Here is a 72089-nt window from a genome sequence, read left to right on the forward strand (position 1 = left end):
TATAATTGCAGGGACCCCTTTTATGAGACGACACCTGATTATCCTGGAAGTGGAAGTGGTGGACGGTATCCTCCGCCCCCGTAATTATATCGATGTGCAACTCTCTTTGTATTCTGCAAATTTGAAGAAGTCTTATAACTAATGTGTATTTTACATGCGTGCATAACTATATATATAGAAATAAAAATAAATCTGTGTTGTATTGATCATCAGATTCATAACAACCATTATATATTATGTCATATGTGACAACATTCATATTATTATATATAAATGAAAATGAACTTGTAATAAACATGCATTCAGATTTATATCAAGCTTTTTATACATGTGAAAACTAATCTATAAGAAAGAAAAATCGGGTTAAGATCGCCGGTTATAAACGGAATATTAAAAGAATAAGAGGACTTCATATGATATCTAGGGCTCATCAAGTTGCAGAATGCAACAACTGAACTGATGGGAAAAACGCAGCCACAACGGTAAATAATAATGCGAAATAATATTTCGTTTGACCTCCCGTCTTGAATGAACCTTTTAGGATGCAAACAAATATGATATATTCACTTGCAACAAATCAGCCCCAATGCAAGTTGTATGATCAATATAATCAACCCAAAACAATAAGTAATCAACCAATAAAGACACCAGAATTTTAGCGTGGAAACCTCTCAAGAAAAGGAGAGTAAAACCACGGGAGAGTAAAGCCGCTTCAAATCCACTATCACCAATATTAGAGCAATACAAAGTCTTTTCTAGATGTACTAGAGGCATACAATAATCATCATATACTTGGAACTAAATCACATCAAACATATGGAATCAAATAAGAAAAGACAAAGAAGAATATCACCAAAAACGTTCCTGATTTCCAGCAGCAAACAGAAGTGACGGTTCCCGAGTCTCTGGAGCTGATCTCGACAATTCAACCGTTGGATCTGAAGGTCTCGATGTTAGGAAGCTGCTGTCCAAAAATCAAAGAAAACGGACCGTTGGATCTCTGGGAAATTACCAAACACTGCAGGTGTATCTTCAAAAAAGGGAATTGAGAAAAAAACCCTCTTTTGCTTCTTACTCTCTCTAACTCTCTTGGTAGCTGAAAAATTGTATGCTAATGAAATTAGGGCATGTAACATATATATATATATATATATATATATATATATATATATATATACATGGGCTAAACAAGTGGGCTTTCCTCATAGGCTAAAAAACCCAAGAGAAAACCCAACAAATCTCCCCCTTTTTGGCCTATGAGGAAGAATTCGCCATCCCGGCGATCGAGCAACATATCTTCAACTTCTCCCTTGCTAAAGCTTTAGTCAACATATTGGAACCATTATCATAAGTATGAACTTTCTCAAGTTCAAACAAGTTGTCTTCAAGAGCATCTCTAATCCAATGATACCTCACATCGATATGTTTTGTTCTTTTGTGAAATATAGAATTCTTAGCAAGGTGAATGACACTTTGATTATCACAAAGAACCACGTAGCGGTTTTGCATAAATCCAAGCTCTTGAATAAATATTTTCAGCCACAATAACTCTTTGCATGCTTCTGTTGCTGCCATATACTCAGCCTCAGTTGTGGACAAGGCAACACACTTTTGCAGTCTTGACTGCCATGACACCCCCCCCTGCAAAAGTCATCAAATATCCAGAAGTAGATTTCATGTTTTCTTTATTTCCTGCCATATCAGAATCTGTATAACCAACAAGCATAGGTGCTCCATTTCCAAATGTTATACCCAATTTGGAAGTACCACATAGATATCTGAAAATCCACTTAACTGATTCCCAATGCTTCTTTCTTGGATTTGACAGAAACCGACTAACAACACCAACTGCATGGGCAATATCTGGCCTTGTACACACCATGGCATACATCAAACTTCCAACGGCTGATGCATATGGAACTCTATCCATCTCTTCAATCTCCTTCTTAGTAGAAGGGCAATCTCTATTAGTCAGCTTAAAGTTGGTAGTTAGAGGCGAACTAACCACTTTAGCTTTATCCATGTTGAACCGCAAAGCACCTTCTCAATGTATTGCTCTTGTAACATATGCAACTTCTTTGAAGCTCTATCTCTAGTAATCTGAATTCCAAGAATATGTTTTGCTGGCCCCAAGTCTTTCATAGCAAAAGACTTGCTCAATTGTTTCTTCAGCAGAATAATTCTCTTTGCATTCTTGCCAACAGTTAACATATCATCAACATAAAGCAATAAAATGATGAAATCATCATCACCAAACCTCTGGAAGAAAACACAGTGATCTGAAGTAGTCTTGCGGTAGCCTTTCTCACCCATGACTCACTCAAATTTCTTGTACCATTGTCTTGGTGCTTGCTTTAACCCATAAAGACTTTTTTGAAGCCTACACACATAGTCTTCTTTGCCTTTAACCTAAAAACCTTCAGGTTGCTCCATATAAATTTCCTTGTCCAAGTCACCGTGAAGGAAAGCTGTCTTGACATCCATTTGCTCAACCTCAAGATCAAGGCTAGCAACCAAGCCAAGAATCACCCGAATGGAACCCATATTCACGATCAGAGAGAAAATCTCATCAAAATCAATACCCTTTCTTTAACGGAACCCTTTGACCACCAATCTAGTCTTGTACCTAGGACGTGAGGTATGCTCTTCAGTCTTCACTTTGTAAACCCACTTGTTCTTCACAGCTCTCTTGCCCTTAGGCAACTTCACAAACTCAAAGGTATTGTTTTCATGTAAGGAATTCATCTCATCTTGCATAGCTTCAACCCACTCTCTTTTATGCTCATCTTCCATAGCATCTGAATAACAATTTAGCTCTCCCCCATCAGTGACTAGAACATACTCATCAGCAAAATAACGGGTGGAAGGATGACGGTCTCTCATAGACCGCCTAAGTGGGACGAATGGTGGTATATCAGGTACCGACAACTCTGGATGAAGATCCTCATCCAACTCCGACTGCTCTGGAACATCATTGTCATCAGTACCATGTTGTTCATCATTCTGAACATCTTCATTAATTGGCTCAAAATGTTGAGGGGGAACCGGATCCAAATCAACACGATCATCAGTAGATTGAGGAACTATCTTTGTCTTCTCAATATCTTTTAAACTCTGATCTTCAACAAATACAACATCACGACTCCTTACGAGTTTCTTCAGAACTGGATCATATAACATGTAATCAAATTCATCTTGGCCATAACCAAGGAATATACATGGCTTGGTCTTCACATCAAGCTTTGATCTTTCATCTTTAGGAATATGCACAAAAGCCTTGCATCCAAAGACTCGTAAATGACGATACGAAACATCTTTGCCACTCCAAACCCTGTTAGGAACATCAAAAGACAAAGGAACACAAGGAGTAAGATTAATAACATGTACCGCCGCATTCAAAGCTTCTCCCCCAAAAGAATTAGACAATCATGTATGTGAAATCAAACATCTAACTCTTTCACCCAATATTCTATTCATCCGTTCTGCTAAACCGTTCAACTATGGTGTCTTTGGAGGAGTCTTTTGGTGCCGAATACCATGCTCTCTACAATACGCATCAAAAGGACCAATGTATTCACCGCCATTATCTTTCCGAACACACTTCAATTTCTTCCCAGTTTGTCTCTCAACCAAGGCGTGAAACTGCTTAAACACATCCAATACTTGATCTTTAGTCTTCAAAGTATAAACCCATACCTTCCTTGAATAGTCATCAATGAATGTGACAAAATACAAGCAACCCCCAAGTGCCCTAGTCTTCATAGGACCACATACATAAGAATGTACTAGATCAAGTATATTCTCCTTCTTGGAAGGAGGATGACTCTTAAAAGAAACTCTATTTTGCTTACCTGCTAGACAATGAGAACATCTCTTCAAATTCACATCATGCACACCGGTCAACACATTTTTCTTCAATAATAAAGACATCCCCTTTTCACTCATGTAACCAAGTCTCTTATGCCACAAATCGGTCATGTCACAATGTATCGATGCATGGATCGATTCTTTAGAGATCTTCGGATGTGTCATGTGTAACTTTGAGCTTCTTTCACCTCTTGCTACGATCAAAGAACCACGAGTGAGTTTCCAAATGCCACCACCAAAGGTACTATGGTAACCGTCATCATCAAGTAAGCCAACAGAGATCAAACTAAGTCTAATATCTGGAACATGTTTTACATTGTGTAAAACCAACCCCATCCCAGTCTCAAACTTCAAACAAATATCTCCGACACCAACAATCTTTGATAACCCATTATTACCCATCTTAACATTCCCAAAATCACCAGGAGTGTAAGATGTGTAAAAATCTCTTTGTGATGTCACATGACAAGTAGCACCACTGTCAATAACCCAACTCGAATCATCATGTGCAAGATTGACCATATCATAATCACAACAAATAAAGAACTCTTCGGTAGCAGTGTTAACTTCAGCAGTATCATTACCACCATCATCTGTCTGCAGAATCGTATTGTGTGCCCTTTTCTACCACAATGATTGCACTCATAGTCAGCAAACTTTCCTTTAGATTTACTACGATGCTTCCCTTTGTTATTCAGACCTCTACTTTGACTTCTCCCCCTGCTTTCTGTGACCAAGACATCTGAATGTGAAGAGGAACCTTGTGACTTTCTTCTCATCTCTTCATTTAAAACACCGCCTTTAGCCAATTCCATGGTGATAATACCATCTGGTGTAGAGTTGGACAAGGATGTCCTAAAAATTTCCCAAGAATCCGATAAAGTGCCAAGGAGCCATAAACCTTGTAACTCATCTTCAAACTTGATACCCATTCCTGCAAGCTGATTAATAATTCCCTGGAAAGAATTCAAATGATCACTAATAGGATTTCCATCATGGTACTTCAAGCCAATCAACTGTTTAATCAAGAACAAATTTATTGTTCCCGGTCTTCCAAGCATACAACTGCTCAAGCTTGTTCCACAAAGTACGAGCATGAGTCTCCGCCCTAATATGGTTCAAAACATTATCATCAACCCATTGTCGAATATACCCACAAACTTTTCTATGCAAAATATTCCACTCTGCATCTGTTTTATCTTCAGGTTTTTCAGTATTAAACACAGGTATATAATAATCCTTCACATAAAGAAGGTATTCCATCTTGCCTCTCCAAACTTGATAATTAGAACCATTCAAATTTACAATCCTATTTGTATTAGCTTCCATTGTTCAAACAAGTAACCTAATAACAAGAACTAGGCTCTAAAACCAATCTAATGGGAAAAACGCAGCCACAATGGTAAATAACAATACGGAATAATACTTCGTTTGACTAAACTATTCCCGTCTTGAATGAATCTTTTAGGATGCAAACAAATAGGATATTTTCACTTGCAACAAATCAGCCCCAATGCAAGTTATATGATCAATATAATCAACCCAAAACAATAAGTAATCAACCAATAAAGACACCAGAATTTTAGCGTGGAAACCTCTCAAGAAAAAGAGAGTAAAACCACGGGAATTGGAGTATCTTGAAAATGAGCTGGCAAATATGTTGATTCTTGTGTCAAGGCTAAGAAACGTTCCTGATTTCCAGCAGCAAACAGAAGCAACGATTCCCGAGTCTCTGGAGCTGATCTCGACAATTCAACCGTTGGATCTGAAGATCTCGATGTTAGGAAGCTGCTGTCCAAAAATCAAAGAAAACGGGTCGTTGGATCTTCGGGAAATTTTCCAAACACTGCAGGTGTATCTTAAAAAACGGGAATTGAGGAAAAAAACCATCTTTTGCTTCCTACTCTCTCTAACTCTCTTGGTAGCTGAAAAATTGTATGTTGATGAAATTAGGGCATGTAACACACACACACACACACATATATATATATATATATATATATATATATATATATATATATATACATGGGCTAAAGAAGTGGGCTTTCCTCATGGACTAAAAAACCCAAGGTCTCGATGTAAGGAAGTTGCTGTCAAAAAATCAAAGAAAACGGACCGTTGGATCTCCGAAAAATTACCAAACACTAGGTGTATCTTCAAAAACGGGAATTGAGAAAAAAATCCTCTTTAGCTTCTTACTCTTTCTAACTCTCTTGGTGGCTGAAATTTTTTTGTGTGTTAATGAAATTAGGGCATTTAACACACACACACATATAGGCTAAACAAGTGGACTTTCCTCATGGGCTAAAAAACCCAAGAGAAAACCCAACGTGAACTACATGCAACATCCCAAAATCACCAGCTTAATTACCACATCGATTTTGGGGCTTTTTTAGATACCAAAAAAAATCGATTTTGCAGATAAAATACAAAAAATCAGAAAACTGCTATGAAATTAGAAAATCAGAAAAACAATGCTTCAAAGAAATTAGGAAACCAAACTCAATTTCCTATTTGGTATTCTTACCGGATCGATTTGTTGGCTGTTGTATAGAACCTTTTCAGGGATAAGCCGTTTATGACATAATTTTTAAGAAAAGTGAAGAAATGAGCACCTCATTTTCAAAAAGATTCTATTATTAAGGATTTAGGGTCTAGGGTCTGGTTATGCTCCTTTAATATGACAATAGTTTTTAAGGAAAGAGAGAAATTCGGTTGAGACTTCATCATGCTCCTTTTAAAAGGGAAATGAATAAGATAAAGACAACAGGGACAAATTGATCATTTTCATAAATTTAACATCTAGGTTGTTAGAGTTGAGGACCCAGATACTTAAAAGCGCTACGAAACCATGAAATAAGGACCAAAAATTGCATAAGATTCGTTTTTTGGACCTAAGCCACCACAAACATGACAAAAAAAGACATGTTTAACAGTCCGAGAAGTGCATTGTTGGAACTGGATTGGGAGGGATATAAAATTGTAAATTGTATCCCAATGACATAAGTCTCGGTCTCAGTCTAATAATGATGCATGCCAAAAGAAGGAAGAGAATAGAAGAGAGAGGGTATGGTTCATCGTCGGATGTATACTTTCATCTAAGGAACATCCACAAGCTTTACTTTTGAAACATGAATATTATACATCACTATTGCTTTAAATGGATGAATAACCAATCTACTTGGAAAAATCTTCGTAATTATAGCAATGTCATCATCATACAAGGCAATTTTCATTGCTATGGTGAGATAGCCTTTTGAAAGTATGATGTCTTAATAAGAAACATTAGAAGTACATAGAACTTTCATTATGCAATGCACTTAAGAAAAGATTGAAATTACAATGTTGTAAAAGGTAGAAATGGAAGTAGGATGCTACAATGAACAAACTATAGAAAATCGACTGCAAAAACCAAAAGGACATGATTCCCATTCATACATGTTATTATATAATGAAAAACTCTCGGTCATTCCATTACGTAACAACCGAAGCACCTAAAAAATATAGGGTTTAAATGCAAGAAATAGCAATGTACTTTCAGTGATTGATTGCTTATTATATAAAGCGTCCTACTTTCCTTTCAAATACAAAGTGATTTATTTCACTGCTTAATTATGCAAACTTTTTAGTAAATGGTTGGAGTATTCAAAGTATAATGTCATAACAAGGAAAAAAAATTGGAAGTACAATGCTATAATATGGAAGAATTTTCAATGCATAATGCCCTGATAAGAAAAAAAAGATCAAAGTACAATGCTATAATTAGGTAGACATCCAAAAGTATAATGTCTTTATAGCTAAAAGTATGATGCTATAATTGGGTAAGTTTTTCAAACTATATTGCCTTAATAAGAAAATTTTGAAATTAGAAAACTCTGTTAAAAATACATAAATTTATCATACCCATCATATACCCTGTCTGTTACATAATCATGGAACACTGCAGAGCACAGTAGGGTCTCAATTCCGCCATGTCATCCAACAATTTCAAGTTGACTTACACAAATGTAAATACAGTGTGTGTGTGTGTGTGTATATATATATATATATATATATATATATATATATATATATAGTTGTCCTACTATGTTTATGTTAGCAGACAACAGAGCCAAATAACCTGAGATACTAATACTCAAAACAAATTTTAGAAAACCCCCAACCAAATCAATCAACAAAACTACAGAAACAATTATGTAGTTTCCTTCTACTGAAACACTAACTGGAATATTACCTCTTTATATTGACCACTTGTTTTTAACATTTCAACCCACCAAAGACCACATGTGGCATTTCCCTTCCCTGATGTCCCAATTCGCTAAATAAAACCAGACTTCTTAAAAAAAAAAAAAAAAGAATTGACTAAATAACAAATATCTTTGCAAAGAATTACCAGGCGTACCGAATAAGTACTGAAATTGAACCTTTTAAACATTGACAGAAAAGCTAACTAAGAACATAAAAAGGATTGAAGTGAAAATTATGTTAAATGACTGAAACACCCTTTAGTGATTTTTTTTAATAACATAATTGAACTGCTATTTAATGCAAAAGATTTTAAGTATGAAACAATTATTAAACACTAATTATATAAACATCAAACTACATGCTCTAATTTCATAAACATTAAAAATAAGTAACATGACATTAAAAATGACTTATGAAGAAAAATAAATAATTGATTATAAAAAATTAACATTTATTGAGTTGTATATTAGGATAAATTAGGAGTGAGAATAAAGGAAGGATAGATTTAGTCTTTTTAATGAAGAAATAAATAACGGAATTTCAGTTCTTCCCTAGGAATGATAAAAAAAAATCCTTTGAATACAGATTTTGGGGGAATTTGATGAAATCCAGTTCCATCCATTTTGTCAACCAAATATGTAACTGAAGGAATCTCACATTCCAATTCCTTCAAATTTCTATGGAATCCATGAAAATCAAACACGCCCTAAATTGCCCTTGGGATTAAAATAGAAAAGGTAGGAAAGAAAAACAACATGCTGATTTTGAAAATGTCATGTTGGGAATAATATCTTTTCATGATAGTTATACTGTTATATAGCCTTAAAAAATTGTTTTTTTTTCAGAAAGAACCTCATCCACATCCTCTTTGTTGAGTAAACAGCCAAGATGCTGACTAGGAGAAGCATCAGACATCTGTCAAAAAAATCCACGTCATTCAAGTTTTACTTTATGAAAAGATGGAAACAAATTGTATATTCATGAAATGCACTTACATAAAATTCCCATGGATTTCATTCATGATCAAGTGCCCCATCTTGCAATCATTTACCCCAATTGTGTTTCTCATTTCTGCCACTATCTTAGTTGCTCTGTATCACATGCAATTATGAAATTCACATATATATATATATATATATATATATATATATATATATATATATATATATATTCAATACTTTTTACATCATAATAAAATTGATATTTAAGAAATGCAAAAACCTCTCTGATGATCCATCTTGGTTATCATGGACCAAAACAGAAAAGATCCATCTTGTTGATAGGAAGGAGGATCTTTGTTCATTATAATTAAAACCATGTAGTTTTAAATGGGAAAATGAGTAGCAATGCACTTTAAAAACTTAACAGGATGATCAAAGGCTTCATGGACTGAAAATTTTCAGTTCTTTATTGAAAAATTGGAACCATGTTGGTACAGAATCAGTTTGAGAATCAGCAGCAGGGGCAAGTAAACAAATATTTTAAAATGATAAAATTTAAACTCTTACAGCTGTGTGTAACTTTCACACAGTATAATTAGGTGAAAAACTTACAGACAGGTATAGCTTCTATAAGTGATGGCTCTATGCATCAGTAATAAAAAAAACTAAACCACTCCAAGGTTTTAAATCAAACAACTAACACTAAACATATAACTTTATACCTAAACAGATAAATATATACAAACTATGCATCTGTTAGATAGACATCTTCTTTTTTATATTATATCCAAAGAGACCGATTTCAATTCAAAAACTAAACAATAAAGAAAGTTTAAGAGATTATGAACTAGCCAGAAGTGGATTAAATGTTGTTGTTAGCCACTATTACAATAAGATTAAAATCGAGTAAACAAACATGGCAAACCTAACACATTCAAACCTTGCTAAATTTAGAATGTCAATGTTATCATATAAGAAGTGGATACAATTTGGCCTAAACAAATTGAATTGAAGAAAATACCTGAGCTTCCAAGTCCAAAACACTCTTCATCCTGATCAGATGAGAATGTCTCTCCTAAAAATAAAATAGCATTAATTTCCTGACCACAAATCATCTGCATATTTATGTTTAAAACTTTACAACTTTACTTAAGAAATAAACCAACATAAAATGATACAAAATACATCTTACTTTTTGTACTAGATCCAACAAATTCATTGGATAAGCCACACCCACAATGTTATCAATCCACTCCTCAAATACTCCAATTTAACAGTTATTAAATAAATCTTTCATGAAAGTTTCCTTTCTTTAAACCAATTTTTTCAAATTTCAGACAGGTATAGTTTATATAGGTGATGGTTCTATGCATCAGTAATTAAAAAAACTAAACTGCTCCAAGGTTAGTGTATAATTAGTTTCTTATCTACAAACTATGCATCTGTTAGATGGACCTCTTCTTTGTGATCCTAATAAAGACAGAGTTTAAGAGATCATGAACTGGCCAGGAGTGGATTAATATGCTAGAAGAGTATGAGTTTCATTTACCATGATGATAACATAATATCTTTTCAAAATCCAAGTTTTATGGTTCATGATAAGTTAGCTAGCTTGGGTTGAAATAAATATGTGATACACTCTAAATAAATACAACTTAGAACCTTAATTAAAAATAGAAACATTGATTTTATTTGAGAACTTTAACTTACTTGTATAGTGATAACCGAAACCAGAAAGTATAGATTTTCAGAGTGCAAATATTTAGAATGCATAAATAAATTAACACCTTAGGTAATCAAGTAAGGTTGGTTGATGACTATCTTACACAGAAATGATTCATCTTCCTATATGACACCTTCAAAGCTTCAATGCCATCATTGAATTGAATTCCTAAATACATCACAAACAAATGGAATAAGCAATTTCATTCTCATTTCTATTTCATGTGTTGAGACAGATATCAAGAATTACCTTCATACCACCCATGGGAGAACCAATCAAAATTGATTGTTGTTGGAACCCCTGAAAACTTAAAATCAAAATATTAAAAGTGTAATGCTTCTATGTAAAGAACCATCATAAAAAAAGTCCAACGAATCATAATTGTGAACAACCTACTGGATTCAACCCGTTTCTTCTTCTTCTCTTTATCGGTGCCACTCCTATGAAGAATCAACAACTCCCACAGACATCAATCCTAAGGTTAAAGTGAAGATATTTATGCCCTATTTACTTCAAGCCATAATTGTTTATTTACCCCTCTTTCTCTTTCTAAAAAATTGTTTATTTACCTGCACAAGATTAACAGTTCATAAGAAAATAGTATGTGTGTGTGTGTGTGTGTCAAAATTCAATTTAATGCAAGATTCCAACCACTAAAGACATTTTAGATAAATGACAGTATCTGCAAGCTTTCCCATAACCTCTATCACATGGTAATCTCAACTCTCAGTTGAAGTTTCCATTTCAAAGTAGAAATCATTAAATAAAAATTAAGAATCAAGTAGAAGTAATAGTACATCTTCCATACTCATAGACCAAAGTGACTTTCTTTAAAAGTTTTAGTTTAGTTGCTTCCTTTGGCTGTTTATTTGTTGCTTAAGAAACAAAGCTCAGGACCTAGAAAACACAAGGTAGATTTAAATTGTCATAAATCATGTCATACATTATTATAAAGCTATATGGCATATAAGAAATATATATACCTTAAGCATTGTAACAGTTATAAATGTGAAGGTAAGAATTGAAGGTTAAATGATTGCAGCAAGAAACAAAAGTTGGTTCCCAAATTTCCTATCCAAGGAAAAGGAAGACAAAAGAAAATAATGAGTAAATCTTATATGAAGTTTGATTTCAAAGGAAAAATGATAAAACTTTGAATATCTTCTATGAATTTTGACAAAAAATTTCATTTTTATCATTGTATAAGTAATCATATAGGAAAATTTCCAATATGATGCCGTTAAGATGCTTGAGACTTGAAATACTAATATAAAAGATGTGACACCTGCATATCGCTTCCATGAAGTCATAATCACCCAACACAACACCCTTATTTGAGATTCAATGGAACTAAAAGCGAACCTTTAAACATTGACAAAAAAGCTAGATAAGAACATAAAAAAAATTGAAGTGAAAATTTTGTTATATAGGCAATTAATCTCACAGTAATGTAAGGGAACTTGTGGTGCACAGAATATTTTTGAAATGAATGGAAATTGTCATGTGTATGGTTGACAAAAAATGGAATGGATGTTGATTCCATTCATTTTTTGTTTTGTGGAAATTATGTTAAATGACCGAAACACTCTTTAGTGATTTTTTTAATAAAATAATAGAACTGCTATTTAATGCAAAAGATTTTATGTGTGAAACAATTATTAAACACTAACTATATAAACATCAAACTACACGCTCTAACTTCATAAACATTAAAAATAAGTAACATGACATTAAAAATGACTTATGAAGAAAAATAAATAATTGATTATAAAAAATTAACATTTATTGAGTTGTATATTAGGATAAATTAGGAGTGAGAATAAAGAAGGAAGGATAAAATTAGTCTTTTTAATGAAGATTTAAATAATGGAATTTCAGTTCTTCCGTAGGAATGATAAAAAAATCCTTTTAATACAGATTTTGGGGGAATTTGATAAAATCCAGTTCCATCCATTTTGTCAACCAAATATGTAACCGAAGGAATCTCACATTCCAATTCCTTCAAATTTCTATGGAATCCATGAAAATCAAACACGCCCTAAATTGCTCTTGGGATTAAAATGGAAAAGGTAGGAAAGAAAAACAACATGCTGATTTTGAAAATGTCATGTTGGGAATAATATCTTTGCATGATAGTTATACTCTTATATAGCCTTAAAAAAATAGTTTTTTTTTTTCAGAAAGAACCTCATCCACATCCTCTTTGTTGAGTAAACAGCCAAGATGCTGACTAGGAGAAGCATTAGACATCTGTCAAAAAAATCCAAGTCATTCAAGTTTTACTTTATGAAAAGATGGAAACAAATTGTATATTCATGAAATGCACTTACATAAAATTCCATGGATTTGGTTCATGATTAAGTGCCCCATCTTGCAATCATTTACCCCAATTGTGTTTCTCATTTCTGCCAATACCTTACTTGTTAAGATTTATGGAGTCTTGAACAAATTGACAAGTTCCTAAGAGTTCAAGGGCCATAAATGTAACTTGACAATTATTAAACAATTCAATTGTTTAATATTGAATGGACGTACATGTCGGCAAATCAATTGTTTATTATTGGACGCATTTTTTGCATGGTCGGTAATGGAGGGCCGCAATATTATATTCACAATATGTGAATTGAAGGAAAATTTTGGACGGCAATTTGTGTAAACAAAAGTACGGCTCTCTCTCCTATATATATATATATATATATATATATATATATATATATATATATATATATATATGTGCGATGTAACCCTTTGTATGTGTGCATCAAATATAACTTGTAGAGTTATAAATTGTAATCTTATTGAGTTAATAAGAAAATCTAGTTGCAGCCCGTGGACGTAGGATTTACACCGAATCCGAACCACGTAAAATCCTTGTGTTCCTTCTTGCTTTATTTCCTTCGTGTGTTTGTGTGTGTGATAGTGTTTCCGCTGCGTGTACCCGGTCCGGTTCCTAACAACTGGTTTCAGAGCCTGGTTAGCGAGGTTTTGGAGGGTACGATCGTTTTTCTGTCACACACGAGTGTACCTTATTTTTTCTCTTGTTTGTCATAATGGCTGAAGACAAGGTTGTAATCGAAAAGTTCAACGGTTCTGATTTTAGCTGGTGGAAAATGCAATTAGAAGCATTGCTATGTCAGAAAGACTTGGACATGGTACTCGGAGACAAACCGGAGAAAATGGAAAAAGCTTTTGAAGATGCGTGGAACTCAAAGGACAAGAAAGCCAAGGCGGTTATTACATTGTCATTGACGAAGAGCGTTGCTTTCGTCATGAATGAAACCACGGCGCGTGGTATGATGGAGGCTCTGTCAAATATGTATGAGAAACCATCGGCTGCTAACAAGGTGTTCTTGATGAAGGAGTTGTTCACTACAATGATGAATGAGGAAGGCTCAGTTACGGTTCACATTAACAATCTAAATTCAATTCTGTCCAGATTATCATCTGTGGGAATTAAATTTGATAACGAGACTCAAGCATCACTGCTACTAGCTTCTCTACCTGATAGCTGGTCCGGAACAGTTACCGCTGTTACGAGTTCCGTGGGGACCAATGGTATGACTTTTGAAGGGGTTAGAGATTTGGTTCTAGGCGAGGATATCAGACGCAAGAATCAAGGTGGATCTTCCTCTTCTGATTTATTAAATGTCGGAAGAGGTAGAGGGAATAGCAGGAATAGTGGAAGCAGTGGGAGTCGGGGAAGAAGTTCATCTAGAACTAAGAAGAATGTGAAGTGCTGGAACTGCCAGGAGGTGGGACATGTTAAGAGTCAATGTCCAAAGAAAGAATTGAACATTGCCGGTGCTGAGAGTGTGTCTGAGGATGATGCATTGATACTTAGTATGGAAAGTTCTGTAGACTCTTGGGTCATGGATTCAGGGGCTTCGTTTCACGCCATGGACAACGGGGAAACGATGGTGAATCTAAAAGAAGGAGATTTTGGAAAGGTACGGTTAGCAAATGACGAGATGCTTCAAGTAACGGGCATGGGAGATATTGATTTGGTTACTTCATTGGGAACTACATGGAGCCTGAAGGATGTCAGGGTGATTCCGGAGCTGAAGAAGAAATTGATTTTTGTTGGTCAGCTGGATAAACAAGGACTGGAAGTAAGGTTTGGAAGTGGTAAATGGAGGGTGGTCAATGGTGATCTGGTGATTGCTCGTGGTATGAAGTGTGGGTCATTGTATATGGTTGAGGTACCTGATGAGGGAAGTATGACCGTCCCTGTTAAGCAAGACAAAATCTGGTTCGCTAAATCTACGGCTAAGAGAGTTCATTTTGCAAACATGAATTCTGGAGCCAAAGAGATGTTAGCTGAACGAGTTCAAAAGTCTAAACCATTCAGGGGATTCTGTGACAGTGGGAACACGAGACGTGTTCCGGGTACAGTTACAAAGAGCCGTTGGGTTTTGAAGACTAAGACTGAAAAATTCTCTCCTGTTGAATGTTTGCAAAGTTGGGAGAGTGTTAGTGGTCCTCGGTGTATCTCTGGATCTGGTGGAGTGTCCAAACCGGTTGAGACAGAGGATGAGTTGGTGGTGGGATTAGCCACGGCTGAGTTGGAGCTAGTGGGAGCTTCAACTGGCCCTTCTAGTAATTGATGATGAGGGGTGGCTGCAACTAGAGAAATCAGACTAAGTTTTAGCTTGTTCTTTGGAACTGGAAGCTTGAAGGACTTGGTTGTTTTTTAAGATTACTGGAGTAATTAAGAGTTGGATGGCGGAGAAAGACTAATTTGTTCAAGCCTCCAAGTGGGAGATTGTTAAAATTTATGGAGTCTTGAACAAATTGACAAGTTCCTAAGAGTTCAAGGGCCATAAATGTAACTTGACAATTATTAAACAATTCAATTGTTTAATATTGAATGGACGTACATGTCGGCAAATCAATTGTTTATTATTGGACGCATTTTTTGCATGGTCGGTAATGGAGGGCCGCAATATTATATTCACAATATGTGAATTGAAGGAAAATTTTGGACGGCAATTTGTGTAAACAAAAGAAAGTACGGCTCTCTCTCCTATATATATATATATATATATATATATATATATATATATATATATATATATATGTGCGATGTAACCCTTTGTATGTGTGCATCAAATATAACTTGTAGAGTTATAAATTGTAATCTTATTGAGTTAATAAGAAAATCTAGTTGCAGCCCGTGGACGTAGGATTTACACCGAATCCGAACCACGTAAAATCCTTGTGTTCCTTCTTGCTTTATTTCCTTCGTGTGTTTGTGTGTGTGATAGTGTTTCCGCTGCGTGTACCCGGTCCGGTTCCTAACATTACTTGCTCTGTATCACATGCAATTATGAAATTCACACATATATATATATATATATATATATATATATATATATATATATATATTCAATACTTTTTACATAGTAAAATTGATATTTAAGAAATGAAAAAACCTCTCTGATGATCCATCTTGATTATTGTGGACCAAAACAGAAAAGATGTACAAAGTTGTTGATAGGAAGGATCAGTGTTATTTGAAGAAACAATCTCACATTCATTATAATTAAAGCCATGTAGTTTTAAATGGGAGAATGAGTAACAATGCACTTTAAAAACTTAACAGGATGATCAAAGGCTTCATGGACTGAAAAGTTCTTTATTGAAAAATTGGAACCATGTTGGTGCAAAATCAGGTTGAGAATCAGCAGGGGCAAGTAAGCAAATAATTTTAAAATGTAGAATATTCAAATTAATATTAATCTAATATACAGCTGGTATATTAATGTAGGATATAAATTAGGATAATTGAATTAGAGTGATTTGATTTGATTTAGTTTTCCTTGTTTAGATTGATCTAGTTTCCGTGTTTAGGCTTATCATTGTATATATATTGAGGTGATTATCTCATAGTAAAATATAAGAAACAATTCTCTGTAAAACCACATGGTATCAGAGCTGTAAAACTACCAATTTTACTAAACCCTAAACCCTTTATCCTCACGATGGAGACAGGAAATAAAGGTCCTGCAGCCAACCCAAAAAAATCTTCTTCTGTTGTTAGTGACACAGCTCCTCTGTCTATGCACATCACAGTGCATAAATTAAATGGCAACAATTATTTGGAGTGGTCTCAGTCGGTAAAGCTTGCTGTAGATGGAAGAGGAAAGTTAGGGTATCTCACTGGAGATGTGAAGGCGCTAAAGGAAGGAGAGGAAGGGTACAATATCTGGAGATCTGAAAATTCCCTTGTCACAGCATGGCTTCTCAATTCCATGGACAGCTCAATTGCCAAGCCACATATGTTCATGAAGACAGCCAAAGAGGTGTGGGATTCTGTTAAAGAGACCTACTCAGATCTGGAAAATTTCTCCCAGATTTTTGAATTAAAAACAAAACTTTGGCAGTCTAAGCAAGGAAATAGGGCTGTAACAAGCTACTACAATGAGATGGTAGCATTGTGTTCATGTTCCTCGCAAGTGTTAACCGTGCTCTAGATGAAGTGAAAGGGAGAATTCTTGGACGACGTCCACTGCCATCGATCCGAGAAGTTTTTTCTGAAGTTCGATTGGAGGAAAATCGTCGGAAGATCATGTACAACAATGAATCTACCGAGCAAGAAAATGAAGTTTCTGCACTTTTTGCTCGAGGAGGACCTGAAGGAGAGAGAAAAAAACCATGCTGTGATTTTTGTAAAAAGCTATGGCATACAAGGGAGACTTGCTGGAAGATTCATGGAAAACCACCGGGAGGGAAAAAGAAACCAGAGAAAGGCTATCAAGCCATAGCTGAAGATTCTCATGTGTCTCAAGTCACCTCGGGACAACCAGCTTTCACGAAGGATCAGATTGAGCATCTCCTGAAACTACTACACACTACACACAAATCTACTGATCCTAATATCCCCTCCTGCTCTTTTGTACGAGATGGTAAAACAATTTCTATTGTTTCCTATTTTTGTTCTAAACCTCACAGCACTTGGATCATTGATTCAGGTGCTAGTAACCATATGACCGGAAATTCTGGGTTATATTCAACATATAAACCTTGTGCAGGAAATAGAAAAGTTAAAATTGCTGATGGATCCTTATCAGCAATTGCTGGTACTGGTGATATAGTAATTTCACCTTCTTTAACCTTACCCAAAGTATTGCATGTCCCAAACTTGTCAGGCAATCTTATATCTATTAGCAAATTGACCCGTGATCTAAATTGTCAAGCTAACTTTTATCCATCACATTGTCATTTTAAGGAACTGGAGTCGGGAAGGACGATTGGCAATGCTAAGGAACGTGAAGGACTCTACATTCTCGAAGAGGGGATGAAGTCTAAGAATGAATGTCAAGAGAGTGCATGCCTACAAATCTCTACCAACCAAAGTAATAATGAGATATATTTGTTGCATTTTCGCTTAGGACATCCTAGTTTTTATTATCTAAAAAAACTTTTTCCTGATTTATTCATCAATAAAAATCCTTCTTTTTTTCAATGTGAAATTTGTGCTTTGTCCAAGCATCATAAAAATCCATATCCTTCACATCCATATAAACCAACAAAACCCTTTGCACTTATTCATAGTGATATATGGGGTGCATCTCGGGTATCTACTCTTTCGGGTAAAAGATTGTTTCTAACATTAATTGATGATCATACACGGGTGAGGTGGGTGTTTTTGTTAAAAGAAAAATCTGAAGTTGAAAATGTTTTTAAAAGGTTTTATCATATGGTTCAAACTCAATTTCAAACCCAAATTCAAATGGTTAGGAGTGACAATGGGCGTGAGTATTTTACTAACACACTAACCAATTTTTTAGAAAAAAATAGGATAATTCATCAAAGCTCTTGCACAGATACACCACCACAAAATGGCATAGCTGAAAGAAAAAATAGACACATACTTGAAGTCACCCGCGCACTGATGTTTTCAACAAAAATTCCAAAATATCTTTGGGGTGATAGTGTTCTTCATGCTACTTATTTAATAAATCGAATGCCTTCAAAAGTTTTAAAATTTAGAACACCGATTGATATTCTTCAAAAAGAATTTCCGCAATCTTATGTTTTTCATTCTATGCCATTACATATTTTTGGATGTACTGTGTTTATAAAAAATCCTGACAGATCTGCAAGTAAGTTAGATCCAAAAGGAAAAAAATGTGTTTTTTTAGGGATAACCCCAACCCAAAAAGGGTATAAATGTTTTGATCCTGTTTCTAAAAGAATATTTGTTACCATGGATACTGAATTTTTTGAATCAAAACCATTTTTTACTGCTCATCTTCAGGGGGAGAATAATCTGGAAGATGATATATTTTTCAAAGAATCAGGATCTAAAAATACTCAAATTCAGAAAAATTTATCCAATAATAGTGAGACTATGATTTTAGTACCAGAGGCTACTACTTTAGAGCCTACTCTTTTAATACCCGAAAAAAAACCAAATATATCTCAAGAATTAACTGAGGATGGATATAGGAATCGGGCAAGCACACAGTTTGACAAAGTTTACACAAGGAAGTTTCCAAATCGGGGTGTAGAGTCTAATACTTCACCAGCAAGTCATGAATCTGAACCGACACCAGAATCTGAAAATGGTAAGCAAAACTTTGACCTTGAACTTCCTATTGCCCTCCGAAAAGAAAAACGAACCTGTGCCAAATATCCAACCTCAGCCTATGTTTCATATTCAAAGCTTTCTCCTACGTTCACTTCTTTTTCTATGAATGTATCATCTGTGGTTGTTCCAAGTAGTATTCAGGAGGCTCTATCCCAACCCGAATGGAAAAAGGCTATCTACGAGGAGATGCAAGCTCTTGAGAAGAATCAGACATGGAAAATTGAAGAGTTACCAAAAGGAAAACCTGTTGTCGGTTGTAAGTGGGTATTCACTCTGAAATTTAGAGCTGATGGTACCCTTGAACGCTACAAGGCAAGACTTGTAGCCAAGGGATTTACACAGACATACGGTATAGACTACAAGGAGACATTTGCTCCAGTTGCTAAACTTAACACTGTGAGAATTTTGTTATCTATTGCAGCAAATCTCGACTGGAGTCTAAGACATTTTGATGTAAAAAATGCATTTCTCAATGGAAAACTAGAAGAAGAAGTATATATGAGACCTCCCCCAGGTTTTGAAGAAAAATTTCACTCCAAAGTATGCAAACTACAAAAGGCATTATATGGTTTAAAGCAGTCACCAAAGGCATGGTTTGATCGATTCACTTTGTTTGTAAAAGGGCAAAATTATTGTCAAGCTCAATCCGATCATACCCTATTTACCAAGCTTTCAAAAGAAGGAAAGATAGCTATATTGATTGTTTACGTGGATGATATAATTCTCACCGGTGATTATCATGAAGAATTGGAAATTTTAAAAGAAAAGATGGCCAAAGAATTCGAAATGAAAGATTTGGGAGAATTACGATATTTTCTTGGTATGGAAGTTGCTATGTCTAAAAAGGGTATTATCGTCTCTCAACGAAAATACATTCTAGACCTACTTAATGATACCGGGATGAGTGCTTGTAAGCCGGTCGATACTCCAATTGATCCAAATAAAAAACTTGGAGCTGTTAAAGATGGAACTCCAGTTAATGTGGAACAATATCAGAGATTAGTTGGAAGACTAATTTACTTGGCACACACTAGGCCTGATATTGCCTTTGCTGTGAGTCTTGTTAGTCAATTTATGCATTGTCCATATGAAGAACACCTTAAGGCTGCATATAGGATACTGAGATAATTAAAGAGTTGCCCAGGTAAGGGTTTACTTTTCAAGAAAAGTGATAGCAGATCTGTAGAATCATTTACAGATGCAGATTGGGGAGGGTCCTTCGATGGAAAATCAACTTCTGGATATTGTACATATGTTTGGGGGAATCTTGTGACTTGGAGGAGTAAAAAGCAAAATGTCGTAGCAAGGAGTACTGCAGAAGCCGAGTTTAGATCCATGGCAAATGGAATTTGTGAGTTGTTATGGATAAAACGCGTTCTTGAAGACTTGAAGAAAGACATTAAGTTGCCTATGAAACTGTTCTGTGACAATAAGGCAGCAATTAGTATCTCACAAAATCCGGTACAACATGACCGAACAAAGCACATCGAGATTGATCGACATTTTATAAAAGAGAAGCTGGAGGCAGGGCTTATTTGTATTCCATTTGTCACTTCAAAAGAACAAATTGCCGATATTCTGACAAAAGGATTGTTCAGACCTAGTTTTGAGTTTCTTGTAAGCAAGTTGGGCATGTATGATATTTATGCTCCAACTTGAGGGGGAGTGTAGAATATTCAAATTAATATTAATCTAATATACAGCTGGTATATTAATGTAGGATATAAATTAGGATAATTGAATTAGAGTGATTTGATTTGATTTAGTTTTCCTTGTTTAGATTGATCTAGTTTCCATGTTTAGGCTTATCATTGTATATATATTGAGGTGATTATCTCATAGTAAAATATAAGAAACAATTCTCTGTAAAACCACATAAAATGATAAAATTTAAACTCGTACAACTGTGTGTAAGTTCCACACAGTATAATTAGGTGAAAAAACTTACAGATGGTATAGTTTCCATAGGTGATTGCTCTATGCATCAGTAATAAAAAAAAACTAAACTACTCCAAGGTTTTAAATCAAACAACTAAAACTAAACATATAAATTTATTCATCAACATTGTGACATGTGATGAATTAAACAATAAAGATAGATAAATTTGGTTGTCAAACATCTGTGATGCAATTTGAACTTGTGTAGCCTAGTTTGTAGGGTTAAAGTGATGAACTAAAAAATAAAGATAGATAAACTTATTGTTTACACTATGCATCTGTTAGATGGACCTCTTCTTTGTAATCTTATATTCAAAAGACCAATTTCAATTCAAAATTAAACAATAAACTGAATAAAGACAGATTTCAAGAGATCATATGGACAGGCCAGTAGTGGATTAATATGCTAGTAGAGTATCAGTTTCAAAATCCAAGTTTTGTGGTTCATGATAAGTTATGTTAAGCTTGGGTTGAAATAGATATGTGATACACTCTAAATAAATACAACTTAGAACCCCAATTAAAAATGGAAACATCTGAGAACTTACTTGTATAGTGATAACCGAAACCAGAAAGTATAGAGTGCAAATATTTAGAATGCATAAATAAATTAACATCTTAGGCAATCAAGTGAGAGGTTGGTTGATGACTATCTTACACAGAAATGATTCATCTTCCTATATGACACCCTCAAAGCTTCAATGCCATCATTGAATTGAATTCCTAAATACATCACAAACAAATGGAATAAGCAATTTCATTCTCATTTCTATTTCATGTGTTGAGACAAATATCAAGAATTACCTTCATACCACCCATGAAAGAACCAATAAAAACTGATTGTAGTAGGAACCCCTGAAAATTTAAAATCAAAATATTAAAAGTACAATGCTTTTATGTAAAGAAATATTATAGAAAAACCCCAAAAGATCCTAATATTGGTAATAACCTGCTTCTTCTTCTTCTTCTTCTTCTTCTTCTTCTTCTTCTTTATTGGTACCACTCCTATGAAGAATTAACAACTCCCACAGACATCAATCCCAAGGTTAAAGTGAAGATGTCTATTTAACCGCACAAGAAGATTACTTGTTCATTAGGAAATTTAATTTATCACTTTTAACAAGATAAATAATTACCTTCCTTAAATGTGTATATGTTATGTGGCCTCATCCACATTGTTCACTACTTCAATTGTGCAAGCTTTTGAGTTATACTCAATGGAATAAATATAACTGACTTTGTAAAGTTATCCAAACCATTCACTGTCGCTTCAGAACATAGTGTATCACATGCATCATAAGATATAATTAAATGGTAAATATAACTGCTTTTAACCCTAAGCAAGAGAGAGAGAGAGAGGGTTGAAAACATATTTTTTTATAGTTGAATAGTTGAGCTTTTGCCTTTTTCAAATTCTTTAACAAGCTCTTGCAGCCCTCCATTAGTTAAGTCCTTGTGTACAAGTAATTTTGTGAGTATAATGCCATAGTTGGTAACAAGATTACCCTATTATGCAATTTGTAAAAACATATTTTTTACAATCAATACATGACTAAATTATGGTAAATCTAACACAGATAAATACTATTGTCTAGTTAAAATTATAAAGTTGCATTTTGTAATTGCTACAAAAAGAATTTACCATTTTGGCTTCTCCTTGATCTACTTTGACAACTGAAGAATCTCAGGGGATCTGCACGTTCAACAAATCAGAATATTGGAATGATAAGTTGATAAGAACATGTATAAGGGAAAATTAGGTAAGTTCAATCCACCTTTGTAACTTCTGATACAGAGATAGCAATAGCTGCTTTAGCATCCTTCTTCAATGGAGCATATCATGAACTCCATGTGATTACAAGTTAAAGTCCCGACATAATCATCTCAACCTAACCAAGTTCCAAATTCAAATTTGAAGTATGGGCTTCAACTGATTTCCGAGGCATTTCATCGAACAGGTGGAGGTTGAACATTTGTTTTGTTGGAATTTCAAGTATTTGGACCAGAATCTTGGATTCTTAGGCATAGATAGCTTCTGGTATTACTGTTTCTTTGGCTTGTTGATGATCTTACAGGGGCACATCCCAAATTCAGGGCAGCTGAACACCATACCAAGATAACTATCAACTAAATGAACTCAAGCCTTCAGACATGAAAAAGAGAGAATATATTTTTTTAGTGAAAGTAAACACATAAAGATGCAATTTCCAATTTCAACATTTATATGTGAAAATAGGTCAACTGAGAAATAAAGAGATACCATACCACGGCTACTGATGATGTTTACTCTGACGTTCTCTATGGATACCCCCCATGATTTATGATTAATGAATATGAATAAAACCCCCACCCAATCAACGATCAATAAAACTACATTACCAATATGTAGTTTCCTTCTGTTTTAAGTTGCAGTTAAGAAAAACAGGGTAATACTAGAAACCCCAATGATAAGAAAAACAGATTGTACAAAAAAAACCGCCAACGAAAAAGATGAAGAAGATGAAGACAGGGTAATACTAGAAACCCCGATGAGAAGAAAGAGAATTCAAAAAGAAACAACAACTAAACTTCTACTTTTTTTCTTATCCATGCATATAGAGGAAATTACAACATCTGAATTAGAGAAAAATCTCCTAAAATAAAAGAGAGAAGAGAAAAACGATAAGAATGAAAACTTACAGCGATCTTGGTAATTTCTTTGGATTATAGACACGGTGGTGAGTGTCCGGCGAAGGATGCGGGTGCTTGGGTGTCTGAGGAGTGGAGTTACAGAGATCGCGATGATTCTCTCCGGTGGTGTTTGGAGAGTGGGATGAGTGCAGAGTGAAGAGTAGAGAGAAGAACCAAGAACGTATATAACTTGCGCCAATATACCGACCCAACCTTTTGACCTCCCAAATGCAACGGTTCTTTTTTTGAAACCTTTCCAAAATTAATAACTTCCTAAATTACAGCTTATTATACAAGCAATATATCACGTTATTTTTCTATAAAACAACTTAAATGTATATAATTTATTTAATTTCTATTTTTTTATAAAAGAACTTAAATTTATGATTATGTTATTTATGCATCCTTTACATTAAAGTTAGTTTTATGGGTAAATTACAAATTTAGTCCCTGCTGAATTCTTTGGATATCATATATGGTTTGTTAAGTCTACTGTGAATTTGATCTTCGTTTAGATTCAAATGGTTATCTTATTGAGATGACGTAATAGTTATTCCATTAACTTCATATTTTTAACCTCAATTAATTTAAACAATATTACTCAATGGTCTCTATCCGCTGCTTGCACATAAATAAAACTTAATATAACTTTCGATTTATTATTATTTTTAATAATTGTTATGATCAATTAATTTAAAATTTACGTATACGACCATATTTTACTTTTGATGATAGATATAGATATAAATAAATTTAAGTTGTTTTTTTAACTATTATTATAAAAAAAAAGTTTATGGATAGTATTTTAATTAATTTGACAATTCGATTGAAGTTTGTATTCAACACATTTAAACGTTTTAACTATCTAAAAAAAATATTTGATCGTTTTTTAAGTTTATTTGAGATTTTGGTTTATGTTTTAAATCTAATACCATATTTAAAATAATAAATTAAATATATTATATTGATAAGTTAAAAATCGTATTTAAACATTGTATTGAATACCATATTTAAATTAAAGAACAAATTATTGGAATCGTCCCTATGGTTACCAGAATTTCGTGTTTGGTTTCTATCTTTTGTTTTGCACTCGGACCATCTCTAACATTTGATTTTGTTATGTTGTAAGTCTCTACCCAATATTTCCAATTTCCCTCTTTCTTTCCTACGTCTCTATTCTATTCTCTCTATCTCTCTTTATTGTTTAAAACACAAACCCTAAATCACTAGATATCAACCGCCACCCACAACCCATTACCTTCACTCACCTCTCCGGACTACAGCGCACCAAATCTCGTCGGAGCCACCAGAAACCACTAAAAACCTCACCATCTTCATCTTCTCTGATTTTTCTATATACCTACCTCCACCAGAAACTAGCTTCTTCACCCTAATGCCGAAACCTGCTCCCTTACGTTCCTATCTCATGCTCGTTCTATCCCTCCGTTCGAGGGCCACGACGTCAACGACATCTCATCCATACTCCTTCATCGCCGACTACATTTCATCCCTCCTCCTTATTCACTATTGACCTACATCTCCTTTTGTTTCCCTTTCCACCACCCACATACGTCATTGCTAATGGAATTCCGACCCAGAGTTTCCTCTTTATGACCTAAATGTCACTGCAACTCAGTCATCAGTTTGAATGAGATTGCACACACCTTAGAAGTTTGCGCACACCTTAGAAGTCGGCCTCTAAATAGGTTCATTTTTTTGCATCTAGTTTGTCACACCCCCAGCCAATGACGGAATCGTCGGGTAGCGATGTCAATTGAATATCACAGTCATGGCATACATTGAACAATATATAAACACTAATACATTACAGTATTGAACAAACACGTCTTACATCATTACAATAATCGTTGCATATCCTTCATGATGAAAAATAGTTGCGCCAAAACATATTTTATATCAAAAGTACTAAATGTGTGATTCATCATATCCGGGATTGAAGTTATGCGCCTTAATTACCTGAGAATACATGTTTAAGATACGTCAACAAAAATTGTTGGTGAGTTCTATAGGTTTAGACTCTGTGTACTTTCATGAATTAAGAACATTATTTCATATAAACTTGGTTATTATAAAATAAAGTATATATTCCAAACTAAATGAATAAAATAATTTGTTTATTTCTTTGAAATTCCATGTAGAAATACATTTGTTTATGTGAATAACTTATAAGTGTATACACAATGAGATGATTATGTCGTAATGTTTATTAAGTATTAATTTACTTAACTCATTAGTTGATGCTTGACTGTGTGAGAGAAAAATTTCTACTACGTACGGTCCTATTTTAACCCATATGGGTGAACTAACTCCACGTATAATTATCGTCACAAATCAATGTGTGCATTTTAATGAACTCCAGGGATCTATAACGATCCTATAACCGAACTATGGACGTAAAAACCTCTGGGGTAGCATTGAACCGTGATGAGAACATCGGGTAGTACTAGACTGTGTTGAGAACATCAGGTGGCACTGAACCGAGCTAAGAACAGTGGGTAGCACTGAACCGTGCTGAAAATAACATGTAGCACTGGACTGTGTTGAGAACAATGGGTAGCACTGGACTGTGTTGAGAACAATGGGTAGCACTGGACCGTCCTGAGAACAACAAGTAACACTGAACTGTGATGAGAACAATGGGTAGCACTGGACCGTGCTGAGAACATTACCTAGCGGATGGTCGAACCGTAAAAGTCCAATAATATGAAACTTATACGTGTCGTTAGTCGTTCTTTACAGATTAACGGTTACGTAATATAGAGTTTCTACTAAGTGTTGAAGTCTTAGTTTTCGCGAAAACGAAAATAGTTCATAAAGGGGAACCCGAGTACATTGGGTCCTCACATTAGACATAGGCATACTAGTTCTACAATTTCCGTTTCCAATTCACAAGACTGTTGTAAGTATTTATTGTTTAGGAAAACGATATCTAAAATATTATTAATTTCTAAGATTTATCATACTTACCGCATTTCAAAGTTATATAATACGTTATAATAATATTTGGATAGATCGTCGAAAGTGTTAACAACAATGTTGTGTACTCAACATGGCACATTATAGGATGTACCCTTTTATGATACACCGATTTCCAAAAATCTGAAATTTACTAATCTATCGTATCGTATGTAACAATTTCATGATCTTATAGGATGACTTATATTTTCATAGAAATTATAAAAATATAATATATATATCATTTTTGAAAGAGGTGAAGGTTTGTTGGATCTTATACACACATATGTGTGTGATTATAGCAGATATGGTTATATCTACTTAATCAAACACAAATCAAAAACCTTTGAAAAGTTCAAAGAGTTGAAACATGAAGTTGAGAATCAATTAGGCAGGAAGATAAAGATGCTCCGATATGACAGAGGAGGAGAGTATCTTAGTATCAAGTTCGAAGACTATCTCAAGGAATGTGGAATAGTTTCACAATTGACTCATCGCACCACAACTTAATGGTCTGGCAGAGAGGCACAATCAAACCTTTTTAGACATGGCTCGTTACGTGATGAGTCAAGCTTTTCTTGCTATTTTTTACTGGGGGTATGTCTTAGAGATTGTCTCCCATATCCTCAATCTTGTCCCTACTAAGAAGGTTGCCAAAATACCTCACAAGATGTGTAAAGGGAAAGTTCCCTCGTTAGCACATACCAATGTTTGGGGTTGTGAAGCTTTCTTTAGACGAGAGACTCACGACAAGCTAGAACCTAGAAGTGAGAGATGTATTTTCATTGGTTACCTAAAGAAGTCCTTTGGATATTTGTTCTACAGACCTAGTGAGAACGTGTTCTGTGTAGCATGAAGGGTAGTCTTTCGCGAGAGGGAGAGAGAGAGAGAGAGAGAGAGAGAGCTCATATGCAAAGATGACAGTGTGTAACACCTGGTTCCTGGTATGTATTTAAAATCATAATTTATTCACTTTTATAGAGAAACTCGACGAGTTGGAAGCCCCAAACTCGTCGAGTAGAGATTATTAGGACCACGGGTTGAGAAACCTACTCGACGAGTTGGCAGGCCTCAACTCGACGAGTAGGCTGGCAGATATGAAACCCTAATTTACTGGGTTTGCACCCTATTTGAACGTCTTAACCTTTTCATGTTGGCCTCATTTCCAGCATCCAAGTCCCAAACCCTAAATCTTGAAACCCTAATGCCAGTGTGAGTGTTTGTGAGCCTTTTCAAGTGTTTTAGTGTGTGTTTTGAAGCCATTGGAAGAGGGAATAGCTAAGAGACACAAGAAGGAGCATATAGATCCAGAATCCTTGCTTCATCCACGCCATTTTGCTGGTATAAAGCTTGAACCTTGCTTTGTGGTCATTTAGATCTCCATTTTTGAAGTTCCTTGCTTATTTTGGTCCAAATGATATGATTATTGGGATTTAGACGTCCCAAGTGGAGAACACTTCAGATCTAGGGACTTAAGGGGGTTTCATGGCATAAAGGTGCCAAATTGATGGCCATGGAAGTCCCATGAACCCTTTAGACCATCATTTTGGTCTTTTGAAGCTTCTACGACCATGCATGTAGATAAAGTTTAAGACTGTACGTGATTATTTATTCCCTAGAGTCCAGATCTATGATCTCATGGTTTATCTTTTAGTTTTGATGGTGTTTGGATTAAGACCTTGGCCTTTTTGGGTTAGGGTTTGAACTTAATCCATTTAGGAAAGATATTAATGGGTAAAGTTGGAAACTTTACCCTTCTAGAGGCATTTCCAGTCTAGATCTGGAAGATGGGACTTGGATTTGAAGGATAAGGGCTTAATGCGTTAAAAAGGATTGACAGACTGAGAAACTCGACGAGTCCACAAGGGAAATCGACGAGTTGTACTGGGAAAGTCCCGATTCTGTTGAGAAGGAAGAACTCGACGAGTTCGTGGAAGAACTCGACGAGTTGGATCATGAAATCACAATTCTGTGATTTATAGGAAACTCGGCGAGTTGAAGGTAAACTCGACGAGTTAATTCAACTTTAAGCGTTGACTTCAAGTTTGACTTTGACCTTGGCCTTGATTATGACCATAGTTAACCCTAAGGGGTAATGAGTATGAAATGGTATCTAAGAAGTCGTTTTGGTTTAGGGGATTGAGTAGAGTTGAATCCGGAGCAAACACGTTTCAGCTATCATCCGACATTCGAGGTGAGTTTTCCTCCTGTAGGAACGGGTCGAAGGCACCAATGCCGGCCCGTATGTATGATTGTATGTTCCGGATTTAGATCTGATGTCGGGCGGTGCCTGGTGAATGTTTATATGCTTTCCGGACTACGGTTCGATGTCGATCGATGCCCGAGGAATGTTTGTATGCTTGATGTCTTCGTGATTCATGCATGTGTCTATGTTTATATGTTTTCCGGACTAAGGTTCGATGTTGGGTGGTGCCTGATGAATGTTTATATGCCTTCCAGATTTCGGTCCGATGTCGGGCGGTGCGAGAGGAATGTTTTATATGTTTATGTTATGTGATATGCTATGTTTATATGTATACCGAGCTTTTCCCGATGTCGAGCGGGGCCTGATGCCGGACATCGTCCAATGTCGGGCGGGGCCCGATGCCGGATATCGTCTGATGTCAGGCGGGGCCCGATGAAGGGGCGGGGCCCACGATATGATTATATGTGATAATGTGATTATGTGTATGGTATGTTGTAGTTTGGGGAGACTCACTAAGCTTTGTGCTTACAGTTTTCAGTTTTGGTTTCAGGTACTTCCGATAGCAAAGGGAAGAGCTCGGGATGACTGCATTGCACACACCATGATGTTTAGCCTGAGATGTTCACTCTGATATATTGACATATGTTTTGAAAAGATGTTTTGAGATACTATGACTTATGTTTTGATGAGATAATTTTGATAACTATGGTTTTATTTAATAATTAAAACTGAAATTTTTGGTCATGATTTTTGGGATGTTTCAAGTTGGTATCAGAGCCTTGGTTTGAGGGATTCGAGCATACTTTCGAGTGTGTCTGAACTCAAATTGAGGACTTGGTATGAAAGTTTTCAAAAGAAAATCATTTTTATAAAAGGAATTTTAAAAGAGAAAAGGGTTTAGTGCATGCAATCAGCCGAGCTCATGAAGTTCTCCCAAATTACTCATACAAGTTTATATTATGATATGAAATGTGAATATGAGAATTACATGCTAGATTAGGGCTAAGGATCTAGGAAGGATTGTAACATCCCGATTTTTGAGAATGAGATTTTGAGGATTTCAAGCAATTAAAGAAGCCTACTCGACGAGTTAGGGCTAAGGATCTATGAAAGTGCGTGTCGGGCGAGGACGTCGTGGCGTCGTTTGGTGATCTTCAGGACGATGAGCGCATGAACTACGTCGAAGAGGCCGGTGGCCGTCTTGGAATGAGAGGTAAGGTTCTGCGTAGCAAGGAGGTACCTTTGGTAAAGGTACAAGTGGCAGCATCGGAAGGGATCCGAGTAGGTTTGGGATTCGGAGGCTGGGATGCAAAAGCATTATCCGGATTTATCCACTATAGCAGGCTTCGAGGACGAAGCCTAGTTCAAGTGGTGGAGAGTTGTAACATCCTGATTTCCGAGAATGAGATTTTAAGGATTTCAAGCAATTAAAGAGGCCTACTCGACGAGTTGGAGGCCCCAACTCGTCGTGTAGGGATTAGTCAGCCCGCATGTTTTATGAGGTCTACTCAACGAGTCGGAGGACCCCGACTCGACAAGTAGGAGCTGGAAAATTAAACCCTAATTTATAGGGTTTGTACCCTTTTTAAAGGACCTTAAGACCTTTCCTTCAGCCCTTTACCACCTCTTGACGGCCAGTAGAAACCCTAAACAGTCTAGACCTTGTTCTTGAGTGTTTGTTAGGATTAAAGAGTGCTTTTGGTGCATTTTGTGAAGAAGGCTTGAAGTCTAAGGAGCTTGGAGCAAAGAGAAGCTTGTGGATCTGACTCTACTTCATCTTGGCATCATTTTGAAGGTAACAAGTCGTTACCTTGGATTATCTTTAGCTATATCTCTTCATGCTTAGGTTTAGGGCCATCTTTAGTATATTTGGGAGTCATTTCGGGTATTGGGCATGATCTGAAGTTGTAACTTTAGATATGGACTCCTCTTGGTCCCTATAGTCATAAAGTTATCAAATTTAGCAAGCATTGGCCCTTCCCTTTGGGTTAAACCTTTCCCTTAGCTTGTTTTGGCATTTAGGACCATGCATGTATGTAAAGTTTGCAACTTTACGTGGAAACCATGCCCTAGGAGGTTAGATCTACAATATGGAGCTTTGGGGTGGCTTAAAAACGTCTGGATGAGAAATGGACTGAAGGGACTCGATGAGTCGCATAGCCGACTCGATGAGTCAGATGAAGATTGCTTGTATTGATTTTGCATGAACTCGGCAAGTCAGTAAGAGGACTCGACGAGTCAGTTAGGGTTTTCCCCGACATTTGGACATGCATGGACTCGCCGAGTTGGTTGGAAACTCAGCGAGTCAATTAGGGTTTTATAATTTCCTGAGTTCTTACGGAACTCGACGAGTTGCTAGCTGCACTCGACGAGTTGGGTCAACATGGACTGTTGACTTTGACTTTGACCAAGGGTTGACCAGTTAGACTTTTGAGGGTATTTTGGTAATTTGGGATTCTGATGGACTTGGCCCTATGGTGGTTATAGGTGGTTGAGTTCGTGACAGTGATTCAGGAGTTGGATCTTATGACATCGTGAGGTGAGTTCTTCTCACTATATCAACAGGGTCCACAGCACCAAGGCCGACCCTTTCTGATTTGTATCCTGGTTATAGGATGGTTGCTATGTTAGTGATCTGTTAGATCGGTATCCTGGTTATAGGATGGTTGTTATGTTAGTGATCGGTTAGATCAGTATCCTGGTTATAGGATGGTTGTTATGTTAGTGATCAGTTAGATCAGTATCCTGGTTATAGGATGGTTGTTATGTTAGTGATTGGTTAGATCAGTATCCTGGTTATAGGATGGTTGTCATGTTAGTGATCTGTTAGATCTGTATGACTATCTGTACTTGCTAGCTAGCGTATGATATTTATGTGCACATGATTGTTTGATTGGGGTTCGGGTTGAGGCAGGTCCTGCTTTGTGTTGTAGGCCAAGATACCCAGGGCGGACCGGATAGACTGCAGACCCGGTTAGGTCATACTTTTAGGTCGAAGGCCCGGCGAGCGGTCCGGTGTCATACCCCAAAAACGGAACGGCGGAATCGTTCGGGGGTGGAGGACGTCATGTACAGTATCACAACAATGCAAAGTAGTAAACAAGCAACAACATCATCCATTGCATTAATAATATAATTTTAATACAAGTGTGTTCTGTCAAGTTAAATAGACACCAAAATATGAATCAAAATAAAAGATGAGTCTTGAACGAGCTCCATCTTCTCAAAACCTAGCATCGGTACCTGTCTACTGGCGACCTGAGGATACAAGTTATTTTGAAAGAGAGTATCAGCTTTAAAGCTGGTGAGATCATAAGTATATTAGTGTCTGTATTTGTATAAAAGTATTTGTAAGTAAGTGATGTGTGAATTTGAAAAAAGGTTTGAATCTCCTAGAAAACCCTATGTTTCCTACTAAAAGTAGCCTTCTACCAAGGCATCTAGTATCTGTGTGTGTCTCTTGTAAGAGTATGTATTTTCCCAAATTTGACTATCATTAACCAAAAATATAGTTTCTACATTACTGTTTATTGTGTGAAGATCACAAAGTGAATGCAATGGGAAAATGAAATAGTACTGTAGTATTGTATTAAGTAACTACTGCTGTACTAACTACCTTAAACCAATTTGTATTTAAAGTACCATGTGATCGGCCTGTATCCTGCTACCGACTATAGAACGCGACGATGTAAGACGTCGGAAGAAATGACATTTGGCACCCGTAGACTTGCAAGTCCCACTGTAGCGAGCAACAAGGTGTAGGATAGTCAATCCAGTATAGATCTATACGCAAACTCATACGCTCCCCACTTAAGGAGATTCTGGATACAAAACGGTCATGACAGGTAGTGTCATGCCCCGTTACGTGGCTCACATAACTGTAATAGTATTCTTGTATATGTATTGAATGTACTAGCTGTATTGTGTGTTCTCTCTCTGTCTAGTATGTATGTATGTTCTCTCTATATGGTATTGTATGTTCTCTCTCTGTCTAGCATGTATGTTTTCTTGTAAAATGTATAGTATGTACTAGCTGTATTGTAATGTATAGAATCATGTATGAACTGACTCATTGTATGTTCCATTGTTCTAGTAATAGTATTAGTAACTTCCTAAACTACGCCTATTGTAGCTTACTAGTAATGTGATTTGTATGTATGAACATATCTGTATACCTTTGCTACCCAAAGTTATTGAATAGAAAGAAGGAACTTTTATATCTATATACATATACATGATATATAACTAGGATTCAAACGACCTTCAGACAAATAACCGATACCCTAAGTCCACAACCAAACGAGGAACAGGAGGTTAAGGTGAGTTATCAGTCCTAAGTCCTTTCAATCCTACTTATATAACTATATCTATAAAGATATACATTTAACAGAATATAAGTTAAAAAGAGTTTAAGTAAAAGTATTTGACATGTAAAAGAGTTTGATAAGAGTATTTGATATGTAAAACAGTTTGTAAAACAGTTTGAAAAGTAAGAAATCCACTTGTTTGGTAGTTATTAATCACATGTGATTGATATAATAACTATAAAAGATCAACTTGTATCCCCCCCCATAAAAGCATTTAAAATCATTTAAAAGATTGATTAAGGGGTATGAACTCACCTGTAGTGAGTGGTTTGGATGAACGGATAGTATAGGATGCTAAGTGTCAAGTGAAGACTTGAACACACACAAGGATCCTAGTTAACATATAATAACACATATATGTATCCAATTAGTCATAAAACAACTAATTAACCAAGTTAAGACATCCTAAGACATGTAAAACACTTGATTTAAGTGTTATAAGTACTAAGGATTGCATCTAAGGGTTGTAGGACTTGGCTATTGAGTTTGGGGTCCAAGGGTAAACTCTTTTGGAGTTTACGGTTTTGGGACCAACTCTCATTGAGTTTACGGTCGTAAACCCATGAGTTTATGGCCGTAAACTCATGGTACTTTTACCATTTTGTGTTTTAAAGCTTTAAAGGTCATAACAAGCATTCCTACTTCATGTTTAAGCCTTAGGAAGTGATTAGGGCACCATTTCACCCCTTTGTGGAGTTTACGGTCCTTGGACCATTTCTCCTTGGGTTTACGGCCATAAACCCAAATGGTGTATGGTCTTTTTGATGTTTTAAGTCCTAAGCACATCAAGGATGGTATCTAGACTAGTATCCAAGGCTTGGTAAGGGACTAGGGCACACTTTGGCCCCTTCATTAGGGTTTACGGTCCAAGAACATCTTGGACCGTAAACACCTTTGATCTTGTGTTTCTTTGTGTTTCCTAGATGCTTTAGAAGTGTAACAAGCCTTATAACAAGCCAAGGTAAGAGTACTTACTATGTAGAAGCTTGAAAGGGTGTTAAAAGTCTAAGAACACTAGTGTGTGTTCTTGGCGTTCTTGGTGAAACTTGAAGATCTACACATATGGAATGATTTCACGGATGGAATCATGTAAGATCACTAGATTAAGTAAGATATCAACTTATTAGGGCTAGAAATACTTACAAAGTTGAAGATCAAGAAGGAAAATCGGATGCTACTTGAGAGGATTTGAGTTCTAGTTCTTGAAAGTGTGAAAAAGTGGTAAAAATGACTAAGTGTCATATTTATACCTCCTAGGGTTTACGACCGTAAACACCTTGTTTAGGCCATAAACTCCAAACTCTTGGAGTTTTGGGACTTTATTGTTGCACAATAAACCCTAGGGTATCCTCTTTCCTGTTATCTCTTGAAGTACTAACTTTAAAACACTCTAACTGGTTCCAAAAAGCTTGAAAGTTAGCAGAAACAATTCTGACTTCTATTGAAGTGAATGGTTGTGCAGAATAGAAATTCCGGGTTGTCACATCCGGATAGGCTGAAGGCCCTGAGAGGCGGGCCAGACGTGTCGATGGCTCGGAGAGCAGTCTATATAGACTGAAGGCCTGTGAGGCGGTCCAGTCAGATTGATGGCTCATTATGCATGTTGTGTTTGTTTATATGATATGGTTATATCTGTATGGCATTGGTATTTTGGGGGAACTCACTAAGATTCGGGCTTACAGTTGTTGATTTTCTTTCAGGTTGTAACGCCCCGATTCTTAGGTATTGATTTAATCTGTGAGTTCTTGATTTCAAGGGCTACTCGGCGAGTTGATTGCCCTACTCGTCGAGTAGCAGCGGGTTGGTCCACGTATTTTAATGACCTACTCGCCGAGTCCAAGAAGGGACTCGACGAGTAGGAGCTGGCAGATGAAACCCTAAATCTCGGGGTTTTGCACCCTATTTAAAGGATCATTGGCCTCCCCCAGCCTCCCCTTTACTGCCCCTTGTCCCTCTCAAACCCTAAATCGTGTGTGTGTGTGTTCTTTTGGTGTGTTCAAGCTTGGAGGAGGAACTTTGGAGAAGGAAACACTTGGGGAAGCAAGGAAATCAAGGCTAGGAACTCGTGGGGAGCTAAGAGATTCATCAGTTGTCACTCTCTGGAAGGTATTAAGCTGTTCCTTTAGCTCATCTCTTTTTTAACCTCTTTTGGATGGGTTTTATGAAAGGCTCCCCATGTTTAAGATAAGATCTGAAGTTGTAACTTCAGATCTGGACTCCCTTTGACCTCTAGATCCATAAAGTCATCAGCCTTGACTAGTAGGAGCCTTCCCTCAAGTGTGAGACTTCATTGCAAGCTTAGTTTTGCCATTTAAGGGTCTTAAAGCTTTGCATGCACGTAAAGTTTGCGACTTTACGTGATAAACATGCCCTAGAAGCTTGGATCTATAATCTGGAACCTTGCCATGGCTTAAAAAGCGTCTGCATGGATAAAGGTCTGCAAGGACTCGGCGAGTTGGATGAACAACTCGGCGAGCCCGTTGAAGATGGCCATGAACTCGACGAGTTGGATGAACAACTCGGCGAGTCCGTTGAAGATTGCCTTGAACTCGGCGAGTCATTCGAAGACTCGGTGAGTCGGCTAAGGTTTCTCCCAATTCTTGGACACGTATGAACTCGGCGAGTTAAAGGGGAACTCGCCGAGCCAATCAAGGATTTCACGACTTCTCGAGTTCAGGAAGGACTCGACGAGTCGGTGAACTGCACTCAACGAGTCGAGTCAACATGGACTGTTGACTTTGACTGTGGACTTTGACTTGGACCAAGGGTTAACCAGTTGACTTCTGAGGGTATTCCGGTAATTTGGAGATTTATGAAAAAGGGTTTTATGGTAACTATAGGTGGTGGAGTTCGTGTTGTTGATCCGGGAGTTGAGCTTTCTAATTTCAGACGACAGTTGCAAGGTGAGTTATCCTCACTATACTAAGGGGTCTAAGGCACCAAGGCCGGCCCATTGGATATATTATCCTAGTAGTGTTAGAGGTTGAGTACGAGTTAGTGTTGCATGCTAGTGGTTATGCCAGTTAGGTGGATCTGTAGGACTACCTGTGATGTTATGTGATTATTGCATGCTCAGTGGTTATGTTATGTGTTTGTTATATGGGATGGGTTGAGGTTGTACTGCTTCGTGCGGTAGCCAAAAAACCCTAGGAACATTCCAGTTACGGGGTAAGGGAGACTCGTACTGTGGGCTCAGGAGCATTCCAGTTACGGGCTAAGGGAGACTCGTACTGTGGGCTCGTGGGTATTACAGTCTGTAGGGCTGTGGACCCGTTATGTTCAGTTTGTTATGATATGCTATTGCTGACATGGTTATGTGGAAAGTATGTGTATCGGTATTTTGGGGGTAACTCACTAAGCTTTCGGGCTTACAGTTTCAGTTTATTGTTTCAGGTACATCAGGGGATCGCGGCAAGGCGAAGGCATGATCGTACAGCTCCTCATATTATGTTTATGTTTCTGGGAATACTCTGATAAATAATATTTTGAAAACAATGTTGTAATGTTTTGATGAATTTGACATGTTTTAAAAGTTTAAATTGGTTTGAAATTTTTGGGTGTTACAAGTTGGTATCAGAGCCAGGTTTGAGTGAATTGGAGGAACACTCGTGTAACTCCAGTCTCAAATCAAGGAAAGGATTTTCAAAAAGGATTTTTCAAAAGGTTTTCAAAATAAGTAAAGGAGGATGCAGGGTGTACGATCAGTCGGAGCCAGTAAGTAGACCCCAAAATACCATACAAGTTATTTGATATTATGTGATATGTTAGAACAGCATGCTAGTAATAAGATTGGGATCCTCAGGACTCGTATGATAGAATTGCCTGATCTTTGATGCCTTATCTTATGTAAAGTACCTCAATTGATTGTTTGTGACTCTTTCGCGTGTGAACTAACTATTGGGTGAATACTCTAAGTCACATGCTACATGGGTTAAATGGTCTTAGGGTAAGGGATTTGGTCCTGCTGCGCAGCTCTTGTCTGAGTCCAACCGTTGTGGGGTTAAATCTTTTAGTCTAAGATTGTTTAAGTCGTGTGGTATGTGATTGTATTCATGCAATAGTTAACTGGCACCAATGGAGGGTCGTGTGGCAGTTGGTGGATGGGTGGGTAGTGAGAGGCCGGGAGGCCAGTTATGAGATATTTAGCATTCCTCTAGGAGTGAGGATTTATCGCTTGCTATGTATATGTATATTGTAGGGTGTTGTGGTGATACTTGAGACAAATATGGGTAGGTGTGGAAGGTAGTATGGGCCCGTACTACTGAAAGCACAGGACCCATACGCGTATCAAGGAAGTCACAACCCCTAGGGTTTGGTTGGGAGTAGGTTCCCCGTCGTGTATGCGGATTATCTGATATCTTTCTGGTATATGTTTAGTATGGTGATGGCGAATCGATTTGAGGCGGGATCAGGATCGGGAGCGAGTGGCCAGGATAGGCCGATATTGTCCGTCGATCAGATACGGGAGATGATTTCTGTGGAGGTTTCTCAGATTTTGCGAGAAGAATTGTTCGGTGTCGTGGACCGGGTCACCGCCAGGGTGATCGCCAAATTCGAGGAGCATGTTGCAGCGTTGCAATCTGTGAGAGATGTTGCTACCGGGATGGCTACTGGGGGAGTGCCGGTGGTGGGGTCACAACTAGGAAAGGGGAGGAGGGACTTTTCAGCAGAGGATGAAGAGTTGGAGACAGCTAACCTAAGTACTGGAAGTCAGGAGGGTTAGGAGGTGTGTGGCAAGTGTGGGGGAACCCACGGATTTCCTTGTCACAAATTCAGGTGCTACAAGTGCGGGGAGAGAGGGCATGTGCAACGGGATTGCAAGAAGGATCATATATGCTTTCACTGTCACCAGCCAGGTCATTTCAGGTCCAACTGTCCTGCGTTGAGGACGGAAGGAATTCAGATTCCAGCGGTCATCGTTCCTCAGGAGGTCAAGGTCGAACCGCAAGAAGTCTCTGGTATGTAATTGGAAAACCCCCATTCTGTAATAATATTGTGGTCAATCGTCCATGATTGGTATTTATTTTTGTCTGGTAATATTGTTGAATATGGATAAGCAGTAATTTCGGGTTAGTTGCCTGTCCTGTCTGTTCTATGTGTTGCGGAGTTTCATGAGTTGTTAGGACATTGGAGGTGTCGGGATAAATTTTATTATCAAAGAATTGTAGGTGATTAGAGTTCATGGATTCATTAGAAGAGGGGAGGTAGAGTGATTGATTAGAATTTTATCATCTATGGCAAGGGTTGTGCTCTTTCAGTTTTTCGAGTTCGAAAGAGTGAGCAGGCTTGTGATCCCAGGATCAGACTGTATTCCAGCTCGGGTCAGTTCGTTGCAGGGAATGGCGATATTATTTCAGCGCAGGTGGGTCGATGTGACATAAGTATTTTGTGAGGTTCGGTTTGCCTTGGATCTCTGTTATTAGGTGGTAAGGATTGATTGTGCGGTCTATTGCACTTTTGGGATTGCAGACTCTGTTTTGGGAGTGGTTTGTAGCCCGGTTTAGGGCAAAGGTTGTTTCGGCTGCTGCAGTTCAGCTGTGGATGTTTAAGCTGGTAAGTGAGTCAGGGTGTGAACCCTGAAGAGAATGATTCTAGAGCCCGAGAATGGGAAACTTGTTTGGAGTATCTTGGGAAGAAGAGTATTATGTAGGAGGTCTACGGACAGGATTCCACAGGATGGTTATACAGCTTTGTCAGGATTCAGTGGTTCTAGCAGCCGTCGGTGGTTGACGGACTAAGGCGCCAAGGGAAGTAACCCGTCGACGAGGTATTAGTTGGAGCATCTATCTTTTGGTCTCCAGGACTTGAACGTGGGGTCATCCAATCATTAGGGACTGTCGGTTTCACTGGGATTCAAGAAGTGTTCATCTGGTTATTAGAAGCATGTGATCATTTGGGGCAGCTAGTAAGGAGTACTAGTGGGTGGGGTCTGATTGTCATCAGATCGATCGTTGGAAGTAAGAAGGATTGGGAATTCTCAAATTTCCATGTATTGTGAAGACTTAGTTGAATCTAAGTGGGGGAGAATCGAACCGGAATGCAGAAGCAGGATCGGTTTTGAAAATGGGATAAGTTTCGCATCGTTGTCAGGAAGGAAGATAACCCAAGTGGCTGCTTGGTTTGAGTGTTGTGTGAGTTGGGAGTTCGGTAAAGCTCCCCAGCATGTGAATCGAGTCTTCTCGGCGCTTGATAGCAGAACTTGGGGAAAAACAGGATGGGATTCTAGCCATGAATTAAGTTCAGTTGTGTGTTAGGCCGAGCGCGTGTTCGACCGGTATGGAAGTGTTGTAAGACTGTGGGGGTAGCCGTAGCATTCACTAGCAGCAAATAGTGCTAGAGTGATGTAAGTCTGTGGGTGTAGCCGCATCATTCGCTAGGTTGGTGGATAGTATGAGCGCGTTGCTAGGACGCGGAGAGAACAATAGTATCCACCAGTTTGGGTGTAGCAGTGAGGATATGGAAATCCACAGATTGGTTATGGGTTTCCCCAGAGGGATTAGACCTGGTTAAGCCAGCGATAAGACTGTAGGAATGCCACTATAGTTAAGAGATCAAGGGAGCAAGGAATCGCTTAAGGTCGTTGTGATATAAGTCTACCGTTGGTCAGGTAGCAATCACTTTTAGCCCTGGATTTGATGACGTCAGGATTTGATGCATGGATCCGATCGGTTGGATCAGGAGGTTGTTAGAGTCGCAGAGGCATGGTATCTAGTGCCAACTAGTTCCAGGGAAGGATTTCGTTCGGAAGTCATGTGAGGCAACTATGTGGGAATCCTTTAGCTCCGCGACCGGGCCGGAACCCGGTATTTCTGATGAGTGTTACTCAGTTGTGACGAATCAAAGGATTTTGGATGAGATGCAAGGATAGGTCCTTGGATTTCAAGTTATGGGTTAGACCCGAGTTACGTATAAAGTGGTATTTCAATCTAGGGTATTCCATCGTGAGGATGACCAGACCCTACGATTGAGTGGAACTGACGGGTTTGTTATTCCAACCCGAGGGTTGATTGGACCAAACATGTACGTGATACGAGGGTATTCCATCCTAGGGATGACTGGACCCGTCGTAGGCATGCCTGGTATTCCAGCCCGAGGATGATTGGGCCAGGTATGAGTATTTGTGCTTATGAGCCGATTATTATATGTATGAGGATAGCGGTGGATTCTCCGCTTGTGAGTCTGATCAGAGACGCCCAGGTTGAGGGCATGCGACCAGAAAATTGGAAGCTGGAGAGGATCAATTGTGAGAACACTCGGTTTGTGCAGGATAGCCGGGGATTATTAACCCAATGCGGTCGGGTTTTGGGTTCCGATGTCTAGTGGGGACAGACAGACAGTCATGGAGGAGGCTCACAAGTCTCATTTTTCTATTCAACTGGGGGCCACCAAGATGTATAGAGACCTGAGTTGAGTTGCTGGTGGCCATGTATGAAGCAAGAAATCACTTGGTATGTCGAGAGGTGCTTGACCTATAGGATGGTCAAGGCCGAGTATCAGAGGCCGCATGACAAGCTGCAGCCCCTGGAGAATTCCCATGTGGAAATGGGAACAGATCACGATGGATTTTGTTACCAAGTTTCCTACAACAACAGCTATCATTCCAGCATTGGCTCTCCGCCTTTCGAGCTGTTGTATGGGCGGAGATGTCGCACCCAATTTGTTGGGGTGAGGTTGGACACAGGGTGATGGGACGGACGGAAGTAGTCTTGCAGACTACCGAGAAGATTCAGCAGATTAGGCAGCGACTGCAGACCGCTCAGAGTCGGCAGAAGAGTTACGCCGACCAGCGCCGCTCCGAGTTAGAGTTTTAGGTCGGTGACATGGTACTCCTGAAGGTCTCGCCCTGGAAAGGCGTGATCCGCTTCAGGAAGAGGGGAAAATTGGGTCCCCGATATAGTGGGCCGTTCAGGATCATTGCGAGGGTTGGCAAGGTAGCTTACAGGCTAGAGCTGCCGGAGGAGCTTAGTCGGATACACATCATTTTCCACGTTTCGCAGCTGCGAAAGTGCATTATGGATCAAGAGGAGGTGGTGCCGCTGGATGATATTCAGGTTGATGAACGCCTAAATTACGTAGAGAGGCCTGTGGCCATACTGGAGAAAAAGATGAAGATTTTGAGGAATAAGGAGATACCTTTGGTGAAAGTACAGTAGGTGCATCGGAAGGGGTCCGAGTGGACGTGGGAGACGGAGGCTGAAATGTGGGAGCATTACCCGGAGTTATTCGCTGCAGCAGACTTCGAGGACGAAGTCTAGTTCAAGTGGGGGAGAATTGTAACGCCCCGATTCTCAGGTATTGATTTAATGTGTGAGTTCTTGATTTCAAGGGCTACTCGACGAGTTGATTGCCCTACTCGTCGAGTAGCAGCGGGTTGGTCCACGTATTTTAATGACCTACTCGCCGAGTCCAAGAAGGGACTCGACGAGTAGGAGCTGGCAGATGAAACCCTAAATCTCGAGGTTTTGCACCCTATTTAAAGGATCATTGGCCTCCCCCAGCCTCCCCTTTACTGCCCCTTGTCCCTCTCAAACCCTAAATCGTGTGTGTGTGTGTTCTTTTGGTGTGTTCAAGCTTGGAGGAGGAACTTTGGAGAAGGACTCACTTGGGGAAGCAAGGAAATCAAGGCTAGGAACTCGTGGGGAGCTAAGAGATTCATCAGTTGTCACTCTCTGGAAGGTATTAAGCTGTTCCTTTAGCTCATCTCTCTTTTAACCTCTTTTGGATGGGTTTTATGAAAGGCTCCCCATGTTTAAGCTAAGATCTGAAGTTGTAACTTCAGATCTGGACTCCCTTTGACCTCTAGATCCATAAAGTCATCAGCCTTGCCTAGTAGGAGCCTTCCCTCAAGTGTGAGACTTCATTGCAAGCTTAGTTTTGCCATTTAAGGGTCTTAAAGCTTTGCATGCACGTAAAGTTTGCGACTTTACGTGATAAACATGCCCTAGAAGCTTGGATCTGTAATCTGGAACCTTGTCATGGCTTAAAAAGCGTCTGCATGGATAAAGGTCTGCAAGGACTCGGCGAGTTGGATGAACAACTCGGCGAGCCCGTTGAAGATGGCCATGAACTCGACGAGTTGGATGAACAACTCGGCGAGTCCGTTGAAGATTGCCTTGAACTCGGCGAGTCATTCGAAGACTCGGCGAGTCGGCTAAGGTTTCTCCCAATTCTTGGACACGTATGAAGTCGGCGAGTTAAAGGGGAACTCGCCGAGCCAATAAAGGATTCACGACTTCTCGAGTTCAGGAAGGACTCGACGAGTCGGTGAACTGCACTCAACGAGTCGAGTCAACATGGACTGTTGACTTTGACTGTGGACTTTGACTGTGGACTTTGACTTGGACCAAGGGTTAACCAGTTGACTTCTTAGCGTATTCCGGTAATTTGGAGATTTATGAAAAAGGGTTTTATGGTAACTATAGGTGGTGGAGTTCGTGTTGTTGATCCGGGAGTTGAGCTTTCTAGTTTCAGACGACAGTTGCAAGGTGAGTTATCCTCACTATACTAAGGGGTCTAAGGCACCAAGGCCGGCCCATTGGATATATTATCCTAGCAGTGTTAGAGGTTGAGTACGAGTTAGTGTTGCATGCTAGTGGTTATGCTAGTTAGGTGGATCTGTAGGACTACCTGTGATGTTATGTGATTATTGCATGCTCAGTGGTTATGTTATGTATTTGTTATATGGGATGGGTTGAGGTTGTACTGCTTCGTGCGGTAGCCAACAAACCCTAGGAGCATTCCAGTTACGGGCTAAGGGAGACTCGTACTGTGGGCTCGTGGGTATTACAGTTTGTAGGGCTGTGGACCCGTTATGTGCTGTTATGTTCAGTTTGTTATGATATGATATTGCTGACATGGTTATGTGGACTGTATGTGTATCGGTATTTTGGGGGTAACTCACTAAGCTTTCGGGCTTACAGTTTCAGTTTATTGTTTCAGGTACATCAGGGGATCGCGGCAAGGCGAAGGCATGATCGTACAGCTCCTCATATTATGTTTATGTTTCTGGGAATACTCTGATAAATAATATTTTGAAAACAAGGTTGTAATGTTTTGATGAATTTGACATGTTTTAAAAGTTGAAATTGGTTTGAAATTTTTGGGTGTTACACAGGTACTTCTGATGATCGCGGGAAAGCGAAGGCGTGATCGTACACCTCCTTATATTTTCATGATTTGATTCTGGGGATACTCTGATGTTTAAACTCTTTTGAAAACAAATTGTAATAACTTAATGATTTTAAATGTTTTAAAAAGTTCAAATTTGGCATGATTTTTATGGATGTTACAAGGATGCCTTGTATGGCTGTTGTATGCATATGAGAACTGCATGCTAGATTAGGGCTAAGGATCTATGAAGGATGCCTTGTATGCCTACTGTATGTGCTTGTTGAACTGCATGTTAGTACTGATTAGTCAGTGATATGATGGCCTGATTAGGATATGCTTGGTTTTGATTACTCAATGCACGAATTCTACTTGCTTTGCGCTTTTAGGAGTTCTAGTTATCTTTAGCTAACTAGTAAACAAAAATGTTAAGTTACATATTACGAGGACTAAATAATTTCAAAAGGTTAGGTTTAGCCCTATTTCGCAGCTCTTGTTTGAGTCTAACCGTTGTAGGGAGAGACCTCTCATTCGAAGAATTATCTGGTCTTAGTAATATGTAATGGTATTCGTGAGCTAGTTAGGGGGAGATAGTGTTGTATTAGGTGTCTAAGCCCATAACTATTTTGGTATGTACTTGACCTGATTACGAGCATGGTCCTTTTGGGTTGCCTTCACCATAGCAACTGATAGGATGAATTAAGGAGAAAAAGGATTAATTATGATTTATTAATATATTATATGAATAATATATTCAAAGAGAAATCATATTGTTTAATTAATATTAGTCAATAATTAATAAGAATTAATTATGTGGCTAAAAGACATTAATTAAATAAAGGGGACTAGAACTGTCAATTGTGTGATAGTTGAATATTGGGCTAATGGACTCCATAGAAGTTGGAGTAGACGAAATCTATGGGGAAACCCATTAGCATTCGTCCAAGGCTTCTAAGGAGGGAGTCCATGGGCTGCTTAGGGCCTAAGCAGTCAGATTAGGGTTTCCTAGTTCAAAACCCTAATAGTCTCACTATATAAGGAATCCTAAGCCTCCAAAAACGTGTGGAAGTAATCCCTAAGGGTTCTTAGACGTTTTTGTGCCTCCTCCTCCTTCTCCTAAGTCATCTTTTTGCTCATGGTGTTTGTGACTCCGTTAGAGGTGCAACATTTGAGGCACTAAGCTTTCAAAGGTCAAGATCAAAAGGAATTGAGATTGTTATTGCTACATAACAATCAAGGTAAGATCTAAACCTTAATTCATATTTTAATTCGATTATTGTATACTAGATCTAGGGTTTATGAGCTTTGGATGATTATTGCATGTTCATTAGAAAAACTAGATCCAAAGCTTTAGGGTTTGCATGTACACCATAAGATTGATGTAGTGCTCAAAACCCATCAGTGGTATCAGAGCCTAGGTTGTTTGTTTGATGTATTTGATGTTTTACATGATCATTCATTGCTGAAAGTCGAAAATTCTGCCTTCTGGAGCCTGGACTCGCTGAGTCCATAGGTGCACTCGCCGAGTCCACTGGGAACTCAACGAGTCCATCCCTGACTCGATGAGTCAGATGGTCAGAAGGAGGAATTTTCGGGATTTTACCATATTTTGCTGTGGGATAATTACCAAAAACGTTTTTTATTAATAAAATCTGATTTTTATTGATTTGGTGTGATTATCCTTACCAAAATAAAAGATAATTGTCAAAATTAAGATAATAACTTGTTTTATTAGATAAAGATTTGATTATTCGCAATTTTAATTATCTTCTGAAAATTAAATTAGGTCAAATTTAGATAATTACCAATTATTTGATTAATTTTAATTATTTGTAATTTGATCTAGATAGTTTTGAAAAGTTTCAAAAGTTGCCCTCAAGTTTTGGAATTTAAAATTTTGATTAAAAGTTTAATTATGAAATATTAAATTCTAAAACCCTAGTTTTTGAAAAGTTCAAATTACACCCTTATGGTTTTATTAAGTTAATTAAATATATAATTAAAAGAGAGTTAATAAATTCATAATGATATGGTTTATATTTAATTAAAATTAAAGGTATAATTTATTAAATTAAACCACCTAGTATTTTAAAAGTGTAAAATACACCCTTATAATATATAAAATTAAAAGTCTAATATTATATATGTATAAGTAAAGAGTCAGTCCTACCGTTAGTATGTCTCATTCACGAAGCTGGTCTATAAGGGGTGTTTAAGGAAGCGGCCTGTAAAATAACCGCCATTAGGTATCCACTCTTACCCACCGCACTCTTGACTGGTGGAGGGTCGTTAGCCGAACGGGTAGGATAGGACGCAACCTTCCATTATAAGTATAATGAAGTATGAAGTAACTAAACACTTTTATAAATTCCCAAATCGTAGTTACTTTAGGAAAAATGTGGAGTTGGTGCTATTCCATGAAATTACACTTTTATACCCTTGCTAAGACGTTAGTGGGGCGTGTGTGGTTAACCGGCACACTAATTGGGCTCTAAGCAAAGATGGCAAAGGGTGACTCAATGTTTGTCATAGATCAATGGAGTGTGTGTGGTTAACCGACATGTCGATTAGGTGACTGTAACATTGGGGCACCATGTATATTTGCATGGTTATCCACAACTTGTTTGTGATCCTCGGCATCCCAGTCACAAACGAAGGGCACACTCAAGATTTAAACATGCCATTGAAAAGTTCAATGAATCTCAAAGGATCTAGGAGTTTCAATTCATTTAAAACTTAAATTTCATTTTCGTTTTTCATGGTGGAAATTGGTAAATCGTCATTTACCTACCTTTAAATGTTCTGCAATTTGGATTACGGCATCCCTCTTCCAAATTGTAGAATATTGTGTTGGGTCCTAGCCTTGATATTTCATTTGGGTGTTATGTCAAGGATTCCAATCAACTAACTTGAATTTCTCCCGTTTTGTAGATGTTAAAGTCTGACAACTATGGTCTTCCTGAATCCGTTGGAAAAAGTTTTCCACATGAAGATGATGTTCCACGATTGGATTGTGGAAATGGAAATCATGTTTCACTTCCTCCACCTCCTCCGATAATTCTCCCTGACCCAGGTGTTTGAAGACTTGAAAAGTTCAAGGTCACTCAAGCCTTATTGGCGAAAAGACACGAAGATGGAAAGTCGGTATGCGCTCATGTCTTGGATATGAAGTTGCATATTGATAGATTGGGAATGTTGGGGGTCGATGTCTCGTAGAAGTTGGGTGTTGACTTGGTTCTTCACTCACTTCCCGTTTCATATGGTAAGTTCGTTAGAGAGTACTATATGATGGAACACGACGTGACCCTCATTGATTTGACATATTTGCTTATTGCTGCTGAATCAGCAATGATTTGGCGCACTGGTCGAGCAAATTTGTCTGGTAAATCAATGTCCCAACCTTCTATGGGCAATGGAAACATTGGAAGTCCAGAAAAGTTTTCTCTACGCAAGAGAAAGGCTGAGTCTGAGATAGTCCCGTGTACCATTCCAGAAGAATCCATATGTTTATACTGCCAAAAAAAGAGGGCATTGGTTACGAAGCTGCCCTGACTACCTGAGAGATCTAAGAGATGGGAGAGTCAAGATGTATGACTCTGCTTCAGGTAAAAATTCACTATCTAACTCTATTAAGTTTTCTATTTTAGATTCTAAGTACATGATGTGATAAGATTACATTTGGTGTTTTGTAGGATCGAAGAAAAGAAAGGAAGCTTAAAGGAAGAAGTGAGTTGAGTCTGATCGCGAAGAAATGGATTTCGATCGCATGATTCGATGATCGGATTTTTGGAGCTGCTACTTAGAGAGTTATGATAGATTTCTTAGGATTATGTAATAACATAGTTTTCATTTGAATTGCATTGTAAGGACAAGTTTTCCGCACCTTCATACATAAAATAAATTTTGGTTTTTGTCTTTATTTATAATTCCTTGCAATGGCATGTATGAAAATTGATGTTTGTGTATTTCTATTTTTTGCAATGTTGAAATGGATGTGATTCTTAGTTATGTTATTTTGTGGTAATGTCGAGAATTTACCAAATAAGGAAAGATTCTTGTCGCCCGAGTTTCAATTGGACAGAAACTTGGAATCATACAACTTGTATTGTATAATGAATGAGAACCTTCATATTTGGAAAATTAAGACTAATTCATTGACAAAGAGTCAAGTGAAGGACTAGGAGAGCTGGTACACAATGTTGTGCACTGGTCAAGTCCACCACAAAGAACGATAAAATATTCGTCATGATTTACTAAAAGCCTAATAAATATGGTTATGCTTACAAGATTAAGTGTAATTTTGAATCATTGAAAAGTTTCAATAATAGCATAACGAATAAGAAGAATCAATTAGGCAGAAAGATAAAAGTTTCTCCAATCTGGAAAGAAGAGGATAGTACTTTTGTATCATGTTTTATGATTGTCTTATTGATTGTGAAACCATATCCCAATTGATCCTCTAAGTAAATCTTAGTGCAGTAGTATGGCTAAGAAGAGGAATCGAAAATTGTTGAAATGGTTAAATCAATAGGTGAATCATACTTCGTTCCAAAATCAAGTCTTAGAGTCATACTCCAAGATTGTGACTTGAGTGATATATCTTATGAAGTTTTAACACACTCATCAAATGTAGAGTAGAAAATTGTTTTTCTTACTCTTGCACGTTTGAAATTGGTAAGTTGTGATGTCTTGGGTAAGACAAAGACCAACTAAGACCAATTGTGTGTAGTGGTTTGTCTTGATAAGAATCCGAACTAACTCTTGAATATTTGTTTGTCAAGAAATGTTTCTTGACAAGAGAATCTTATATGTCAAGAGGTCAGTGGGAGTCTAAATGATCTTCAAAAGTTTCAAGAACTAATCAAGAGTAAACCTATTAGACACTAGCAAACGACTTGAGGTTTGTAACCTATCGTGTTGACATATTCTTGTTCCTGTGCCTATTTCATTTAAAGTTATTTATTCATATGAGTTCTACGAGTTCTCAATTGACTGCATAAAGGCATGCACCCTATTCAATGAAAGTACATTGACTAGTATGGGTGAGCTGCTAAATAACTTGGAAGCAGTGGTGGGACCCTTGATGGCAAGAAATAAAGAATGAACAAGTTCTGTCCATAAGAGTTTGGATTTGTCACAAACATTATCTTATGATTATGGTTATGAAAAATTCACATGGATAGGAACACATACACCATAAAATCTAAGTGTCATAAGGTTTCTCTCCTTCATGAAAATGATTGTGAGGAAACGCTTTCACTAAGAGAGATTTTAAGGAGATAGGGATTGTGTAAATTGCATTCTTAAATTCGATTATGATTACGACATCCCCCTTCATAGTTCGAATTGTGAGATTTGGCAATTAGTTTGAACATTCAAGACTTATTGCTGTAAGTTCGAGAATTATTTAGACACACATGTGAGTTATCTAAGGAAAGGTGTATGAGAAGCTTAGATAAAAGCTTATTGAAGCATATCATATTAGAAATATGAACTTTGGAAGTCAATAAGTATTGATTTCTAGAAGTCCAAATGTTTTCTGAATACGTGTCAAAGCTAGTGGGAGCATAAATGTTATGCTGGTATGGATATAATCATCATGTTATTGGCAGCATGATTATTATTTTAAGTGTTGCAAGTTAGCAATGTTAGTTATAGAAAACAAAAGATTCACTTTGCAAAGTTGCAGGGGTTGAAAAGTTGTTTTGCTATAATTAAGGGAGATAATATTATACTTCGTTTCGAAATCTAAAAGCTTGGATCGAGAAATTTTAATCAAATTTAGTCAAAAGACATATATGGACGTTATGTTGAAATTATTCAACTTAAAAGGATTCTATATATAGAAATATTATAGTAATGAACTGGTAAAGTATCATGTTTTTCATTATGAATCATGTCCCATACACTTCGGGTATAGGATCGATTGCATATGCTGTAATATTCGATCGTTCTAAATTTTCCAAATGCCTAGGGCATTAAGAAGGAAAAAAGGACTAGAACCGGATTTGACTAAAATAATTAAACAACTGTGAAGGACAATCTAAGGTTTGCTAAGGATTGGTCGCTTGTGAGCAGTTGAAAATATAGTAATGGATGGACCATAATGACATTATTATGATTAGATATGATTCTATTAATAATGAGTTGTCATATGGCAAATATGGAAATGTTTCCATATTGGGAGTTGGATATTGAGAATCCATGTCTAGATTAGAAACTTTTATGCAAGAAGGATGTTCAAAGGAATGTACTTTGAATGCGAGACTTCATATCTATGGAATTGCCTTGTAGCAATCTCAATAGAGAACTTTGTAATTTCATTGGCAAAGTCTTGGTGACTTTTGTGCAATAAGATTACAAAAGGATAATTGCATAAAATGTTAGAATCTAACATATTCTAATAGTGGTAAGAATTTGGTATTCTTACAATGATAAGGATTGGGAATTGTGGAATGAGTGTCATTGGAAATGTGTTCAGTAGATCTGTTTCACAAAGTAAGGACCATAGGTAAACATAGTGTGCATGCTTGGTGCATGGGACAACTGTTGTTATAATTCAAGTAATAAGTTGATTATCTGAAACATTATACAATGAATAATGTGTAATCAATATGGTGACTAAATAAAAGGAGTTTTATTTATACTCAAAAGTTTGGGGCCATATTGGGTTCGGTTATTCTTGTGTTTCACTTTGCATGTTTTGACTTCCTGAATAATAATATTATTCGAACGTTCCACATTCGATCATACTTTGGAAGTAGGTATGAAAGAAGACTGTCATGAATCTGACTGTAGATTGTCTAAAGTGTTTTAGACATAGAAAAAGTTTGATGCAGGGTTCATGAGTGCTCCTATAAGATTAGAGTATTGGATTAAACCCACGCTCACTTGGATCGCATCATGGATTTTATCACGAGTGATTGGTGACACGATAACATCTTATATTCTTGAAACCGAGACGTGTGAGTTGTATTCTGCAAGTTGGTCGCACATTGATAATATGTAAATGCACCAGTAACTTGGTGTTATAAAACATATTGTTGTGTGTGATTTGATGAGTAGGTACAAGCGAGCATTGAGTCAAAGTTTATCCATTCCTTTTACCCAAAGTGGGATAAAAGTGATATATGTGGGCCCCTCGATGATTTAGTGATGACACCCTAAGCGCTTGGCCAATCCGGGACTGAGTTGATGTGTTCAATTATAGTCTGTTGTCAGTCGTCATAAATCGGAAATCGGGAAACAACACATGAACAGAGAGTATGATTAAAATCCATGTCTCAGTTCATACGATATCTAGAATGGAGGAATATATGATCCCTTATCTAAAGGACACGTTTCTGATAAGATCAGAGTTTGACAGCGGCTTTTGAAAGCTACAATTGTTGATCAGGTTCCGAAGTCATATGCAATATAGTTATTAGACTTATCCAAGTGGGAGACTGTTGGATTAGGTGTCTAAACCCATAACTATTTTGGTATGTACTTGACCCGATTACTAGCATGGTCATTTTGGGTTGCCTTCACCATAGCAACTGATAGGATGAATTAAGGAGAAAAAGGATTAATTATAATTTATTAATATATTATATGAATAATATAATAAAAGAGAAATCATATTGTTTAATTAATATTAGTCAATAATTAATAAGAATTAATTCTGTGGCTAAAAGACATTAATTAAATAAAGGGGACTAGAACTGTCAATTGTGTGATAGTTGAATATTGGGCTAATGGACTCCATAGAAGTTGGAGTGGACGAAATCTATGGGGAAACCCATTAGAATTCGTCCAAGGCTTCTAAGGAGGGAGTCCATGATGGGTTTTGAGCATTCTAACACTCCTATGGTGTACATGCAACCCTATAAACCTTGGATCTATGTTTTCTCTATTATACATGCAAATATTCAATATTCCAAGGTTTCATCCTAACTAGCATGATATGAAGCAACTATACTACAAAAGCCTAGTTAGATGACATGCCTTTTGACGTAGCTTGAAGTCTTGAAATTTAAGAGCTTAGCCCCAATAGTGTGGAAGCCTCAAGTGGAATCTAAAATCACCAAAACCACCTTGGAAAACTTGAGAGAATAGTAAGCACTTCTAGAAATCGGCCCACCCTTTGTTCTCACACACTAGTGTCAATTTCAAGTGCCAAGGACCTCTTTATGTAGTATGGAGGATTAGGGTTACATTCATGTAAACCCTAATACCCATGACCTTTCATTTCCATAGGATCCATGGGTTAAACACTCCATGGACTATCCATGAAAGCTTAGCCCAACCTAAATGAACTTGGCCCATTCCATATATATAAGATTCCATATTTAATTAGTTCCTTTTGATCACTAAATCAATTCTAAATTAATTCTTGATCAATACTAATTAAATAATATGATTACATATTAATATATTAGAACTTATAATATATTAATATAAATCATAAACATACTATTCTCAAAATACTATCCATATAAATTGTTCCGGTGAAGTGCAACCCAAATGGACCATGCCAAATCGGGTCAAGTACATACCAATTATAGTTATGGACTTAGACACTAATCCAACAGTCCATGGGCTGCTTAGGGCCTAAGCAGTCATATTAGGGTTTCCTAGTTCAAAACCCTAATAGCCTCACTATATAAGGAACCCCTAAGCCTCCAAAAACGTGTGGAAGTAATCCCTAAGGGTTCTTAGATGTTTTTGCGCCTCCTGCTCCTTCTCCTAAGTCATCTTGTTTCTCATGGTGTTTGTGACTCCATTAGAGGTGCAACATTTGAGGCACTAAGCTTTCAAAGGTCAAGATCAAAAGGAATTGAGATTGTTATTGCTACATAACAATCAAGGTAAGATATAAACCTTAATTCATATGTTAATTCGATTATTGTATACTAGATCTAGGGTTTATGAGCTTTGGATGATTATTGCATGTTCATTAGACAAACTAGATCCAAAGCTTTAGGGTTTGCATGTACACCATAGGATTGATGTAGTGCTTAAAGCCCATCAGATAGCAGGGACTTCTTATGCAGTTGATGGCGGAGAGTGGGTCGAAGATTACCTTAGGGCAAGCCTAGGATGAGATTAGCGCGAAGAGCAGTAGTAGTAGAAGGGACTTGGTGGAGTCAACGCAATTCTTGAGGAAAGTACGGATAGATGTGGAAGATAGTATGGGCCCGTACTACTGAAAGCAGAGGATTCGTACTTGAGTCAAAGAGGGCTGAGATAAAACCAGGGAACTTGTAGTGTGTGTGATCCCTCTAGTTATGATGAGTATTCTGATGATTGTTATGGTGTATTTTCAGAATGGTGACACTACGTAGTAGGCCAGTTGGCAGTTTTGGCGCAGGCGAGGGATCAGGCTCGGGCTCTGGAGCCGGGCAGCTCGATGATCAAATGAGGGAGTTCATTTCATCTAAGATCACGCGCAGTATTATGGACCAGACTCCTGTGATCTTCGGTACGGTCAAGGAGGGCATTTTGGAGATTCTTGATGAAAGGTTGGGTGCGTTCCGCACCGAGATGACGGCCATGATGGGGGCGCCCACGTTGACATTCAGGGAATTCAGAGCTTGTGGAGCTCCAGACTATCATGGGGCTAGGGACCCCATTGCTAGCAGCACGTGGTTGGTTGTTGTTACCAACGCCTTCCGTACTAGCCGATGTCCCGAGGGGGACAAGTTCCGACTTGCTTCCTGTCTTCTGAAGGACAGAGCACGTGACTGGTGGGAGGAGGTTGGACATGCTATTGGAGATGATGTCGCTATTGATGCGATGACTTGGAGTGATTTCTTAACCAGGTTAAGGGCCGATTTTGCACCAGTGATTGAGGTGCAACAGCTAGCACGGGAGTTCTAGGATCTCCAATAGACTACTGATATGGTGACTGAGATCACCGCCATGTTCAGGGAGAGTGCCCTTCTTGTTCCGCAGTATGTGGCGGATGAGGAGATGAAGAAGTCACGGTACCATGAGATGCTGCGAAGTGATATCTGCCAGTTTGTGAGCCGATCCAGCTACAAGACGCTGGAAGATATGATTGCGAGGGCTCGAGAGAGGGAGATGGTTTAGAGATGGGGAGGAAGAGGAAACCAGATGGAGTTCAGACAGGGAGTTCGGGAAAGAAGCCCAAGGCATCATATCACAGATCGATGAGCCAGCAGGGCCGCAGCCGCTGTGGCAAGTGCGGCAAAATGCACGAGGGGGCGTGCAGGATGGGTAGTTTAGGCTGCTTCAAGTGTGGCCAGACTGGTCATGTCAACAGGGATTGTACTGCTACCACCATCACCACTGCAGTATATGATTTGATTTGCTTCCAGTGCAATCAGAGGGGCCACAAGAGGTCCCAGTGTCCGAATTTAGCAGCAACAGGACAGGTGGCAGCACCCGCTCTTGCAACACTGAGGATTACCGATGACCGTCAGGGCCGGACAGAGGCGCCTACGGTGAGGAGCAGAGCTTTTCAGCTGACTGTAGAGGAGGCACGTGCAACTCCCGATGTTGTGACAGGTATGTATCTTCTCCTTATCTCTTTATTTATATTGATTATTACTTATGTTTATCTGTTTCATTATAGGATCGTTCATTGTGAATAATATATCTACTATGGTATTATTTGATTCGGGGGCTAAACGATCTTTTGTATAGCTCGCGCTTAGCAAGCGATTTTTTGGAGCTCCAGGAGAGCTGGACTGTCTACTTGATGTAGAGATAGCGGATGATAGGACCGTTCGGGTCGCGAGGGTTCACCGAGGATGTACATTGTAGTTGTTCGATGAGCAGTATTCCGTGGATTTAGTCCCTATTCCCCTGCGAGGGAATAAGGTTATCGTGGGTATGGACTAGTTGAGCCCAATGGGGCAGTGATCGACTACAAGCAGCAGAGAGTACGAGTTAGGACCCCAAGTGGGGGAGGGTTAGTGATTCAGGGCGAGAGGCTGCAGTGTGGACCTACTCTGTGTTCAGCAGTGAGAGCTAGGCGCTACCTTCAGCAGGGTTGCACAGGTTATGTCGCCTATGTTATGGATACCCGGGGTAAGGGTAAGGCGACAGTGCATGATGTACCGATCGTACGGGAGTATCCAGACGTGTTCCTGGAGGAGTTGCCTGAAGTACCTCCGGAGAGGCAGGTAGAGTTCAGGATTGACCTAGTTCCTAGTGCGGCTCCGATAGCCAAGGCACCATATCGGTTGGGTCCTCCCGAGATGCAAGAGTTGTCTACACAGCTGCAGGAGCTGTTAGACAAAGGATTTATCAGGCCGAGCAGTTCACCATGGGGAGCCCCGATTCTGTTTGTGAAGAAGAAGGACGGATCACATCGGATGTGTACAGATTACCGGGAGTTGAATAAGGTAACAGTGAAGAACCGTTATCCCCTCCCAAGGATTGATGACTTATTTCACTAGCTTCAGGGAGCATCTTGGTTTTCCAAGATTGATCTGCGACCAGGCTACCACCATATGAGAGTCGGAGACAAGGATGTACAGAAGACAGCCTTTCAAACTCGATATGGTCATTACGAGTTTGTGGTGATGCCGTTTGGGCTCACCAATGCTCCTGCCAAGTTCATGGATCTCATGAATCGCGTGTGTAGACCGATGTTGGACAGGTCTGTGATAGTTTTCATCGTTGATATCTTAGTTTACTCCAAAACTCAGGAGCAGCACGAGGAGCACCTGCGGGAGCTGCCGGAGACACTGAGGAGGGAGATACTTTTTGCAAAGTTCTCTAAGTGTGAGTTCTGGTTGCGCAAGGTGCAGTTTCTAGGGTACCTTGTCAACCAGAAGGGTATTCTGGTCGATTTGGCCAAGGTAAAGGTCGTGATGCAGTGGGAGGTTCCGAGGTCTCCATCCAAGATTCGAGTTTTCTTGGTCTGTCGGGTTATTATCAGAGATTCATCTAGGATTTCTCCAAGATTGTTGTACCACTGACCCGACTGACCAAGAAGTCGGTGACATTTCGCTAGGGGCCTGAGCAGCAGGCAGCCTTCGAGACTTTCAGACAACGGTTGTGCGAGGCATCGATTTTGACTTTGCCGAAGGGTGTCGACGATTTCTTGGTTTACTGTGACGCTTCGATCACGGGTATGGGTGCAGTGCTGATGCAGCGGGGTTACGTGATAGCATACGCTTCAAGGCAGTTGAAGCCTCTTGAGGCGAATTACCCAATACACGATTTGGAGCTGAGGGCTGTGGTTTTCGCCCTCATGATTTGGCGACACTACCTCTATGGGGTTCGTTGTACCATTTACACGGACCACAAGAGCTTGAGTTACATGATGGATCAGCTGAATCTGAACATGAGGCAGCGTCGGTGGTTAGATGTGCTGAAGGACTATGATTGTGAGATCTTCTACCACCCGAGGAAGGCCAATGTGATGGCCGATGCTCTCATCTGCAAGGCGGTCGCGACTCCGATTTGGGATTTATGCTTGAGGATGACAGTGATTACTCCGCCGCTGGAGCGGATTCGGGAGGCTCAGGTTGAGGGTATGAAGGAAGAGCGCCGAAAGTGTGAGCGGATAATAGGTCAGGTGGCTTCCTTTGACTACGACAGCCGTGGGTTATTGACCTTGCATCGGAGGGTCTGGGTTCTATTGTATAAGGTGTCTAAGTCCATAACTATATTTGGTATGTACTTGATCCGATTTAGCATGGTCCATTTGGGTTGCATGGCATCGGAACAATTTGGATAGACTTTTGTGAGAAGAGGATATTTATGATTTATTAATATATTATAAGTTCTAATATATTAATATGAAATCATATTATTTAATTAATATTGATCAAGAATTAGTTTGGAATTAATTTTGTGATCAAAAGAGACTAATTAAATAAATGGGGATTGATTTGGTAAATCATTCATTCTCATATAGTGGGCTTATGATCCATAGTTCTTCATGTTGGGCTAAACCCATGGGGTGACCCATGGATACTCCATGGAGGTTAAAACCCATGGATCATGAGGAATGTGGAAAGTCACGAGTTACATGGTGTAACCCTAATGTGCACACTATATAAAGAAGCCTCATACTAGCAAAATCGGCACTTATGATACACAAGTGAGGGCTAGCAGATTTTGGTGCAATATAATCTTCTCTCAAGTTATTCCAATTGCTGGTGGTGTTGTGTGAAGCATTTGAGGCATCACATTTTGGGTGCTAGGCTCACAAAGTCTTAAGGAATCAAAGCTACAAGAAAGGTATGTCATTCTACTAGAATTTTGTATTACATATACCCTATGATATGCTAGTTAGGATGAAACCTTGGAAAAAATCAAAGTTTGCATGTATAATAGAGAAAACATAGATCCAAGGTTTCTAGGGTTGCCTGCACACCATAGGAGTGTTGGAATGCTCAAAACCCAACAGTGGTATCAGAGCCTAGGCTAGTTTTCAATTATACTTGATGCTACTTGCTGAAAAAAGTCGATTTTCTGCTCACTGTTCAGTGAACTCGCCGAGTCCATTGGGGGGACTCGACGAGTCCATGTTAAAATTCATCCAACTCACCGAGTTGGTTCATGCACTCGACGAGTTGGAGGCCCTGAGTGTAGAATTTCTAGTTTCAATGCTGGAATTGGACTAGGATCATTACCCTAAACTGTTTTTAGACTGTTAAACCTGTTTTTGATGTGGTAATGATTGTGCTTATCCTATTTCAAAGATAATTTTCAACGTTTCAAGTTTTATATTAAGTTTATATGATTCTTGAAAATTGTTGATATCAATTATGCATGCTTATGAGTATTGTTAGATCATAGAAATTATTTGACATGCTTGTTAGTTTAATTGTTGATCTAAATGTTTTTAATGGACTCCATAACTTGTCCTCAAGTTATGGTATTCCAAGAGTTTTTTCATTAAAAACATTAAAACTCATAAGTTATAGAAATGAAAGGTTTTGAATAGTTTCAAAACTTGCCCTCAAGTTTTGGAATTTGTAAAGTCACTTTAGAATACTTTAATTCCAAACCCTAGAATTTTAAAAGTTTAAAATTCAACCCTTATACTATTATATTATTAAAAGTCTAATAATTATATATATATATATATATATATATATATATATATAAGAATAAGTCAGTCTTACCGTTAGTAGGCCTCATTCACGAAGCCGGTCTATAAGGGGGGTATAAGGTTGTTGCCTATAAAATGGCAGCTTAATGGGTGTCCACTCTCACCCACCGCTTCCTTGACTGGTGGAGAGTCGTTAGCCGAACGGGTAGGATAAGACACTAATTCTCATTAAAAGTATAATGATAAATATAAAGTAACTAAACCTTTTACAAATTCCCAATCTTAGTTACTTTAGGAAAATGTGAAATTGACGCTAACCCATGAAATTACACTTTGCACTTGCTAAGTCGTTAGTGGAGCGTGTGTGGTTAACCGGCACACTAACTTGGACTAACAAGGGTGGAAAAGGGTGGCTTAAGGTTTATCATAGATCGGTGGAGCGTGTGTGGTTAACCGGCACATCGATTAGGTGATAAAATTAAGAGTACCAAGTTAATTTGCATGGTTATTCACACCTTGTTTGTGATCCTCGGTATCCCAGTCACAAACTTGAAGGGCATAATCGAGATTTAAACATGCCATTGAATTGTTTAATGAATCTCAAAAGATCTAGGAGTTTCAATCCAATTAAAACCTAATAATTTTTTTCGTTTTTCATGGTGGAAATTGGTAAATCGTCATTTACCTACCTTCAAATATTTTGTAGCTTGGATTACGACATCCCTCTTCCAAATTATAAAATATTGTGTTGGGTCTTAGCCGTGATATTTCATTTGGGTGTCTTATTAAGGACTCTTTATCTAATCTAAACTTGTCTTTCTTCCTTTTCAAATGTCTTCCAACAATGCTTCTGGCTCAAACCCTACTGGATCCTTTTCTCTCATGAATCTTTGTGGGAGAGTCATCTTTGATGGGGCTAATTTCAATGATCGGATTAGGAACATAAGGATGGTCACTCGCTATGAGGACAAGGAGTATGTCCTTGATAAGGAGCTAAAGGTTATTGATGAGTCTTTTGGTACTCCAGAGGAGATTGCTGAATACACTACCCATGAGAAGGATGCCACTAAGGTATCTTGTATCATGTTGGCTACCATGACAGCAGAACTCCAGAAATCCTATGACGATTTCTACCCTTATGAGATGCACCAGGACCTGATGGAAAGATACCATCAGAGTGCTCGTCAGGAAAGGTCTGAATTCATCACCTCCATGATAACAACAAAAATGAAGGATGGAGAATCCATCACGGGCCACCTGCAGAAAATGCAAAGATTCGTCGACCGTTTGCTAAAGTTAAATGTGAACTTTGATGAGGAGTTAGCAATAGATATCATTCTACACTCCTTACCCTCCTGTTATGATCAGTTCCGCATGACCTATCATATAAACAAGGAGGATGTCACACTTAGCAAACTTCAAGGACTGCTGAAAGTAGTCTCAAAGGTTAGAATGTTGTTACCACTCCTACCACCGCCCTTATTCTGGCAATCGGGCAAGGCAAAGGGAAAAAGAGGAAGACCCCTTCGAAGGGTACCAAGGTAAAGTCTCTTGATGGTTCCTCTTCGAGTGGAACCAAAGGGGGTTCTGCCACTCCCTCTTCCAACCCGAAGGATTCACAATGCTTCTACTATCAGGAAAAAGGGCACTGGAAGCAAAGCTGCCCCAAGTACTTGCAGGATGTTAAGGATGGGAAAGTGAAACCCACCCATGCAGGTATTTACACTATATTGTCTAATAACTCACCACATACTAATTCTTGGGTCCTTAGGGTGTGGAATTCAGATTTGTTCTGATTTTCAGGGCCTAAAAAGAAGTGAGGATGTGGAGCACGGGAAGATAAACTTGATCATGGGGAATAAGAAAGCTTCACATGTCACCAAGATTGGAGTTTATTCTTTATTGCTTAGTAGTGGGTTAATATTAGATTTGAATAAATGCTATTACTCATCTGAAATGACGAGAAATATTATTTTCTTTCATGGTTTGTACAAACAAGGATTTACTTTTTCATTTGATAATGAATGTGGTGGTATTAATGCTTTTCATAATGGTGTTTTTTATTTTAAAGCATTACCTTGTGATGATGTATATGAAACTGTGTCGGTTGTAGACAACTTAGGAAATAATGTATTGCATATTGATTCTTCCACTAGTTTGGATAAGGCATCCTTGTGGCATTGTCGTCTTGGACATGTCAACAAGAAGTGCATAGGCCAACTCCAAAAGGCTGGAGTCTTGGAGTCATTTGACTTAAAGTCAGATGATAGTTGCGAATCTTTTTTACTTGGAAAAATGACTAAGTCACCCTTCACTGGTACTTGTGCTAGGGGTGAAGGTTTGTTGGACCTCATACACACTGATGTGTGTGGACCCTTCAAAACCGCCACAAGGGATGTTAACCGCTTCTATGTGACTTTTACTGATGTATACAGTAGGTATGGCTATATCTACTTAATCAAGCATAAGTCAGAAACCTTTGAAAAATTCAAAGAGTTTAAACAAGAAGTGGAGAATCAGTTGGGCAAGAAGATAAAGATGCTCCGATCCGATCGAGGTGGTGAGTATCTTAGTATCGAGTTCCTTGACTATCTTAAGGAATGTGGAATTGTTTCACAATTGAAACCTCCTAGGACACCACAGCTGAATGGTGTGGTTGAGAGGGGCAATCGAACCTTGTTAGACATGGTTCGTTCCATGATGAGTCGAGCTTCGTTACCAATCTCATTCTGGGGGTATGCCTTAGAGACTTCCACCCATATCCTTAATCTAGTCCCTACCAAAAAGGTTGCCAAAACACCTCACGAGATGTGGACTGGGAAAGTTCCCACTTTAGACCACATCAAGATTTGGGGTTGCGAGGCTTTCATGAGGCGCGAGACTCACGACAAGCTCGAACGTCGAAGTCAGCGGTGTATTTTCATCGGCTACCCACAGAAATCTTTTGGTTATCTCTTCTACAGACCGAATGACAATGTTGTCTTCGTGGCGAGGAAAGGAGTCTTTCGTGAGAGAGAATTCATAAGCCAAGGAAACTGTGGGAGGCAAATTGACCTTGAAGAAATTCAAGAGTCAAGCGGTGAAGGAACCTCAAACGCTAGCAATCAACCTGAGGAGGAAACTTCTGTTGAGCCGATTGATGAGTCTGTACCTCTGAGGCGTTCCACAAGAGTTAGGAGCACACCTGATTTTTATTATGGTTTCCATATTACTACAGAAGGTGATGCATTTATCAGTGATAGTACGCTGATAAATTTGGATGAACCTAACAACTTCAAGGAAGCCATGGAAGGCCCTGAGTCTGCCAAATGGAAGGAGGCTATGGACAGCGAGATTCAATCCATGTATGAAAATCAAGTTTGGAACTCGGTTGACAATGTACCGGGTCGTAAGACAGTCGGGTGCAAATGGATCTTCAAGAAGAAGACCGACATGGACGGGAAGGTACACACTTATAAGGCGCGACTGGTTGCGAAGGGCTTTACTCAAACTCCGGGAGTTGACTATGATGAGACCTTCTCACCAGTAGCGAAGATTAAGTCTATTAGAGTTAAGCTAGCCATTGCTGCATTTCATGATTATGACATATGGAAAATGGATGTCAACACCGCTTTCCTTAATGGAAAGTTGGCTGAGGATGTTTACATGAGTCAGCCAGAAAGTTTTGTCGATGGAAAGTACCCTAATAGAGTGTGTAAGCTTGAGAAATCCATCTATGGATTAAAACAAGCATCTCACAGATGGAATCTTTGTTTCGATGAGAAAGTTAAAGACTTTGGCTTTTCAAGGAGCGAGGATGAGTCATGTGTATATGTTAAGGCTAGTGGGAGTATAGTTAGCTTTTTGGTATTGTATGTGGATGACATACTACTCATAGGAAATGACATCCCAACCTTGCAGGAGGTTAAGTCCTGCTTGGGAAGTGGTTCGCTATGAAGGACCTTGGAGAAGCTGCCTATATCCTAGGATAAGGATATTGAGAGACAGGAGTAAGAGACTAATTGGACTTAGTCAAAGTACCTACTTGGATAAGGTGCTGAATAGGTTCAACATGCAGGATTCCAAGAAAGGTGATTTATCGATCCAGAGTAACGCCAAACTGAGTAAGACTCAGAGCCCGAGTACAGAGGCTGAGATAGCTGAGATGATTCGAATACCATATGATTCCGCTGTAGGCTCGACCATGTACGCTATGACTTGTACTCGCCCTGATGTGGCCTTTGCTTTGAGCATGGTCAGCATATATCAAGGGAATCCTGGCAAGGCTCACTGGACTACAGTGAAGAACATTCTCAAGTACCTACGGAGGACTAAGGACTGGGTCCTTACCCTTGGTGGGAGTGATGACTTGAGAGTAGTGGGGTATAGTGATGCTAGCTTTCAGACAGACAAGGATAATTTCCGCTCTCAGTCGGGCTGGGTATTTACCATAAATGGAGGAGCAATTACTTGGAAAAGTTCCAAGCAGGAGATAGTAGCTGATTCAACTTGCGAATCAGAGTATATAACAGCAAGCGAGGGAGCGAAGGAGGCAATATGGCTGAAGAACTTCATTGGAGACCTTGGAGTTGTACCAGCTATAAAGGAGCCTATGAAGAGTTTCTATAATAACGAGAGTGCAGTTGCCTTAGCCAAGGAACCAAGGGATCATGGCAGATATAGGCACATCGATATAAAATACCACTTCATTAGACATCGAATAGAAGGACTCCTCGTGGCAAAGAGGGTATCATCAGATGAGAACCCAACAGATCCCCTCACGAAGGGACTGAGCATGGTTAAGCATTTACAGCATGCGAGGCGCATTGGGCTGAAGGATGATATTAGTTTTAGTAATTAGATAGCTTTCGAAACTTGTAATAGTTGAAATGTAATTGACATTTGATGTTTAAATAAAAGGTGTTTTTATTTACTAGTATAGTATTGTCTTGTGTCAATCATTTACTATTCTTTCATTTTGCATGTTTTGACTTCCAGAATAATTATATTATTCAAACTATCCACATTCGATCATACTTTGGAAGTAGGTATTGAAATAAGAATGTCATGAATTGGGTTTGTAGATTTGTCTGAATTGTATTAGACATAGCAATTGTTGCTGCAACATTCATGAGTGCTCATAAGTTCTGAGTATTGGATTCAACCCACGCTCACTTGTATCACTTCATGGAATTTATCTCGAGTGATCGTGCGATGGTAATATCATATAAGTCTTCAAACCAAGAGATGAGTTGTTGACTATGAGTTGGTTGTACATTGATAGTACGAAAACGCATCAGTAACTTGATGTTATAAAACGTGTTGTTGTGTACAATTTGATGATTAGTTAGTACAAGCATATGAGTCGAAGTTATTCCTTTTAGTTCTTGGAGGATTAAAAGCGATATATTGGGCCCCTCGATGATTTTGGTTTAACTTATGTGTCGGGCCCGGTCAGAACTGAATTGATGTGTTCGATTAAGTTCTATGTCAAACAAATAGGAAATCAGGAAACAAACTGCTAGACAATAAAGTACGACGTTGTTCCATGTATTTTTCTGGCTAATATCTTGAGAACAGAGGATTATATGATCACTTATCTAAAATGGCATAACTTAGTTCCACGAGACTTTTAAGAGCTATGATTGCTGGTCGGATCCTGAAGTCGTACTTGCAACACTATAGTTATTAGACTTATCCAAGTGGGAGACTGTTGGATAAGGTGTCTAAGTCCATAACTATATTTGGTATGTACTTGACCCGATTTAGCATGGTCCATTTAGGTTGCATGGCATCGGAACAATTTGGATAGACTTTTGTGAGAAGAGGATATTTATGATTTATTAATATATTATAAGTTCTAATATATTAATATGAAATCATATTATTTAATTAATATTGATCAAGAATTAGTTTGGAATTAATTTTGTGATCAAAAGAGACTAATTAAATAAATGGAGATTGATTTGGTAAATCATTCATTCTTATATAGTGGGCTTATGATCCATAGTTCTTCATGTTGGGCTAAACCCATGGGGTGACCCATGGATACTCCATGGAGGTTAAAACCCATGGATCATGAGGAATGTGGAAAGTCACGAGCTACATGGTGTAACCCTAATGTGCACACTATATAAAGAAGCCTCATACTAGCAAAATCGGCACTTATGATACACAAGTGAGGGCTAGCCGAGTTTGGTGCAATATAATCTTCTCTCAAGTTATTCCAATTGTTGGTGGTGTTGTGTGAAGCATTTGAGGCATCATATTTGGGGTGCTAGGCTCACAAAGTCTTAAGGAATCAAAGCTACAAGAAAGGTATGTCATTCTACTAAAATTTTGTATTACATATACCCCATGATATGCTAGTTAGGATGAAACCTTGGAAAAAATCAAAGTTTGCATGTATAATAGAGAAAACATAGATCCAAGGTTTCTAGGGTTGCATACACACCATAGGAGTGTTAGAATGCTCAAAACCCAACAGGTTCCTTACTGGGGCGGTGTAGGCTAGGTTCTGATGGAGTAGGCTCACAAGTCTGATGGGTTTTGCGCATTCTAACACTCCTAAGTGTACATGCAACCCTAAATACCTTGGATCTATGTTTTCTCTATTATACATGCAATTATGAACTTTCCAAGGTATTACCCTATCTAGCATACAATACTTGATACTTGGGTAATCAAATGGATAGAATACATACCTTTGTTTGATGTAGCTTGTCTTCATGAAGCTTGAGTGCCTAGTGCCCCAAGTGTGACACCTCAAATGGTTCACACAACACCAAATGCACATGGAATGACTTGAGAGAAATGGAACACTCCTTGAAATCGTCTAGCCCTCATATTCACACATTAGTTCACGATTTCTTGAGCCATGGGATTCTTTTATATGGTGGCTATTAGGGTTACACCATGTAACTCATAACTTTACCCATTCCTTATGCTCCATGGATTTTAACCTCCATGGAGTATCCATGGGTCACCCCATGGACTTAGTCCAACATAAGGAATCTTGGATCACAAGCCCACATATATAAGAATGAATGATTTACACAATCAACCCACATATTTAATTAGTCTCCTTTTGATCACTTAATTAATTCCAAATTAATTCTTGATCAATACTAATTAAATAACCTTATTAATATATTAGAACTTATAATATATTAACCAACCTTAAGTGTTATTTCTCTCATTATAGTCTATCCAAATGCATGATGCCATGCAACCCAAATGGACCATGCCGGGTCGGGTCAAGTCTTACCAATTATAGTTATGGACTTAGACAGTAATCCAACAGTCTCCCACTTGGATAAGTCTAAAACTATTATTGCGTATGACTTTAGGAACCGATCAGCAATCGTAGCTCTCAAAAGCTTCTGTCGAACTCTGACCTTGTCGATGAACTCTGACCTTTGTCAATGACTTGTCCATTAGATAAGGGATCATATATTCCTCCATTCTAGATATCATATGGACTGAGACATGGATTATCAATCATTCTCTCTGTCCATTTGTTGTTTCCCGATTTCCAATTCATGATGACTGACTGATTGAACAAATCAAATCAGTCCTGTCTTGGCCAAGCACTCACATGTATCATCTTTAAATCATCGAGGGGCCCACAGATATCGCTTTTATCCCGAAGGTAAAAGGAATGGATAAACTTCGACTCATATGGCTTGTTCTACTACTTGTTGAACCATACACAAAGGCAGGTTTTATAACATCGAGTTACCGAATGCGTTTTCGTGCAATCAATGTACAACCAACTCATAGTAACAACTCATATCTCTAGGTTTGAAGAATATAAGATATTATCGTCTCATGATCACTCGTGATAAAATCCATGAAGTGATTCAAATGAGCGCGGGTTGAATCCAATACTCAGAACTTATGAGCACTCATGAGTGTTGTAGCACCACTTTGTCCACCAACTTGGACCTCTACAAACCAACCCATGACAGTCTTGATTCATATCTACTTCCAAAATATGACCGACTGTGGATGGTTTGAATAACTTAATCATTCAGGAAGAGCGACTTAGTTATTCTGGAAGTCAAAACATGCAAAGTGAAACACAAGAATAAATGAATCAAATATGGTATCAAACCCTATGAATATAAATAAACACTTTTATTTATCACCATACTGATTACTCATTATTCATTGTTTCGGTTTTATCAACTTTATACTTGAATTAAAAACACTAGTTGTCCCATGCTCCAAGCATGTACACTATGTTTTTCTTAAACAATAGCTTTTCCATACACCAAGTATGCACTCTATGTTTGTCTATGATCCTTACTTTGTGAAATAAACCAATTGAACATAATTTCAATGATTCTAATTTCACACTCCCAAATCCTTATCGAAAAATGTGAGAATTTCAAATTCCTATCATTTATCGAAATCTGTTTAGATTTTAAACTTATATGCACTGACCCTCCTGTAATGAATATGTACAAAGTCACAAAGACTTGTCAACAGTCATTATAAGGTATTCCAATGGAGATCAACTCCATGGAAACTAAGTCTCATATTCAAAGTACATTGCTTTGGACATGCTTCTTGCATTAAGTTTTCTAATCTTACACAGATAACTTCCACCTATGGAGACAACTCCATATTCTCATTTTGACTATCACTTCTGAATAAGAGATGCCTCTTTTCAGAATATGTCAATATGGTCCTTCCAAAATTATCACTATACTTCCAACTGTCCCTGAGCAACCAATCTTTGGTAAACCTCAGATTGTCCTCGACAATTGCTTAATCATTTTAGTCATATCCAATTCTAGACCTTTTCTCTTCTTAATGCCTCTGGGCATTTGGAAAAATTTAGAAATGACAAATATTATAGCACATCCAATCGATCCTGTACCCAAAGCAAATGGTACACGATTCATGATGTCTCACATAAAGACATGATTCTAGACCAGTCTTTTGCTACAATATTTTTATTTGCCATGTTTTCAAAATTTGACTATGAAGAGGGATGCCGTAATCATAATCAAATTTTGAGAACGCAATATATAGAATTTCCTTAAGTTGAACCAATCCAACATGAAATTCATATATATATTCTTGACTAAAGATGATTAAGGTCTCAATCTAAGCCTTTAGAACTGAAATGAAGTATATCCTCTCCCTTAATTATAGCAAAACAACTTTTTCAATCCCTGCAGCCTCACGAATTGAAACTTTTGTTTTCTATAATTAACATTGCTAACTTGCAACACTAACAATAATTATCATGCTCCCACTAACATGATGATTACTAGCATAACACTTATGCTCCCACTAGCTTTGACATGTACTCAGAAATCAGCTGGACTTCTAGAAATCAATACTTTATTGACTTCCTTACCAAAGTTCAGATTTCTGATACGAGATGCTTTGATAAAACTTTATCAAAATCATACACCTTTCCTTAGATAGCATGCATGTGTGTCCAAACAATTTCAGAACTATGAAAAGGGATGTCGTAATCATAGTCTCAATTGTTTAGACCTTTTGCCATCTGCTTCAAATCTACTTGGTGGAAGTGTTTCCTCACCATCATTTTCATGAATCGGAGAGAAACCTTATGACCCTTAGATTTTATGGTGTATGTGTTCTTATCCATGTGAATCGTTAAAACCATAGTCACAAGACAATGATAATGACAAATCCAAACTCATATGGACTGAACTTATGCAATCTTAACTTCTTGCCACCTGGCAGTACAGGGCCTGCCATTGCTTCCAAGTTGTTATGCAACCAATTGAGAACTTTCAGAACTCCTATGCAAAGCCAACTTTAACTGGAATGGGCACATAATATGTCAACATGATAGGTTATAAACCTCAAGTCGTGTGCTAGTGAAGAACCTCAGGTTTTATTCTTGATTAGTTCTTGAAATTCTTTTTAGGATCTTTAAGACGCCCACTGTCCTCTTGACATATAAGACTATCTTGCCAAATATTCAAGAGATAGTGCGGATTCTTTATCAAGACAAACACTTCACACAATTGGCCTTAGTTGGTCTTTGTTTAATCCAAAACATCACAACTTACCAACTTCAAATGTACAAGAGTAGGACACTTTTACTCTTACATTTGACAAGTGTTATAAACCTTTCTTTAAGATATGCCACTCAACTTATAGTCTTGGAGTATGACTCTAAGACTTGTTTTGAAACGAAGTATGACTCATCTCCTTGATTTAACCATTTCAACAATTCATGACTCCTCTTCTTAGTCATAAGAATGCACTAAGATGTCCTTAGAAGAAGACTAATTGTGATATGATTTCTAAATCATTAAGATGATCACAAACATGATACTAAAGTACTCTCCCATCTTTTCAGATTTGAGAAACTTTTATCTTTCTGCCTAATTTGATTCTTCCCATTCGTTCTGCCATACATTGAGACTTTTCCAATGTTTCAGAATTATACTTAAACTTGTAAGTATAACCATATTTACTAAACTTTAGTAAATCAAATAGTCTTAACGAGCTTTGTGGTGGACATGACCAGTGCACAAGAATGTGTACTCGATCCCTTTAGTCCTTCACTTGACTCACACATCCATGTGAACAAGTAATTAGTCTTGATTTTCCAATGCTTGAAAGTTCTCATTCATCATACTATTCAACTTGCATGATTCCAAGTTTCGGTCCAATTGAAACTTGGGCGATGAGGAACTTTCCTGATTTGGTAAATTTAGACACTACCACAAATGAAAGAATCAAATCCATTTTCCAATATTGCTGTCAGTGGAATCATATAAGCAACAATTTTCCACAAATGCCATTGTAAGGATACTTCAAATAAATAAAATTAAACAATTTTCTTTTATTTTAAAACTTTGCGGAAAAACTTATCCTTACAATCCACATGGAAAATTGTTGTTATCTATTCCTTAGCAATATATCATAACTTCTTAAGCAACTGCTCAAAATTCTGATGCGATCGAAATCCACCTTCGCGATCAGAATCAACATATACTTCCTTTAAGATTTCTCTTTATTCTTTGATTCTTAAAACATCAACATGTGACCCAGTCACATCATGTAATGAGGATCTCAGAATAGAACTTAACAGAGTTAGATAATGGGCTCTACCTGATGTAGAGTCAAACTTATTGACTTTAACATCCTTAGGTAAATTTGGCAGCTTTGCAATCAGTGCCCCTTTCCTTTGGCAATTTTACCAAATGGACCCTTTGGTAATGGTACATGGGACTATCACAGACTTAGCTTTTCTCTTTACCATTTGGTCAACCGGGTTGACTATGGCCAATCCCTTTCCATTGGGAAGAGAATGCTTTTTCTGGATTTCCAGTGTCACCATTGTCACTGTCCATAAAGTTTTTGGGAAGTTGATCTTCTAATCAAATTTGCTTTACTATCGTTCCAAATCATTGCTGATTCAGCAGCACCAAGCAAATAGATATGATCATTAAGGTTCATGTCATAGTCTGTTTCATAATAGTCCCAAAGGAACTCACTATGTGACTTAGAAAGTGATTGAACATCCAACTTTCTCAAGACTTTGACACCCAACTCTCCCAGCTTGTCAATATGTGACTTCATCTCTAAGATGTGATCACACATAGACCTTGCTTTCCATTAGGGCTTGAGTGACCTTGAACTTGTGGGTTAGGGAGAATAATTGGAGGAGGTGGAGGAAGTAAAGTTCCAAGAGATTTGGGAAGATCATAGATGTCTGAACTAGATATCTTTTGGGAGATATTCAAGTTTAGTTGATTTAAAGTCCTTAATATAACACCCAATATGAAATATTCAGGCTAGGATCCAACAACCTATTTATAACTGGAAGAGGGATGCCGTAATCCGAGTTATAAAATAGTTGAAGGTAGGTAAATGACGATTTACCAATTTCCACCATGAAAAACGAAATAATGTAATTAGGTTTTTAATTGGATTTGAAACTCCTAGATCTTTTGAGATTCATTGAACTTTTCAATGGCATGTTTCAATCTCGAGTGTGCCCTTCAGGTTTTGTGACTGGGATGCCGAGGATCACAAAACAAGGTGTGAAGTAACCATGCAAATATACTTGGTACCCTTAATATTTACCCCTCAATCGATGTGCCGGTTAACCACACGAGCTCCACCGATACTATGATAAATATTAAGTTACCCTTTGCCTACTTTGTTAAATCCAGGTTAGTGTGCCGGTTAACCACACACGCTCCACTAACGGTTTAAACAAAGTGCAAAGTGTAATTTCATGGATTAGCACCTTATTCACATTTTCCTAAGTAACTAAGATTGAGAATTTATAAGTGTTTAGTTACTTAGTATTTATCATTAATACTTTTAATGAAGGGAGAATTATAGTCCTTGTCCTACCCGTTCGGCTAACGACCCTCCACCAGTCAAGGAAGCGGTGGGTGAGAGTGGACACCCATTAAACTGCCATTTTATAGGCAGTAACCTTATACCCCCCTTATAGACCGACTTCGTGAATGAGGCCTACTAATGGTAAGACTAACTTGCTCTTATACATATATTTATTATTAACTTATAATACTATAAAGTATAAGGGTTGAATTTTAACTTTTAAAATTCTAAGGGCTAACTTGGAATTAAAGTATTCATGGGGAAAACTTTACAAATTCCAAAACTTGAGGGCAAGTTTTGAAAATATTCAAAACTAATTAATTTCATAACTTATGTGTTTAAAGTAGTTTTAATTAAAAAAAACTCTTCAAGTTCCATAACTTGAGGACAAGTTATGGAAGACTTTAAACTAATAAAAGAATGTAACTTTTCTTTATTTTTGTAACTTATGGAACTAATTAAGGTTACACATTTTATCATTTAATGAAGTGACTCTTGAACCTCCATAACTTGAGGACAAGTTATGGAGTCATAAAACCATTTAATGAGGACAAGACTCTTCATTTTTGTAACCATTGCCAACTTTTTATGAGTTTTATGAAACTTAAATGTGACTTTTCATATAACTTGAGGACAAGTTACAAAAACACACTTTAGAATCAACTCTTAGATTAAAATGGATTGAAAACACATAATCAATTAACTTTTCTATTAATCTAATAAACTCATATGAACAAAGATAATTCACATCAAAAAAAATTTCAAGTAATTAGCATAACTTTTAAACTAATACAAAACATGAATCTATTGACAATTATCTTTGAAATTGGATTAGCATGAACATTACCACATCAAAAACAAGTTTATAAGTCAAAAAACATCTAAGGGTAATGTTCCTAGTCCATTTCTAGCCAAAACAGTCGAATATATGTTGTCAGGGGTTCCAAAATTTGATTTTTCAGCTAATTTTGCAAGTATAACAAAAAAACAAGCCTTGGCTCTGATACCACTGATGGGTTTTGCGCATTCTAACACTCCTAAGTGTACACGCAACCCTAAATACCTTGGATCTATGTTTTCTCTATTATACATGCAATTATGAACTTTCCAAGGTATTACCCTATCTAGCATACAATACTTGATACTTGGGTAATCAAATGGATAGAATACATACCTTTGTTTGATGTAGCTTGTCTTCATGAAGCTTTAGTGCCTAGTGCCCCAAGTGTGACACCTCAAATGGTTCACACAACACCAAATGCACATGGAATGACTTGAGAGAAATGGAACACTCCTTGAAATCGTCTAGCCCTCATATTCACACATTAGTTCACGATTTCTTGAGCCATGGGATTCTTTTATATGGTGGCTATTAGGGTTACACCATGTAACTCATAACTTTACCCATTCCTTATGCTCCATGGATTTTAACCTTCATGGAGTATCCATGGGTCACCCCATGGACTTAGTCCAACATAAGGAATCTTGGATCACAAGCCCACATATATAAGAATGAATGATTTACACAATCAACCCATATATTTAATTAGTCTCCTTTTGATCACTTAATTAATTCCAAATTAATTCTTGATCAATACTAATTAAATAACCTTATTAATATATTAGAACTTATAATATATTAACCAACCTTAAGTGTTATTTCTCTCATTATAGTCTATCCAAATGCATGATGCCATGCAACTCAAATGGACCATGCCGGGTCGGGTCAAGTCTTACCAATTATAGTTATGGACTTAGACATTAATCCAACAAAGTCGAGGTTCTCCATTCATCCCGGGGCGACGAAGATGTATCGGGATCTTCGCCCTGATTATTGGTGGCCTGCATGAAGTGGGATTTAGAATGGTATGTAGAGCGGTGCTTGACTTGCAGGAAAGTCAAGGTCGAGCACCAGCAACCTCACGGCAAGATGTAGCCGTTGGAGATTCCCATGTGGAAATGGGAAGATATCACCATGGATTTCATCACAAAGCTTCACAGGACTGCACGTGGAGTAGATTCGATTTGGGTCATCGTGGATCGGTTGACCAAGAGTGCACATTTCATCCTGGATCCAAGAGAGTATATCGGTTGAGA

At 38.0% G+C, this 72089-nt stretch overlaps 3 long non-coding RNA genes across 3 annotated transcripts; all 3 read right to left on the reverse strand.

Annotated features, from left to right (window-relative positions):
• Positions 1-8853: 8853 nt before the first annotated feature.
• On the reverse strand, positions 8854-11342 carry LOC145128475 (uncharacterized). Its single transcript, XR_013716929.1, has 6 exons — positions 11172-11342; positions 11029-11079; positions 10883-10947; positions 10078-10131; positions 9111-9206; positions 8854-9030 (listed from the first exon to the last, which is right to left on the reverse strand). It is a non-coding gene; the product is annotated as an uncharacterized LOC145128475 (long non-coding RNA).
• Positions 11343-21946: 10604 nt separating this feature from the next.
• LOC145129336 (uncharacterized) lies at positions 21947-22567 on the reverse strand. Its single transcript, XR_013717457.1, has 4 exons — positions 22447-22567; positions 22260-22315; positions 22115-22165; positions 21947-22033 (listed from the first exon to the last, which is right to left on the reverse strand). It is a non-coding gene; the product is annotated as an uncharacterized LOC145129336 (long non-coding RNA).
• Positions 22568-22952: 385 nt separating this feature from the next.
• LOC145128759 (uncharacterized) lies at positions 22953-24156 on the reverse strand. Its single transcript, XR_013717088.1, has 3 exons — positions 23990-24156; positions 23086-23409; positions 22953-23003 (listed from the first exon to the last, which is right to left on the reverse strand). It is a non-coding gene; the product is annotated as an uncharacterized LOC145128759 (long non-coding RNA).
• Between the last annotated feature and the right edge of the window lie 47933 nt (positions 24157-72089).

Source organism: Lactuca virosa, chromosome 8 (assembly GCF_052849685.1).
Source record: "Lactuca virosa cultivar CGN04683 chromosome 8, Lactuca_virosa_CGN04683_v6, whole genome shotgun sequence".
NCBI lineage: Eukaryota > Viridiplantae > Streptophyta > Magnoliopsida > Asterales > Asteraceae > Lactuca > Lactuca virosa.